A 72,089-nucleotide genomic window follows, 5' to 3' on the forward strand; every position below is an offset into this window, starting at 1 on the left:
GCTTCACTCCATGCCAAGTTTATTTTCCATTGTGTGGCTGTGAAATTACCAGTGCTTTGTGATCTGATTTCTATGTTTGATTTTTTAGAGCTAGTTGTGTAACATTATATTTTTATATTCTAATCAAAGTAATGCTTTTGATTTTCATTTGTCTTACTTTTCCTGATAATGTTTTTAAATGCATTTCTCCAGTTTAAAATAATCTGTCTTGATTTCCACAGTACAAGCTTCAAATGCTGGCAAATAGATGGTGGGACTGGGTCAGAGCCAGAAAACCCTTCATTTCTGGCCCATCACATCTCCCCCTACTTATTGTTATGAGGTTAGTAACCAACGCTTGGCTTCTGAAGTCACTATACTGACTACTCTGGCGTAGAGAGCTAACGCACCACAGAAGTGGAAGATTCAGAAGGATGGTATTTAAGTAAGGGCAGTATGCCTCTTGGCAGGGGAAAAATGTTCCTCTTGACATGATAAACAATACCATCTGATGATCTTGCCATGGAGTTAATGCCATGGAGTTAATGTTGGACTAATTGCAGAGGAGCTAAGTTGGTCTCAGCTACTTCAGGGGGTTCTGATGTCTGTGTAGTTATGTACAATGGGAGGAGTTGGCCAAAAGAATGAAAATTGTCATTTATGTCCTGAAATGGTTATGGCTAGAAATGTATAACTGTTTCAAAAACATTGTCAATGCAAGAAAGTTTTTCTGGCTGCAGAAAGATTTGCACATAATTTAAGTGTTACATCAAGGTGAACTCTATCCTGACACAACTTCACTGGTGCAGCATACAGCACACTCAACCTAATTTTAAGTCATGCCCTTTTGCCACTTCCATAATTACATGGGACTAACTTGGCAACTGACACATCAATATGCATTGATTATGCTCCAAAATCATAATATTTATTACTGCAAAGCAAGATACAAAGAAGGAAAAAAAAGTTCAGATCTAAGCAGCACTTTTCAATGGACTTTTCAAGAGGTTCACTCATGAAATATCATTTTTGCAGTATAATCGCTGTTGTCATGTAGGGTATATAGTCGCAGTCAATGTGTGTGCAGCAAGATCTCATAGATGGCATTGAGATAATTAATCAAGTAACTTATTTTTGGTGGTGTTCAGGTTTATAGAGACAGTGTGAAAATTCATTTTAGCTCGAGTCTGAAATAGGCACGTAATTTTCCAGTGGGCAGTGATGAACGAGTGAGCTCTGGATGCCTGCAGCGTTGTAGGTGCACTGTTGATTGATTTATCTGTTATACGTCTCATGAAGTCTCTTGAATGATTAAGTTCCACAAATTTCAAGTTATTATCACTGATGTACTTTATATATACTGCCTCATTGAAATGAATAGGAATGAAAAATGGAGAGAAGTGTGTTCTTGTGTACGGAGACTGAATATTGATATGCTCGATTTCATAAAGTCAGATCACCCAGACAGGCCGAATTGCCTTGAAGTCTCTTGGGACTGCAGATCTTGGAGTCTGGAGCAACAATGTACTGGAGGAAGTCAATGGGTCAAGCAGGATCTGTGGGTGGAAAAGAATGACTGACATTTCAGGTTGAAAGCCTGCATTAAAACATAATAAAGACACAAAAACAGCTTTTTTCCATGAGTAGTAGCTCTACTCAATAACCAAAAGTCTGTAGCGGAGTACCCAGGTAAGGAGGGTAAAAATGAGAACGCAAAATGCTGGCATAACTCAGCGAGTCAGGCAGCATCTCTGGAAAAAAGGAATAGGTGATGTTTTGGGTCAGAACCCTTCTTTAGACTCCAGGCTGGGCTCACCTATTTATTTTCTCCAGAGATGGTGCCTGACCCGTTGAGTTACTCCAGCACTTTGTGTCTATCTTCGGTATAAACCAGCATTTGCAGCTCTATTCCACAATAGTGTGAGCAATTGGAAGATAGGTTGATGGTGGATGGGATTTCACCTGGCTCCTTTTGTCCAATATCTGCTTGTTGGGCTTCGAACCCAACTTCCCAGCATTTAAAACATTAATATTTCTCTTTCCGGAAAGTCTGTCTGTCTGTGAGAGTCTTGATTAGAACAGGTGTCAAGGGTTATGGGGAGAAAGCACTGCAGTACATGTGGAGAGGTTATGCTGACAGATCTGGTAGATAAATAAAAGGTGTACATTTACAAATCATTGATGTCTGAAGAATCTGTCCAATGTGCCTGCTCCTTTTATATTTCTGGGTGTTAGAGATTCCATCAAAGAAGGCCTGATGAGTTGCTGAAGTCCACCTAGTGCTCACTGGTGCCATTGTATGGCAGTGCTGGTGGAACAAGCAGCTTCTTCCAGGGTGGTGTTACAATTTTTACATGTTACCCAAGTTGCACACATTCAAACATGAAGAAAAGAGCCTCATGTTCCTGGTATGTTCTCTGTACATGATGGACGTGCTTTGACGAGTCATGAAATAGTCAACCTCACAATATTTGTAGGGTCTGTTTTTTTTTCAGTTTTATCCTAATATACACAAAAAGACAACAACCTCGTAGACAGCCTTAAAACATTACTTCTTATTTTTTTTTACATTAATACATCTCTGTTTGGAAATAAATTTCTAAGCATAGATAGACACAAAACGCCAGAGTAATTCAGTGGGTCAGGCAGAATCTCTGGAGAAAAGGGACAGGTATTGTTTCAGGTCGAGACCCTTATTCAGACTGAGTGTCAGGGGAGCGGGAAACTAGAGGCATGAAAAGATTCAAAACAAATCAGAGCGGGCAACGATGGTGGAGCCCACAATGGTTCATTGATGGCTGTGGAAGAGGTGATAACGAAGGGATACGAACAGTGAAACTAGCAAAACAATCAGGGTTGGGGAAAGACGGAGAGATAGGGAATGCAATGGTTCCTTGAAATTGGAGAATTCAATATTCATATCACTGGGTTGTAAGCTGCCCAAGCGAAATATAAGGTGCTGTTCCTCCTAAGCGTAGATATTATGAATAAATTATTAACCAATTGCGTCAGTTTGTGATTACAAATTAGAATATGCAGGTTAGGAGCACAATTAGGTAACTTTGGTTACCACAAAAGTGAACACATTGGATGACTACAGATGTGTAGGTATTATAATCAGGATTCTAATTTTAGTTGCACATTGGTAAAGAAAATTAAAGATGATATTTAAAAAAATCCAAAGATATCTGATTTTGTCAAACAATAACAAAAAAATTACTTCTGAACTGAGCCAAAAATAGGAGCCAAGATATTTCTAAATATTTGCACACCTGGTTATTAGCCACCAATCACCATTCTTGGGTTTCAGGAGAAGTTTTCAGCTCCAAAATACCAGACATTGATCCAATTTCAAAGGTGAGTGACATGTGGTCGTTTTGAGTCTCTGGCTGGTGATGAACCCAACTGATTAGGCTGTTGAACATCAAGGGAACACAATATGTTGCTGAAAATGAGCATGGCTTGGCACACATGTCATTTGAATATTACTTATCCCTTCCTGTTGGAAGATTGAATGTGGTTGATATCTTGCCGCTTAAAGGCACAGATTGCCTTATTGCCTGAGGAATCGTGAATGAATTGAACACCATGCAATCAATGGTGTTGCAACCATTGATTGCAGTGGTGTTCATCAGTAAACATTGCAACCTCCTATCTAGGCATGAAGCATTCAGTCAAATATGATCTTAGTATTAGGGAGAGTCACTCCCCTTTGAAACAGGTCTTTGGATCAGGAGCTGAATGGTTTGGCAAGAACTTAAAAAAGGTTCTTGGTGACTAATTGTGAATGCAGTAGCAGTATCACCTAACAATATCCCAGGCAGTTACATCTGTGACAGGTAGATTGATGGAGTTTCTCTTGTGTTTATGTGTTCACTCACCACCCACTGACACAATATGGCAGCTATTTCCTCAGATATTTGTCATTTCAGTCAATATGGCAGTATCCTAAGACAAGAAATAGGCCCTTCAGTACAATAGGCTCCACTAGAAGGAGCACATGATGCTTTAAGCCAGCTCCATCATGATAAATCACATGGTTCATATTGTGGCCATGTATCCCTGTATTCCCCGTTTCTGACATACAGGGAAATACTGTAGGTGGGCATTAACAATAACTTGTTTTTGCTCATGTTTGACTTATTGCCGTGAGATATTTTAGGGTCTTGAATCAAAGTTGAGCACATGTGGGCAACATAGTTTGTAGGGTCATGCAGTCACAGCTCCAGTGACTGAGTTCAATCCTGGCCTTTGACGCTATCTGCGCAACTTTTACACATTCGCCTTGTTCTCATTCACATAGGTTTCCACCAGAAATTCTGGTGTCCTCCTAAATCCTAAAGGTGTGTTGGTTGGTGGATTAATTTTCAAGCGTAAATTGGCACAGGTATTTTGGGGGAGTTAATGGGAATCTGGGAAGATTAAAAAGGGTTTATTGTAAAATTAGGTAAATCGAGTATTTGAATGTCTGAGACACTCAGTGGGCTGAGGAGCCTGTTTCTATGCTGTGTGATACAATTGCACGGCCATTCCTTTAAAATTGTAAATCACAATGCTGGCACATCTGGTGACTCTATCATTGTAGGCAAATGTCACCAGATGTTAAATGAGAAGGATTGTGCTAAGTGGATTTTTATCTTTGTTAAATTTGCTGTCTAGATCAATGCCATGTACTCTGTTCTTCTTTTTTCCCCTCCAGTGCTTTCTCAAAGAGGTTTATTACAAATCAATGACTTTCTGAGATTTTTGAACCAGATATGTTTTGAACCAGATATGATTTTCTGCGATTATTGAACCAGATATGTTTTTATGACAAATCTAATAGTTACATGGTCACATTCTTGCTTGTAATTCAAAATAATTGCAATAACTGGATTTAAATTCCCTAGGATGTCTGAAATCTGAACACGTATCTTCAGATCATTGTTTAAGCTGTCAATTGCTGGTTCCATAACAGAATTCCAATAATTTCATAGTCCATCGTTGCATTAACCGAACCCATTAAATGCTAGCAGCTCTTTTCGTTCTTCTGGGGTGTTTGGTGAAGGAACAGTGATACATTATCTTTTGATCTTTTATGCTGATTGTCTGGATCATGTTGAAGAATTTTGGAAGAGCATGCATAAATATAAATAAAATCCAAATCAATATCCCTAAGGTCACGTTCTCACAAAATTGGCACATTAATCCACAGTGGCTATTTTTTAATTATATATTTTCTGCATCACAACATTTTGTTCCAACATAATCTCTATGGTTTTCTATTGAAATGTGAGCAAATAAAGACTTGCCTCCCCATTTCAAAAATGGGCAGCTTCTTGGTAACTCTATTTTCAATTAATGTTTCTGCTCTTTTCACGTGAATGACCTTTGTACAAATATTAATTATGGACTTTTGGACCCAAACTCTTGTACTGAAATTAGGCCGTAAAATTTGTGGAAAAGAAACCTTGAAAGAAAATGAACTCGTCAGGGCCTTTAACTACCATTATTTTGGAAAGCTACCAAAACCTCACAATGTTCCAAGGATATACTATTAACAATGTCAGTCACCTTTAGACTTATAAAACTCTGATCTTGGATGTGTATTTATGTGTGTATTTGTGTGATGTTTGTGTGTGATTCACATCTCCTTGGCTCCTTTTACCCCATCCCCGCCCTATCAACTGACGCATAGCCCCACCTCGCAGGTGGATCTAGAGAGGGAGGGGGGTAGAGAGAGAGGGCAGAGAGAGGAGGCTCCTCACAAGCGCTAACGCTAACCCCCGTGGTCCCGAGCACTCCCATGGCCCACTCGCGGTTGGCCCTGCCCGCTCAGTGCCCACTCGCCGAGTTCAAGTCCGCCCTGTCACTCACTCTCCCCCCTCCCCCCTCCTCTCCCCACTCCTCCCCTCTCTGCCCCCCCCCCCTCCCCTCCCCCCCCCCTCCTCCCCCTCTCTGCCCCCTCCCCCCCCCTCTTCTAGTGTGTGTGTGTGGGGGGGATGGTTAGTGAGTGTGGGTGTGGGGGGTTGGATAGTGTGTGTGTGACGCCACAGCCCCCCCACCCCGCCACAACGGGACCCAATTAGATATCCCGACTCTCTCCCAAATCTAGAACAGATAAGAACAGATTATTCTGTCCTCTGCTTATTGTATTTGGATTTCTAGAAGGCATTTGATAAGGTGCCACATAAAAATTTATTGTACTAGGTAAAAGATCATGATGTTTTGGACAAATACAATACCAATACCATTTGAGCCCCAGTGAGACTCAAACCCCCACAGCCATACAAACAAAGACCCTCTCTTACCCATACACATAATTAAATTCACACAAACATCCTCACAGTCCCCCCCCTCTCCCCTGTTCTCCCCCTCTCCCGATGTCCCCCCGGGCGATGATGAGTCCCACGGCCATTTTAGGCCGCGCGGGGCGATTTACGGCCCCGCTCCCGGTCTGAAAGTCCAAGGTTGGAACCCCCACGGGCGATGGTGAGTCCCACGGCCATGAAGCCGCGCCGGGCGATGTTCTATCCCGGTCGTGGTTGTTCCAACCCCGCGGGGCTGGAGAAGTCGCGTTGGGAGCTCCGGGAAGCGGTCTCTCTCTCTCTCTCTCCCCCAGACCCGCGAGCCCCCGATGTCCCAGTCCACCCGACCTGCAACGTTGCTGGAGCCTCCGAGCCCCAAGTCGCAGCATATCCCCCGCCGCTCTCTCCCCACGCCAAATCCAGCCCCACGAGTCCGCAGATCCGCAGCTCCGCAGCTCCGCAATCTCCCGAGCCCCCGGGTCGTTCAGGCTTAGGCCGCTCCACGGTGCTATTTGGAAAAAGTCGGGTTCCCGGACAGGGAAGAGATTTGAACAGGTGCCCCCCACATTTACACAAAAATTTAAAAAAACACCAAAACTACATTTAACTAGACAAAAAATAAAAAAAAGACAGACAGGCTGTAGGGGCCGCTGCAACGGGTGAGTCGCGCCGCCAACTAATAATATATGGATAAGGGGACTATTAACTAATGTAAAACAGACTTTAGAGAAATGGATCATTTTCAGATTGGCAAGCTGTAACTAATGGGTTCCCACAGGGATGAGCGCTGGGGCCTCAACTATTTGTAATCTGTCTCAATGATTTGGGTGAAGGGACAGAGTGATGTCATGCCAAATGTTCATGTTTCCAAAGTTTGCAAGAGTAGTTGTGAAACAAGATGTGAAATGGATGCTAAGATTTTGCAAATTGTCATAGATAGATTAAGCAAGGTCTGCAAATGTTTAGTAGACTATGCACAAAGGGAGAAAACATGGGTTTATCCAAATTGCATGTCCAAAATAGTAAAAGCAGAACAATGGGGACAGACTGCAGAAGAGGGAGTTTGTTGTCCAAATACAAGATATACAGAAAATTATGTATGGCAACTGGGAAAAGGGATGGACTATAATAAAAGTCCTTTTTACTTGAGTTGAGCAGGGTGAGGTCACATCTGAGCATTCTGTACGGTTTGGTCTCCTTATTGAAGGGAGATATAATTCCTTTGGAAACATTTTAAAGTTTATTAGATTGATTGTCTCATGAGAAGAAGTTAAGTAGGTTGGGCATATACTCAATGGAGTTTGGACCAAATAGAGATAATCTTATTAAAACATATTGGATTCAGGTGCTTGACATGATTGATGCCAAGAGAATATTTCTGCTTGTGGGTAATGTAGAACTATGCAGCATAGGTTCAGAACAAGGGGTCACTCATTTAAGATAAAGATGAGGGGGATTTTATTTTCCCATTTCTCATAGATAGGACAGGTTTGGAGGGATATGGGCCAAATGCAGGCAGATATTAACTGCCTTCTTGAGGCAGTGGTTCCTGTAGATCCCTTCAATGGGGAGAAGGTCAAAACAAATAATCGACTAGACAATGTCCACCATGTACTGCAGCCTCTGGGCATTTCAATTTTCAAACTAACCAATGATGCAATCAATCAGTATACTTCCCACCATAAACCTGTAGATGTTCGACATGCCGAATCTCATATTTCTGAGGAAGTAGAGGCATTTGTGAGATTCTTTGCAATTGCTTCAATGTTTTGGTCCCAGGATACCTAGGGATGTGAATTTGTTGACTCTCCCCACCACCTTGTTGCCTATGAAGACAGGTGCATGGTCCCTCGTCTTTCCCTCCCTGAAGTCTAAAATCACTGTCTTAGTCTTGCTCATGCTGAGAGTAAGATTGTTATTCTAGCATCTCTCAGCCGCAATATTAATCTCCCCTCTATTATGAACCCATTTTTCATCCAGCAATGGTGGTTTTGTCAGCAAATGGAATGATGGAAAGATGGATAGATGGAGTGTGCCGATTTCCAGCTACTCCAGCTTTAACCAGGAGTGTGTGAAAGGCAGATTTGCTGTCCAACACACTCATTAAAAGCAATGAATGCCAATGAGTCATCCATTAACCCTCTTACAAAATTTGGCCTCAAAGTGTCCAAACTGAGATTAGGTATTAATTTAGAATCCAATAATGCCCATTATACACACTCCTAATTATATTAAACACCCAACTGTCTCAACACTTTTTCCTGTGATATCTCAGGACTCTGGAAGAAGAAACACAAGTAATTTGATCCCAATTAATTTGTATAATGGGTACTGTTCATTAATGTACCCACATTCATTGCTGGAGCAGGGTATAATCAAGTTCACTCCCAATACCATTTTTGTTTTAATCTTGATCCACCTGGAGAGTGAAATTGTTTTACTGTATTGAAGAGGAATGGGTGACGTTTCGGATCGAGACCCTCCTTCTTCTCCTTCAGAAGGGTCTTCTCCGTCTGAAGAAGGGTCTCCACCTGAAAAACCACCCATTCCTTCTCTACAGAGATGCTGCACGTCCCGCTGAGTTACTCCAGCTTTTTATGTCTATCTTTGATTTGGACATCTGCAGTTTCTTCCTACACCTTAAAATAGGGACAAGCATCCAGATGAATTGCATTGACTGCAGAGGTTGTAGGATGTGAACCCATAGCATAGAGCTAAACCACGTACCCCTCTCCCTTTAACTAGAATCAAATTGCAAATTAAAAGCATATAAAATTATGCAATTATATCGACTAGACATTTTCTATAATTAACCAAAACTACAGTGACATATTCATTTTTATCAGAATTTTATTGAAAGACATTATTATTGGTAGTTGGTAATGTTAAAGATTAGATCTGACTGTGATGTGATGTAATAACTCATTACATGCAATAACTCAATCAGATGACATTTCTTTTGAGATCCATGTAATTGAAATGTAACAGTCACAGAGTCACAGAGTTATAAAGGTATACAGAAACAGGATCTTTGGCCCAACATGTCAATGCCAACCATGTTTCCTAACCAAAATAGTTCCAGTCAGCCTGGCCCATATTTCTCTAATTCTTCCCTATCCATGTACCTGCCCAAGATAGCAAGTCTAAACAGGTCATGGCTCACATTAACTCCAGCTTCCCACACAGCCTTGATCCTCTGCAGGTCACCTAATGCTGCAACAGGTCTATGACAGACACCATCTCACTGGCCCTACATCGCTTAAACATCTGGATAAAAAGGCTACTTATTTCAAACTCCTATTTATTGGTTGCACTCCATCTTCAACACCATAATCCCAATCATTCTCATCACAACAAGGAATCAGCACCCCCTCCGCAAAAGGGTCCTTGACTTCCTGACACATAGATCACAATTAATGAGAATAGGTGACAAAATATCCTCCATGATATTTCTCAACAGTGCCCTGCAAGGATGTATTATCATCCCCTTACTATACTCCCTATACACTTATAACTGTGTGGCTAAATTCTGCCCCAACTCTATTTACAGGTTTGCAGATGGCAGTACCGTAATTGGGTGGATCTCGAACATGACAGGATAGAATGCAGGAAGGAGACAGACTTAGTAACATGGTGTCAAAGCAACAATCTCTTTCTCAATATCAATAAGACAAAGAAACTAGTCATTGACTTCAAGAAAGAGGTTGGTGTACACACCTCAGTGTGCATCAATGCTGCTGAAGTGGAGATGGCTGAAAGCTTCAGGTTTCTCGGCATGAATATCACCAACAATCTGTCTGGAACAACCAATGAAGCTATGGCCAAGGAAGCCCACTAATGGCTTCCAGAAGATCAAAGGAGTTTGGCATGTCTCCAATAATTTCTGCAGATGCACCTTAGGAAGTATCCTGACGGGATGCATCACTGTTTAGTTGTGCAACTGCTTTACTCAAGATTGTGGATGCTCAGCCATGATCACATTGAATGGCGGTGCTGGCTCAAAGGGCCGAATGGCTTACTCCTGCACCTATTGTCTATTGCATGACATCACAGTGTTGCTTAAAAGCCTTTATAAAATCTATCTGGCCAATGTCTACCATACTATCCTCATCAATATTCTTGATCATCTCTTCAGGAAACACAATCAACTTGGTGAGACACAATTTCCCATGCATAACACCTTGCTGAATATCCTTAATCAGTCCTTGCCTCTTTAAGTGCATCCTATCTCAAAATGCCCTTCAATAACTAATCCTGCTCAACACTGTAATTCTCAGGGATTTCCTTGCAGCCTTTGTTAAATAGAGATACATTGTTAGCCATCCTCCAGTCTTCCGGCACCACACCCATGACTATCGATAACACAAATATCTCAGGCAGAGGTATTTTCTTCCTTAGCTTCCCACAATGTCTTAGGCCTGATCACAATTTGATCAGGCCTTGGGGATTTATCTACCTTTATGTGTTTTATGATCTCTAGCACCTCCAATTCTGTGATGTGGCTTTTTCTTCACAATGTCACTATTATCTTCCCTGAGTTCCCCAGCATTCATGTCTTTCCCCATGGTAAATACAAATGTGAAATATACATTTAATACATCACCCATCTCCTTTGGCTCTGCACATGGATGGCAATGTTGGCCTTTACGCTCGCCGGGGAGATGGCAGACTTCCGGCAATGTGGGAGGGGCGGCGCCTAACGGCAGCGGCTCGACTACAGTCGTCTGTCTTTTTTTATTTTTGTCTTGTTAAATGTATGTCTTGAGTTAGTTTTTATTTTTTTTTTTAGCTGTGTATATGTGGGGGGTGGTGGGGGGGCTGTGGGGGAAACCGTTTAAATCTCTTCCCTGTGCGGGGACCCGACTATTCCCTGTTAAGTCTCGGATGTCGTTGGGCCTAACATCGTGGAGCCGGCGGTGACCTCCGGCCGGGACTAACCTGAGGGCTCCAGTTGCAGAGCCTGCGGAACTGACATCGCGGAGCTGGCCAACTTCGGAGCGGGAAGAGCTGTGGTGGCGTGCGGCTGCAATCCGACTTTGGAGTTCGGAGGCACCGACCGCAGACCCAGCGGACGGGAACATCGGGAGCTCGCTGGTCCCTGGTGGGAGACCGCTTTTCCGAGCTCCGCAACGGCGACTTCTCCCGCTGGAATCGCGGGTTTAAAGGACATGGAGCCGGGGCCTAACATCGCCCGGCGTGGCTTAAACGGCCTCAGGACTTACCATCGCCCGCCGGGGGCTTTAACATCGGAGCCCCAGTTCGCCTCGGCACTGCAGTTGGACTGCTGGACCACGGGAGAAGGAACAAAGGGAAGAGATAAAGACTTTGCCTTCCATCACAGTGAGGAGGTGTTGGAGACTCACTGTGATGGATGTTTATGTAAACTGTGTTAAGTGTGGGTCTTGGATTGTTTTGTAATGTAAAAAACTGTAGAAATGATATTTTGTTCAAACCTAGGTCTGAATGACAATAAATAGCATTCTATTCTAATCTGTTCATTTTTTCTTTCTTTTTGTTATTTTTTAGTTTGTTAAAAGTTGGTTTTAGTGTTCTTCGGTTTGTTTTATGTGGGGGAAGGAGGGAGGGGATCGGGGGAAATTTTTTTCAAGTTCCTACTTTCCCGGAGATGTGATCAATTTTTGGATCACATTCTCCGGGTTCGGCGGCCTACCACCGCTGGAGCTGGAAGACACCTCGGACTGTTGTGAGCCCAACCGCAGGGTGCGGACTTAACATCGGAGCGGATCCATTGCCTGGGATCGCTCCCAATGCGACCACTGTGGACTTACCATCAAGGGCTCGCAGTCTCGTGAGTGGCAAGTCGGGATCTCCAACGCCGTAGAAGGTTCGACCAGCCCCGACGCGAGGTTCAATCGCCCGGCGCGGGGGAGCTGACAACTCACCCCTGATGCGGAAGCTGATCGCCTCGATGCGGAGGGCTCGAACGCCGCCGGCTATGGGAGATAAGACTGTCCCATCAACGGAGGGCTCGAGGCACACGACCGAGGAAGAACTAGGGGAAGAACTTTATTTCGCCTTCCATCACAGTGAGGAATGTGCAGGAGTCATTGCGGTGGATGTTCATGTTGAAAATGTGTTTTTGAGTGATCTGTTACTTTTAATTGTATGACCTGGCCAATAAAATTCCTCGTATGTTGCAAAACATACTTGGCGAATAAAGTGTGATTCTGATTCTGATTCTGGTTCTGATTAAGGGGCCCTATTCTCTCCAATTTACCCAGACTACACTTGTAAAATCTTCTTGAAATCTATTTTCTTTTAACTGGCAAAGCTATCTCATGACCTCGTTTTGCTTTCCGGAGTTCCCCCTCGAGTGTATGCCTGTGTCTAAACTCCTCAGGCCATTCTTTTGATTCCATCTGCCGCAGGGGTCTGACTCCTGCTGACTGTTGGAGAGCCTATAGTACAATCCTATCAAAGTGATCAGAACTTGAGGGCCTGAGCTATAGGGTGAGATTTAGCAGGCTAGGACTCTATTCCTTGAAGAACAGGAGGATGAGGGGGTCTTCTGATAGAGGTGTATAAGATCATGAGAGGAATATATAGGGTAAATGCACAGAATCTTTTACCCAGAGTAGGGGAATTGAGAACTGGAGCACCCGAAGAAAACCAATGCGGTCACAGAGAAAACGTGTCAACTCCATTCAGGTAGCATCCATTGTGAGGATTGAACCCGGATCTCTGGCATTGTAAGGCAGCATCTCTCCGCTGCATCACTGTGCTTCCCATGTGAGACTCCTGAAAAACTGTGCCATGCAAATGTCCATGACCAAATTGCCTACATGCAGGATGTGTTCAAGCCTGTAAACCGTGACCACCGAATTCAAGAACAGGTTCTTCCCAATAACTATCAGGCTCTTGAACACTACACAACACTAACCTCAACTATGATTTCCATGGACTGTCTTGAGTTGCACTAAGCACTTGTTTTTCTTTACACTAATATTACGGCTATTAATTTATTGATTTAAAAAAATATTATAAATGTGTGTGTTTTTTAAGGTTTAGAGAATGTGTGGCAAATGTGGGCTGATTTAGTTTAGTTCAGAGATACAGCATGGAAACAGGCTTTTCGGCCCACCGAGTCCGTGTCGACCAGCGATCCCTGTATGCTAGCACATTCCGACATACTAGTGACAACTTGCAATTTTACCAAAGCCAATTATCCTGTAAACCTGTGCGGCTTTGGAATGTGGAATGAAACCAGAGCCCTCGAAGAAAACCTACCCGGTTACAGAGAGAATGTACAAACTCTGTACAGACAACACCCTTAGTCAGGATCCAACACGAGTCTCTGCCACTGTAAGGCAGCAACTCTGTTGCCACCATGCCGCCCATGGTGGGACTAGCGTAGATGGGGCATCTTGTCCAGCATGGGCAAGTTGGACCGAAGGGCCCGTTTCCATGCTGTATGACTCTAATGATCTATTTTCTGTGCATATTGTGTTTTCAAGCCTGTTAAGTTGCTGCGATTAAGAAAATCATTATTCTGTGATTGATTCATATGACAATTAAAAGCTCTTGACTGCTGACGACTCTTGAAAGGGCACAAAGGTTTACAGTTATTGATCTCACAATTGTGACGCTGAACTCATTTTATAGATGCCTAGCAGAGGTAGAGTAAAGCTAGGGGAATGTTAGTGAATTGCCTCTGAGCATCCAAGAACAAGGAATTAGAGAATTCCCATTAACAGTATTCACATTTAGAGAGAATTTTAGAGGTAACATTGTATCAAGATTTTCTTTACACAATGTCTGAGATGCTTTATAGTGGGATTGCAAGAGCGTCTTCGTGACTGGGCAAAATATTCGTGCAACATGGTAGTGCAACAGAAAATAATTTAATGAAACCGAGAACACTTTGGGAGAATTACAATTTATTCAGAAGATGTATCAATACAGATAAATTATTTCACAGAGGTAGAGCATTCTAGGTGGAAAAGCATCATACATTTATAATCTAGAACTAGACAAATATAAAATGAGAAATCAGTGCTTTGAGAGGCTTGTTATGGAATACATCAAATCCAGCCTACCAAGCAAGCTTGATCCGCTGCAGGCCGCCTACTGCATCAACAGGTCCACAGCTTTTAAGGTGGAAAGGGAACAGAGAAGATTTACAAGGATGTTGCTAGGACTTGAGGGCCCGAACTATAGGGGGAGGTTGAGCAGGGTAGCCCTTTACATCTTTGAGTGCAGCTGGATGAGGGGTGATCTTATAGAGGTGTATAAGATCATGAGAGGAATAGATAGTCTTCATTGGTATCATTTAAAAATAAATTGGATAGGCATATGGATGAGAAGGGAATGAAGGGTTATGGTACGAGTGCAGGCAGGTGGGACTAAGGGGAAAAACATTTGTTCGGCATGGACTTGTAGGGCCGAGATGGCCTGTTTCCGTGCTGTAATTGTTATACGGTTATATGGTTATAGTATAAATGCACAGTCTTTTACACATAGTAGAGGAATGAAGAACCAGAGGAGGGGTGAAAGATTTAATAGGAAACCGAGGGGCAATGTTTTTACACAAAGGGTGGTAGATATAGGGAACGAGCTACCGGACGATGTAGTTGAGGCAGATAGTTAGCAACGTTTAGGAAATATTTAGATATGAAATATGCACATCGACAGGATAGGTTTAGAGGGATGTGGGCCAAATGCAGGCAGGTGGGACTAGTGTAGATGGGGCATGTTGTCAGCATGGGCAAGTTGGGCCAAAGGTCCTGTTTCCATGCTGTATGTCTCTATAAGTCTCTATGGCCATCTCCCTGTTCCCACACATCCCTGGAACACCCGGACAAGAAAAACACCTACATCAGGCTACTATTCATAGATTACAGCTCTGCTTTCAATACCATTATCCCTTCCAAGCTCATCTCTACACACATGGAACTTGGAGTTAGAACTCACCTCTGCAACTGGATCCTCCACTTCATGATCAACAGACCACAATCAGTCAGTGTAGGTGACAAATAATCCTCTACGATAACCCTCAACACTGGAGACCCACATGGATACATCCTCAGCCCCCTTTAAATACGCCTTACACACTCGTGACTGTGTAGTCAAATACCAATCCAACTCAATTTACAAATTCACAGATGACAGCACAGTACTGGGCCGGATATAAAATAATGATGAGACGGAGTACAGGAAGGAGATTGAAAACCTCGTAATCCAGCGTCAATTCTGCTGACCAGAAGGCCCTACAGAGAGTGGTGAGGACAGCGGAGAAGATCACCAGATCACCCCAACCAGCAATCCAGGATCTATACCCATCTCGCTGTCGCAAGAGAGCAAGCAATATCATCAAAGACACCCCCCACCCAGTACACAAACTGTTCACCCTCCTACCTTCCGGTAAGCGCTACCGCAACATGTGGAGCAAAACCACCAGATTCAAAAACAGCGTTTTCCCTCAGGCCATCAGACTACTCAACACACTTAAGAAAATTCCATGAACAGTACCCAAACAAAGACAACAAACTGTGAAAATAACTTTGGCTCAATGTCTCCAGTACGGAATTTGCACTTTTCTATATTGCACCTTTCATTGTTGCACCCTGTTTAAAATACCTCAAAGGATTTGCTACATTTTGGCATACTGTGAATATTTTAATATTTTAAATAATGTATGTCTATTGTCTATTTTTATTGATATGTTGCCTGTCTGTGTTTTTAATATTACTTGCACATTTGGAGTATGGGGAAACGTAATTTCGATCCTATGTGTGACTACTGTTGCTTAATTGAATTGACAATAAAGTTACTTTGACTTGACTTGACTTTGACTTTGGCTACAACAACCACTCCCTCAATGTTAGCAAGTGAAATGTAATTGCGATCGACTTCAGGAGGCAAAGCGGTACACACACACACCCCGGTATACATTAGATTGACATAAATTATTGGAGTAAATTCAGTGGGTTAGGCAGCATTTCTGGAGATAAAGGGTGGGTGCCATTTTGGATCGGGATCCTTCTTCTGACTGAACTGCAGAAGGGTCCCATCTGAAATGTCACCCATCCTTTCACTCTATTGATTCTGCCTGACCTGCTGAGTTACTCCAGTACTTTGTGTCTATCTTTGATATAAACCAACATCTGTGGTTCATTGCTTCTACCCCAGATGGCGCTGAAGTATCGATGGAATGAATATCACTAGCACTTTGTCCTGAACTGGCCACATCAAGGTAATAGCCAAGTAAGCACACAAATGCCTCTACTTCCTTAGAAGGCTTAAAAAGGTTGGTGAGGGTTATCCCCAACAACCCTCACCAACTTCTACAGATGTGCCACAGAAAGCATTCTAACAGGATGCATCACAGCATGGTTTGGGAACAGCTCCATCCAAGGCCGAAAACAATTGCAGAGAGTTGTGAATGCAGCAAAGACCATCACGTAAACCAACCTCCCTCCCTTGACTCCATCTAAACTACACTGCCTAAGCCACCAGCATAATCAAGGACTAGTCTCCCTCATCTCCATTCTCCTGTCAGGCAAGAGGTGCAGAAGTTTGAAAACACAAATGCAGGAACAGTTTCTTCCCAGCTGTTATCAGACTACCGAACCGTCCTTTCACCAACCAGAGAGCAGTCCTGACCTCCCATTGGAGACGTTCAAACTATCTTTAATCGGACTTTACTGGGTCTTGCACTAAACATTGTACTCTTTATCCTGTATATGTACACTGTGGATGGCTTGATTGTAATCATGTATATTATTTTCACTAATTGGATAGAATGCAACAAAAAGCTTTTCACTGTACCTCGGTATACGTGACAAAAATAAACCAACTAAAGTAAACTAAACATCTCTTACCTCAAAGGTAGGAGTTTCTCGACTAACATAGGCAACTCATTCTCCTCCCCAGCTAGCCTCTGCTGTGGGGTTCCACAAGGTTCCATCCTTGGCCCCATTCTCTTCTCCCTGTATATGCTCCCCTTAGGCCAAGTCATTGAAAGGCACGGCATTTCCTTCCATTGCTACGCAGACGATACACAACTCTATCTCCCCCTGAAGCCCAAAAAACAATCAAATCTACTTAACCTTACCCGCTGCCTCGAGGATATAAAGTGCTGGATGGCCCAGAACTTCCTCCAACTAAATGAGAGTAAGTCTGAGGTCATCCTTCTCGGCCCCTCGGACTCAATCAAAATGATAGCAGGCAGCCTTGGAAGCCTTACCCCACTACTCAAACCTCACGTCAAAAACCTTAGCGTGATATTTGACTCAGCACTGAAATTTGACAAACAAGTCAATGCCGTGGTAAAAGCTAGCTTCTTTCAGCTTCGGACGATAGCTAAAATAAAACAATTCCTCCACTTTGATGACCTCGAAAAGATCATCCACACATTTATCTCCTCCCGCCTAGATTACTGCAACTCTCTTTACACTGGCATCAGCCAATCTTCCCTGTCCTGCCTGCAACTGGTCCAAAATGCCGCAGCGAGACTCCTGACGGGCACCCGCAAAAGGGACCGCATCACCCCGATCCTGGCCTCTCTCCACTGGCTCCCTGTGCGGTTCCATATACATTTCAAGACCCTCCTCTATGTCTACAAAGCCCTCAATGGGTTTGCCCCCTCCTACATTAAAAGTCTTCTCACCCACCACGCCACCTCCAGGTCCCTCAGATCGTCCGACTTGGGGCTGCTGAATATCCCGCGGTCTAGGCATAAGCTTAGGGGCGACCGCGAACAGTATCCCCCTTCCTATCAGAACTGCCCCCTCCATCGACTCCTTTAAGTCAAGACTAAAATCTTATCTATACTCCCAAGCCTTTCCTGCCGTCCACTGAGCGAGGCTTATATGTATATATGTATGTAGTTTGTTTGTTTATACTATTCTTATAACAAATGTAAAGCACTTTGGCCAACGAGAGTTGTTTTTTAAATGTGCTATATAAATAAATGTGACTTGACTTGTGACTAAATATACAGCATACAGTATATTTAAGAATAATTGCATTTTTGGCTACTGGAAGATAAATACTAATTCAGTAATATTGCTGGAACTATTTATGATGGATAGAAATATAGTACACTACTTTAGACTTTCAATGTTTTTAAAGACATTAGGGAATATAAAAACTAATATCCTAGTAAAATCAATTATGACCTCCATTTATTACAACTGCTGTTGTAATAAATGAGGTAGACCATATGTACAATAAAGGGTCCAAGAAATGGAATGTCTTATGGCTGAAGAAACATTTACTTATAACGTGTACATTATGAACATCTATATTTATGATTCATACCTAGGGGATAGTGCAGTGAGACACAATTTGCTTAATATTCTAGCTTTCGGAGCAGATGGGGAAAGCAGAATTAATTAACTTGCACTTGGAGAATGATACTGTAGTTTTGTAGCAATTTTTCAGCTCTTGCAACTCACAGAAGTAGATTTGTGAAATTAGACATAGAGTAAGATCCTCTTTGGGATATATGTAAAGTTAAGCTAGAATGTGACCTTTATGTTTATTGAAGAATCACAGCAGTCTAAACACACACAAAAAACAAGGAATGCACATTGAATTCTATTGGCAATTTCATCACATATTGCATTTTAAATTGTTTTTCTGGAGGGGCTTTTGTGATGTAAACTGTGTTGCTGTATTCTTACTTGTCTTGAAATACTTGCTTACCCAATAATGGAACAGAAAAATAACCCTTTATTGTAAGCTAATTAAGGGCCTGTCCCACGGCGATTTTTTCAGCAACTGTCGGCATCATTGACTGATGTATCAGGTCACCAAAAAAAGTCGTGCCGCAGTGTGATGACGTATTGGCGCGCGGTGTTTCCTCAAATGTCGCAATTTTTTTTTGTCTCGCTGGATTTTGAAATGTTCAAAATCTTTTGGCGACCCTGATACGTCAGTCAATGACACCGGCAGTCGCCGAAAAAATCGTCGAGTGGGACTGGCCCTTAAGTCAGGCAAGTATTCACCATGGCATCTAGTCGTGAAGCACCGATAATTCATGTGGTGAACACAATATATACTGTTAGTAACCGCATCACATTACATCATGAATTTCCGCAAAGCTAGAAGTTCATACATACAAAAGTTCTTCCATAATGTGGTTAAACATTGTTGACCCTTCTACATCCCCACCTAAATTTTGCACAATCGTAAACCTGTTCCTGTACACATGGCAGGCACAGTTCTTTTGCTCTTGTAGAGGTACAGGGGTGACATGGCTTCTTGATAGTTGATCTCTGTGGTTTGACTGTGAGGATTTGCTCTTTAGACCATTTGGCTGGCTCATCACTGTCTAATATGAAAAACATTCTCTGCATGAAAATCATTCTTAATCTCAGATTTATCAGAGGTCACTATTATATGATTCACATGCACTCCATTCACTCTCAAAATTGGACTTTGTAGTTCTTTGGACCACATCATTTTTACCATGCTCCATAGCCGTACCTTGGGTTATGCGGCTGACCATCAAAACATGCACACAAAATCATTGACATCAGATGCTTTGCCCTTACCACATGAGCTTGTTGGAGAACATGTAGGGGAGTGAATAACGTTCCACTTTGTGTTCCCTTATATTCAGCTCTTATTGTAGCCTGGAGAAATATGTCCTCATTCCTTGTAAAACTAATTGTGTATATCTTCAGTCTTCTCCTCCCCAAAATGATTACTATCATGAAGCCTGAAAGGAACATATAACAATATGTCCACTTCCACCACTGTTCCCTTCTTGTTCCTGTCTATCAGGCCTCCACAAAGAATCCATCCTTTCTTGCACTTGGTTCAAAAGTTATCAAATGTAGTTTTGTTGCAGAGTTCAGTACCCTCAGGAGACATAAAGGACTTCAGGTGCTGGGATCCAGAACAAAAAATAAATTACTGGAAGAATCCAGCAATCCACGATCTCAAAAGATCAACAGTCATTTTAACATCCATTGATGCTGCCTGACCTGCTAAGTTCTTCCAGCAATCTGAATAAGGACCCTCAACATAAAATGTTTACTCTGTTTTGCCTATTCAGTACTCACACTCTGGAGGCTATACATTTGATCTCCATTGTAAATCTGTTTAGATATATGACCTCACTCCTTTTATACTAAGGGATCAGCTTATTAAATTTAAATTTATTTTCTACTCACAATCACTTCAGCCTTACCCCAACCACTCCAGACTCCAGATGATTATTCTGAAAGATTAGCTTCAGATAACATAGGAGCCCCAAATGCTCTGAAGGGCTCAGTCAATAAAAGCCTTGCCAAAGAGAAATGGGCAACATCTGTTGAATTTATGAGCCAAGGAGTGTTTAAGTATTTGATGCTCAGAAGTCTGATAATCCAACATTCGATTATTTGGAAATCTTGATTGCTCAGTATCTGGTTCAGTCTTTAGTGCAAGATCCAAGCCAGGGTTCCAAAGTGCATTCAGAGCCAAGGGTGTAGAGTGAGGCTGGGACAAGAGATTGAACTGGTGTCCAGCTATATAGCTGGAGCACGTTGGAGTCAGGAACACCAGTGGGTAGGTAGGTGTATGGCCCAAACCTGGGCCTGAAGTGCTTGCATATTTCATAGTCATAGATTCTTACAGTGCATAAACAGGCTCCTCAGCCTAACTTGCCCACATGGCTAACATATCCCATCTACACTAATCTCACCTGCCTGCATATGGCCCATATTCTTCAACCTATCCTATCTATGTACCTGTCTAAATGTTTCTTAAACAATGTGATAGTACCTGCCTCAACTACCTCCTCCGGCAACTTGTTCCATACACCCATCATCCTTTGTGTGAGAAAGTGACCCTTCAGGCTCCTATTAAATCATTCCCTTAAACCTATGTCCTCTGGTTCTTGATTGCCCTACTCTGGACAAGAGACTGGGTGTCTACCCAACCCTCTCATGATTGTCTACACTTTTATAAGATCCCTCATTCTTCTTTCCCACAACCGTTAACCTCACCAGATTCACGGGAACTTGTATATTATTGCTGAAACATGTAACATGTTAAAAAAATGAAACCAAATTGTGTTTGGGCATTATTAGTACAAACATCCAAAGATCTGGAAAATCTACTGATTCAGCACAAACATGAGTGCCAAAGGTGCTGGCTTATTGTTTTACTGCATTGTGACAATAAGATGCCAGTTCAATTATTTTTGATTTACATGTTAAGGGCACTTAGAATAAAAGGACAGGTATTGCATTTCAGATCTTGCATTCAGAGGGTGGCACGGTGGCACAGTAGTGGATTTGTTGCATTACAGCACTAGAGACCCAGGTTCAATCTTGACTGAGGGTGCTGTCTGTACGGAGTTTGTACATTATAGATACATAGATACATAGACAATAGGTGCAGGAGTAGGTCATACGGCCCTTCCATCCAGCACCACCATTCAATGTGATCATGGCTGATCATCCACAATCAGTATCCCGTTCCTGTCTTCTCCCCATACCCCTTGATTTTGCTAGCGCTAAGAGCTCTATCTAACTCTCTTTTGAATGCATCCAGTGAATTGGCCTCCACTGCCTTCTGAGGCAGAGAATTCCACAAATTCACAACTATGTGAACAATTTCTCAGTTCTAAATGGTCTCCCCTTATTCTTAATCAGTGGCCCCTGGTTCTGGATTCCTCCAACATCGGGAACATGTTTCCTGCAACTAGCGTATACAATTAATAATTTTATGTTTCGATTAGATCACCTCTCATCCTTCTAAATGCCATTGAATACAAACCCAGCCGTTCCATTCTTTCATCACACTGTATGACAGTCCCGCCATCCTGGGAATTATCCTCGTGAACCTACGCTGCACGTTCTCCCTATGACCGTGTGGGTTTTCTCCGGTTTTGTCCCAAGACATACAGGTATGTAGGTTAAATGCCTTCTGCAAATTCTCCCCGGTGTGTAGGATAGTGCTGGTGTATGGGGATCGATGGTCGGTGTGCTCTGTGGAACGAAGGGCCTGTTTCTGCACTGTATGTCCAAACTAAACTAAATATTCTCCCTTCTCAGATGGAGCCTTGCTGTGTTGCTACATGTACTTTGTGGATAGTTGAAGAGGCATAGTTGATTTATGATATTCAGTTATCCAAACAAATATCAAAGAAATGACTGATTCTTTTGTATTTGTGCATTTACAGGACAAAAGAACCTTGTTTGAAACTATTTATCTTGAGAGCGCCAGCCAAAGAAATTCCTCTGAAACCTATTAGCAATATTTATTTATTTCAACCTGCAATTCTGTCTATATAGTTAGCAATAAGTATAGTGAACAATTTGTTACATTGTGTGGGCTTGAAATTGGAGTCCTTTGGATAGTTTGCACAGACCCATGCCGAAACGAACCACTGATTGAACCATCGAAAATATGTTCATTGATAGTTTGCTACCAATATTGTCCTATGGTCACTATTCTAAGAGACTTCCATTTCACAAGGAGACTCCAGAAACAATGAGCAGGTTGGTGGAAGTGGCTGGCAGGGGTTTGGAAATTCATCTTGAACTTGGGACATCACTCTTGCTATCAATTAAAAATGAAAGCAACAAAAACAAATTTTCCATCGCTACTTTAAAGTGCACTCGTTTGCTTGCAAATTGCCAGATAACACCAACTCCAGCAAGCGTAGCATGTTGTGGTCATGTACAATTTAACAAAACGGTTATCATATAAACATCAGATCTTTCTTAGAACACAATAGAGTTCCACACACCTACAACCTCCTGAGAAGTTGCTTATAGAATAACATTGGCAGAAGGTGAAGCACAGCTCAAAACCTTGTAGACATGTAAGATTTGACAGATAAAAATTCTAATAGCATCCTTCTTCATAATATGTTATCTACCTTGGATGGAAGGCTGTTTAAATGTGAAGAGCATGGCCCAGCATTATTTTGTCCCCAGCTTTGCAGAATGTGAGTGACAAGTACATTGGCACTGAGCTGCTCATCGGTAATCTGCAAAAGGTTCAGATGGCTGAGCAATTACAGATTTCCCCCCCCCCCCCCCCCCCCCCCCCCCCCCCCCCCCCCCCCCCCCCCCCCCCCCCACCCCTGTTCTGAACAACTTCCCCTCCCAGCTTTGTCTCTTGCTTTCTTGATTAAACCCATGAAATCTCTATCATTTACCCAACTGACATGGAATGCCTGGTCTGCTCCCTCTGGCAGCACTGCTCTCGGATTAAATTTGTGTATGTGGGAAAGGTGGAAAGGGAATGTGGAATGTGTGGAATGTAGCTTACATTTTGAAGCTATGATCAGTGTCTAAGAGAGAGAGGGTCGAGAGGGATATAGCAATGACTAAATGTGTGTTTTGGATAGCGACTGTTCTTCAGTATGTGTTGAATTTATGAATAATGTCTGAACGTATTAGGGTGCATCAAAGTATTAAGAGTTGCAGGATTTATTTGAAGTGAGAATGAGAAGACTATTACTTGTTTGTGGAACAGGTTTTGGATGAATGCTAATTTAATCCTACACCAGATGAAATAGGATATCATTGAATGAGCTTGCTCTTTTATGTGATAAATCATTGTAGAGCCTCATGTGTTTTAAGAGTTAGTGTGTGTCTCTTTAAGAAACTGCAATTGTATGGGGGCGGAGCCACACATAGCCATTTTATTTTCCTTTGTTCTTTGCAGATGTGTTAGCAATCTGTGAAAATTAACTGTTCATTCTTTATTTTCTCTTAACTTTCAACAGGAGAGATGGAAAAGAAAAAAAATGTAGGTTGCTTTGTCTTATTGATATTTTAAGTTTGTTTTCATCCTTTTTCTTATCTTTTGAATTGAGTTCAAATGGAGATTTGGATGCCACACTGGCCATGGGTTAGATAAGATTGGATAAGCTAATATATATTTTTAAAAGTGTTAATTTGGGAAATTGTTATTAGTATATATTTATACTAGGAATTTGAAATTGTGAATATTGGGGAGATGAATTGGAACAATTGAAATTAATTTAATTGCTATTGCATTGCTAGCTGGAACTTGACCAGATGTTACGGCTTTTTCAGACAAGCTTTCTGATTGAAAAAGGTCAATCAGATAAGAGAGGCCCGAAAGGGGAACTAACTGACAACGTGATAGCCGTAAGTTGGCGTAGAAAAACAACATGGGACATCACCTAATGCCCCATGATATTCTGCATTTGTGACTTTTTTTTATAAAAGACCCCAGGATTTTTAATAATTAAAGTGGTATTTTGGGGTACCAGAAGTAGCATTGGATTCTTCTGGACTGTAACATCTCCAGCCACACCCGTTTGATGTAAAAAGTAAAAGCTTCTATGGTTTACTTTAATTTGTTGTATTTGTCTGTTTTTTAAGATGCAAACATCATCATTTGGCAAGCCAGATGGGATTTCACTGGGACTATCAACCAATGACTGAGTAAGTGGGGAGAGAAAAGTGCACTAGTCAGACCCTTTGAGTCTGACCCCCTGAAGAAGCTCCTAGGAACATTGAAGTCCTTCGTAGTAGGTTGATCTGGGATCTGGTTCCCTGCTGAAATTCTTAGAAGCAGATTGTGTATAGGATAGTATAGAAACTACAGGAATGGGACGGAATAAGAATAAGAACTACGACTGGACTGATTGATAAAGTGCACTGAACAAGATAATACAATGAATAAGGTAACTGCAGTTGAACTACTAAGTAAAAAGTTCCCTGTATCTAAAGAGGACATTATAAAACACTCTGAGAAATGGGATAAAAGAACGGAAACATTGCTGACAGTGGCCCAAGGAAGGCACTTTTGATATAAATATGTGTGACAAGATGGAAGTGGTAATTAAGAATTATGTCCAAAGATAAGTTGGAATTGTGAAAAAGAAGAGAGAAAATGAGATAGACGTACTTAAGCTGTTTAGAGCGGAAGGAGAGAAGTTGAGGAAAGTATACCAGGTGGCGAATATGACAAAGGATGAGGGTGAGAGAACCGAAATGCAGCATGAAAGCCTGAAACTCCAAGGGAAAAAGTCAACCTTATATCCAAGCTCGTGAGACCCTGGACATCCCCCTCTCTATTCAGGCCCAGACGGTGCAAAGCAGTGTCCCTTGGTAAAGAGAATAGTGGCGATAGAAGGAGAGGTTGAAATTTGGGACGATGAGAAGGAAATAAGGGAATATAAACAGAGAAGGGGACAAAGGGAAAGGATGAAGCAAGAAATAAGGGAATTAGAAGTGGATATCAGGAGGCTGCAGCACCTGAGGAACCAGAGGGATTTTCAGGTATCCTATTCAGGAGAAGGGAGGAGTGTGAAAAGCAGTAGACAGACAGGAGAGCGATTGATGAGTGGTCACTGAAAGGAGGGCAAGGCACTGAGGAGGAAAGTGGGAAGTGATAGGGGAGATGCAAGGGAAATAAGGAATGAGGATTTAGTGGAAGATTTTAAAAGAAAGGTGAAGGAATCTCAAAGAAAGGCTAGAATATCTGAGAAGCAAGAAATAGAGTTTAGAATGAGAAAGAAGGCTGTCCAAGAAGAATTGGAATGGGAAGACATGCAAGTGGAAGAAGAGAAACAGGAACAGAGGGATAAAATGATGCCGTTGCTTTTAAAAAGAATTGGACAGACATAGTATATTCCTTGGGGGATGCAGGACCTGGAAGGGCTAAAAAAAGACCTTGCCGAATATTCATGATGGGGCAGGAAAATAGATCAGGGCCTTTGAGGATGGTTGTTGGCTATGGGAGATTTGAAGGCACTGTTGTTTAAAGTGAGGGGAACCACTAAACTGACAGAACTCCTGAAGATGACTGGTATAAAAATGTGATGAATAATGCAATGGTCAATGGCGCTCCATTTGACCCTGTCACAGTCTGCCCTCTCCTCATTCTCATCCACTTCACCTCCCAGTACTTTTCCACCGGACCCTCCTTCTCCTCGCCTGCCACTCCCCTCTCATCAGCCCAACTCTCCTCACCTGTTGCACTCAGTTGCCTCTGATCACCAATTAACACGGTATATAGACTCTCCTCACCGTTCACACAGTGCCAGATTGTTCTCAGCATTCATGCAAGACTCTCCAGCGATTTCCGGACTGACTACACGGATTCGAACCTGCCTGCTCCTGACCATTCCGTCCTGTCGTCTTCCCGGATATCACCTCAGCCTTCTGTCACCGACCACGGCCTTCGTCCCGTACCTCCTGGTTTCTGTCTGCCTCTCTCCTGGGCTGTTTGGTGTATCCCTGCAACGGCTCCTTGACTTCATGCCTGGCTTCGACTCTCCCTTCGTCTGTCCCTTGCTGGTTTGTTTACATCGTGTGTTGGATCTCCTGGTTACTGGACCTTCCGCTACCCCGACTACGTCTCCTGCCTGCCCTTCTTTGGAACCCCTGCTCAATCCTGAGCCTCTGCGTGAGTACGGTGTACCCATTCCTGTGTTACTACTCTATGTTACAGTATCGTAATAAAGTTCATGACCAATTATACCTGCCTAATTCTGTGCTGCTATTGGGTCCAAGCTATACCCGTTACAGACCCAGTCAGGCAGAGGGTATGGAAGGCCCTCAGACACTGTTACCCACTCGAATGCATTAAAGGAGGAGGGTGGCAGAGAATTCAGCAGCCTATCTGGAGAACCAGCTGAAAAAGTGGAGACTAGTATATGATCTGCGAGCGGTAAACAAGGTGGTGAGAGATTGGCCAGCGGTAGTCCCAAATCCACATACACTACTGACTAATGTTCCAATAGAGACAGCTTACTTTTCAGTAGTAGATCTTTGTTTTGTGTTTTTTAGTGTGCCCCTAGCAGAGCAATGTCAGTATTTGTTTCCTTTTAGCTATAAGGGTACTCAATATACCTATACTAGGATGCCGCAGGGATTTCAACACTCGCCCCATATTTTCAATAAGATATTAAAGGCAGATTTGGAAGGCATACGCTTCGAAAGTACATTAATAAAATATGTGGATGATTTGTTGGTTTGCTCCGCAAGTGAGGAGTAATGTGAGCGAGACACCCTCACTCTCTTGGAAAGGCTGGCGTGCGGAGGTCATAAAGCATCCAGGAAGAAGCTGCAGTTTTGTAAGCAGTAGGTAGAATATTTAGGACCAGTAATATCCAAAGGAGTAAAGGCTATAGCACCGGATCAAATTGAGGCAATAATTAAAGCTCCCAAACCTCAGATAGTAGGACAGATGATGATGTTCTTGGGAATGGCAGGATACAGTTCAGACTGGATTGGAGAGTATGCTGAAATTATGATGCTGTTAAGGAAAATAATGAAGGAAGCAGATACACAAGCCTGAGAAATGTTTTGCAATGGAATGATGAAGCGGAAACAGCTTTTAACACTATTATGAAGCAGCCAGAACAGCGTTTGGTTTTCGATCGGCTGTTATTGCACCTCGGGTAAGCTTGGATCTGGAACCCACAGAGGAGGACATAATTGAAATGCAAGGTAAGGCAACCTTAGCAGAGCAAACAATGTGGAGATAAAGGGGAGCTAAGCAGAACTTGGAGGGCATGTGGACTACTGAAGAAGGATTGTTGGAAGCACCCACACCATTGCTGACCATTCTTATTTCAGAAGCGCATGGGTTAGACCATTGCGCAAGGGGGGAAGTAATAAGAAAGGTAAAAAAGGATGGGTTTTGGCCACCCTATTTACGGGCTTCGGTAGACCACATTTTGTCACAGTATTCAAAACAATGTTAGAAAGGGAATAACGCCTATAGGTTACATACCTGTGCCCGAAAGGCCATTTGGGCACCTGGTGATCAACTATGTGGATATGATCAAGACGGTAAGAGGGAAAAAGTACATGCTAGCAGGTGGGTGGAGGCAGTACCTTCCAAAGATTTAAGGCCTGTAGTAAAGTTTCTGATGAATGAAGTAATACCAAGGTTTGCTATACCTACAGAAATATGCTCTGACAACGGATCGGCAATTATCCAGAATGTAGTCAAGCTGGTGCTGCAGGTCCGAAGAGTAAAACAAAGGTTTGGGTGTGTGTACCACCCTCAGTCACAGAGCATGGTGGAAAGAATTAATGCGACATTGAAGGCTAAGTTAAATAAGATGCTCACTGGCAGACCCATGCTGGCGCCCAAATGGTGAGGTTCCTACAAGGGACCAAGTTTGGAGCAGTTAGATGGAGAACGTAAGCAGTATATGCAACAGTTAACTATGATACACAAGTCTATTTATGCACAGGAAAAGCAACAGAACCAGGAGGAAGGACCCATTAAACCCGGAGACAAGATTTGTGTATGAACCTTCCGAAGGAAGTGGAATGAGCAAAGAAGGGAAGGACCGTTCATGATGGCTAGGGCCTAGTCCACCGCTGTTCAGGTAGAAGGCTGATCCATATGGTACCATCTCAATTATTGCACAAGGGCTGAGGTAAGTGAACAGGAGGACAACCCTGAGGTAAGTGAACAGGAGGACAAAGACGTAAGGAGAGAGCAGATCGTTAGCCAGATAGTAAGTGAGGTTTTTGGAGACATTAGCAACTCTGAGGCTGTAGTAAATGAGGTCAGAAATAAGGGGGGGGGGGGTCCTTTTTGGGGTACACTGCTGCACCTTCATACCTAACACCACCAGCCCAGAGGGGTCCTTCACTAAAGCAATGAATAAGTTGAAGAATCTGAGAAAAGAGCTTAAGCAGAATGCAGGTTTTGAACATAAATTCTTTGATTGGCTAGAAAATATGTCAGGAGGTTGGGGAGCATGGTTGGCTAAGTTGGGTGTAAGTATTGGAGCTGCACTGCACATGGTCCTAGAAGGTCTATGTAACTCTCCTTCATGCTCAAGAGTAGTCCCCGCATACTTGAGGTCTCAGTTTGTTCGAGGCGTTTTTTTTTAGCATGCTGAAAATTGTCCGCGAGTAAAAAAAGGTCGGCATTGGGAAAATTTTATATTTTTTTTACTCGTAGCAACTCAGTACCTACGACATAGGTAAAAAAAGAGAAGAGGTCCTGAAAGAAGAATTTAGGGAGTTAGGTAGAGAGTTAAGGAGAAGGACTGCAATGGTAACAATCTCAGGATTACTGCCTGTGCCACGCGACAGTGAGACTAGGAATGGAGCGAGGTGGAGGATAAATGAGTGGATGAGGGACTGGTGCAGTGGGTATGGATTCAAGTTTCTGGATCATTGGGACCTCTTTTGGGGAAGGTGCGACCTGTACAGAAAGGATGGGTTGCACTTGAACTCGAGGGGGACCAATATCCTGGCGGATAGAAGTACCTACTAGAGAAGGGGCAGTGCTGGACCTCCTGTTAGGAAATGAGACGGGTCAGGTGGCAGAGGTATGCGTTGGGGAACAGTTCGGGACCAGTGATCACAATACCATTAGTTTCAATATAATTATGGAGAGGGTCAGAACTGGACCTAGGGTTGGGATTTTTGATTGGAGAAAGGCTAACTTTGAGGAGATGCGAAAGGTTTTAAAATAAGTAAATTGGGGCAGTTTGTTTTATGGGAAAGATGTGGAAGAGAAATGGAAGACATTTAAAGGTGAAATTTAAAGTACAGAATCTTTATGGTCCCTGTTCGGTTGAAAGGAAATAGTAAAAATTGGAAAGAGCCATGGTTTTCAAGGGAAATTGGACACTTGGTTCAGAAAAAGAGAGAATTGGTTTGCCTGGGCATTTCTGAGGAACGTTAAAAAGTAACCACGTTGCAGTGGATCTGAAGACACACATAGTGAAGGATGGCAACCTTTCAAAGTTACCCAAATGTTATTGCCAGATCATCAGCATGATATTCTGCATTGTTTGGCCATCTAACATTGCCTTCAGTGAGTTACAATATGACAAAGTACCTAATATTGGGGAATTATGTTTTAAAATGCATCAGTGCAACTTGCTGAGATTCCCTCCACAGCTTTTCCCACGCCTGTAATCCCTAGCTAGACACAAAATGATGAAGGAACTCAGCGGGACAGGCAGCAACTCTGGAGAGAAGGAATGGGTGACGTTTTGGGTCGAGACCCTTCTTCTGATGTCAGGGGAGAGGGAGATACATAAGTAAGGAAGTGTAAGATGTGAAAACGGGACAAAGGAAGTGGAGATCAAGGAAAATGTAGAATAGATCAATGTTAGCTGCGAGAAGTTCACAACAAAGCAAACAGAGATAAAATGTAGTTGGTGACAGTAAGACTGGTTGGGAAACTGGGAAGAGGTGGGATGGAGAGAGAGCGAAAGCAATGGTTACTTGGTTAGAGAAGGCAATGTTCATACCGCTGGGTGTGAGCACCATGAAAGGTGAGTGGGGAGGGAGTGGCAGCAGTCAAGGCAAGGTGCACAGGAAAACCACTGCCATCAATTACTGTTCCAACCCATATTACCCTGACTAGGAAAGGTACTGCAGCACCCTAATCATTTCTGGGTCAAGACCCTGAAAATCCTTACTTAACAGCACATGGGCTCCTTTAGTTCAGGACCACAAGTTGCCATTACATCTGATGCTGGTCTTGTCATTGGCACGCACAAATGGCAAAATAAAAACATTTAAAAAGTGCACACTGTAACGTACAATTCAGTATCAGCTTCATTGTTCTATCTAATAAGGGAGGTTAAGGAATTATCAATCATATTTTTTCTTCTTAGGCCTCCTTCGGTCATGGCTGACCATGGGTATCTCCAGGGTTGGAGGACGCCAGTGCATGACTTTGTTTAACTTGGGGAGACCAGTGCACAGACAGCCACCACACGGTCCTCGACAGATCTGGGTCAGGATCCAATGGCATGGAGTCCAAGACGACCAGAGACCCGAGGGGGGAAGAACCAAAAGGGGAACTGGCAAGTTCGAATCAATTCAATTCAATTCAATTCTGAGCACAAGCAGGAAGTGAACTTAGGTTAAGTTAAGATAGATTTATTTTTGTTAAGTTCACCAAGGTTTGAGTATAAGAGCAGGGAGGTTCTACTGCAGTTGTACAGGGTCTTGGTGAGACCACACCTGAAGTATTGCGTACAGTTTTGGTCTCCTAATCTGAGGAAAGACATTCTTGCCATAGCGGGAGTACAGAGAAGGTTCACCAGACTGATTCCTGGGATGTCAGGACTTTCATATGAAGAAAGACTGGATAGACTCGGCTTGTACACGCTAGAATTCAGAAGATTGAGGGGGGATCTTATAGGAACTTACAAAATTCTTAAGGGGTTGGACAGGCTAGATGCAGGAAGATTGTTCCCGATGTTGGAGAAGTCCAGAACTAGGGGTCACAGTTTAAGGATAAGAGGGAAGTATTTTAGGACCGAGATGAGAAAATCATTTTTTACACAGAGAGTGGTGAATCTGTGGAATTCTCTGCCACAGAAGGTAGTTGAGGACAGTTCATTGGCTATATTTAAGAGGGAGTTAGATGTGGCCCTTGTGGCTAAAGGGATCAGGGGGTATGGAGAGAAGGCAGGGATGGGATACTGAGTTGGATGATCAGCCATGATCATATTGAATGGCGGTGCAGGCTCAAAGGGCCGAATGGCCTACTCCTGCACCTATTTTCTATGTTTCTATGTACAGTGAAAAGCTTGGTTTTGCATCTGATACTATAATATAAACATAATACTATACATAAATACAAGCAGGCCGATCATGGTGGCACAGCGGTAGAGTTGTTGCCTTACAGCGAATGCAGCACCAGAGACCCAGGTTTGATACCGACTACGGGTGCTGTCTATACGGAGTTTGTATGTTCTCCCCATGATCTGCGTGGGTTTTCTCTGAGATCTTCGGTTTCCTCCCACACTCCAAAGAAATACAAGTTTGCAGGTTAATTGGTTAGGTAAAAACTGTCCCTAGTGGGTGGAGGATAGTGTTAATGTGCGGGGATCGCTGATCGGCATGGACCCGGTTGGCCGAAGGGCCTGTTTCTGCACTGTATCTCTAAAATAAATGTCTAAACTCAAACTACAACCAAGAATTTAGTTTACCAATGTTTCTTAAATTCTACTTGGGTCACGATCCAAAATAACACATTAATTTGTTTCGGCCCGAAACATTGCCTATCTCCTTCACTCTATAGATGCTGCTGCACCCGCTGAGTTTCTCCAGCATTTTTGTGTACATTCATTTGTTATACTGGCATCAGTGAATTAATATTGATCTTTTTCGGTATTAGGTTACGACAAATGTGCTATTTATTTCCCAGTCCACTTAAGATTAAGTGACCCTTATAAAGATATATTAAGCTGGTGGACAGCCACCATCTATGATTATCATCAAAAGATGCTTAACTGTTGTAATCCAGCAGCAATGTTACACCAGCAACATTTATTAGGAGTAGATCATAAACAAATCGGACAATAAAGTCACGAGGATTTGACTGGATCACACACAAACAAAGATTTTCAGTGTATCTTGGTACACATAACAAAAATAAACCAACACCAATACTGAAGAATATCAAACGTAGAGGCAAAAGAGGAGATTTTCATGACTCTAATTCCTATGAGGGGGCTGATAACCTTACAAGCAGTGTTAGAGTAGCAGCACACGGAGAAAATAATAAGCAAGGTTTCCAAGTGTTATTTTTATTTTCAGTTTCATTCTTTAAACAAAAATCGAACCAGAGAAAATGTCGTAATGATGTAATCAGGTCAGGTGGAAGGTACTCGTAAGGAATGACAAATATTCAGTTTGTTTTGGAAATGTGAACATTTGATGTATATCGTTCTTAATAATAAATTCAGCTCCAATTGGCATCACAATTGGTGTCACGCTGGATGATTGCAAATGTCACTCCTCATGTTTTTCTAATGTCGACAGGACTGACAATGATAATTACAGTAAAAGCAAAATGGCTTAGGCCTTTCAGCTGAAGCACATTTTAATTTATTTTTCATAATTACACATGGAAGGCGCTTTGTTGATGATTTTACATATTATCACAGCTAAATGATGCAGAACTGGAAAATGAATGCCGAAATTGTGATTTATCTGATCAGGTACAAAATTTGGACAAACTGTATACTACAACCTGGAGCACCAGAGGTCAGTCAGTATTGATATCCATAGTCTATACCTCAAGGCTCAGTTGTATCATCTGTTAAATTTAGACGGTGGTGATTAAAGATAATGCCTAACTCTTAAAGTGTGGGGTGTGAAGTTTGATTAGGCATTCTTATTTTTTTGCAGCACTTCACAATTAAAGAAAAAGCTTTTCCTGAATTGCAATAACTACAATTTCTGCATTGGTTCGTACCAGCCCAGTTTGACATGCAATTTCTGCTTCAGATGCACATCAAATGATGTCATTGGCCTGTAATAAAGTTATTTTGGAGCATTGCTGTGGAACATTGTTCATGTTACTCATGGAGTGCTTTTAGCCGGGCACTTAGAAGGCAAGCAGATTTGGAAAATTGGCAACAACTAAACATTTCTTTCAACACCTTCAGATCCAAGCCATTGAACCATGAGGATTTATTGGCTTTCAGTGAGTGCCATTAATGTCTACTTTTTTATTTATCTTGGTAGGTCCCTCAATCAGCATTTGTTTTCTCTAATGTTACATAGAAACATAGAACCATAGAAAATAGATGCAGGAGGAGGCCATTTGGCCCTTCGAGCCAGCACCACCATTCATTGTGATCATGGCTGCTCGTCCCCAATCAATAACCCGTGCCTGCCCTCTCCCCATATCCCTTGATTCCACTAGCCCTTAGAGCTCTATCTAACTCTCTCTTAAATCCATCCAGTGATTTGGCCTCCACTGCCCCCTGTGGCAGGGAATTCCACAAATTCACAAGTTTTTTTCTCACCTCAGTCTTAAATGGCCTCCCCTTTATTCTAAGACTGTGGCCCCTGGTTCTAGACTCGCCCAACATTGGGAACATTTTTCCTGCATCTATCTTGTCCAGTCCTTTTATAATTTTATATGTTTCTGTAAGATCCCCCCTCATCTTTCTATACTCCAGTGAATACAAGCCTAGTCTTTTCGATCTTTCCTCATATGACAGACCCACCATCCCAGAGATCAATCTCGTGAACCTACGCAGCACTGCCTCAATCACAAGGATGTCCTTCCTCAAATTAGGAGACCAAAACTGTAGACAATACTCCAGATGTGGTCTTACCAGAGCCCTATACAACTGCAGAAGAACCTCTCTACTCCTATACTGAAATCCTCTTGTTATGAAGGCCAACATTCCATTAGCTTTCTTCACTGCCTGCTGTACCTGCACCCCAACTTTCAGTGACCGGTGTACAAGGACACCCAGGTCTCACTGTACCTCCCTCTTACCTAACCTAACCCCATTGAGATAATAATCTGCCCCCTTGTTTTTTCCACAAAGTGGATAACCTTACATTTATCTATATTATACTGCATCTGACACGCATCTGCCCACTCACTCAACCTGTCCAGGTCACCCTGCAACCTCCTAACATCTTCTTCACAGTTCACACTGCCACCCAACTTTATGTCATCTGCAAACTTGCTAGTGTTGTTCCTAATTCCCCTCTTCCAAATCATTAATATATATGGTAAACCGTTGCGGCCCCAACACTGAGCCTTGCGGCACTCCACTCGCCACTGCCTGCCATTCTGAAAAGGACCCGTTCACTCCTACTCTTTGCTTCCTGTCTGCCAACCAATTTTCCATCCACGTCAACACCCTACCCCCAATACCATGTGCTCTAATTTTAGTAACCAGTCTCCCGTGTGGGATCTTATCTAAGGCTTTCTGAAAGTCTAGATACACTATATCCACTGGCACCCCTTCATCCATTTTACTTGTCACATCCTCAAAAAATTCCAGAAGATTAGTCAAGCATGATTTTCCTTTCATAAATCCATGTTGACTTTGACTAATCCTTTTACTGCTATCCAAGTGCCCCATTATTACCTCTTTAATAATTGACTCCAGCATCTTTCCCACCACCGAAGTCAGGCTAACTGGTCTGTAATTCCCCGTTTTCTCTCTCGCTCCTTTCTTGAAAAGTGGGATAACATTAGCTATCCTCCAATCCACAGGAACAGATCCTGAATCTATTGAACATTGGAAATTGATCACCAATGCATCCACTATTTCGAGAGCCACCTCCCTGAGGACCCTGGGATGCAGACCATCAGGCCCAGGGGATTTATCATCCTTCAGTCCCATTAGCCTACCCAGTACTATTTATCACCTAATGAAAATGTATTTCAGTTTCTCTACCCCCTTAGATCCTCTGTCCTCCAGTACATCTGGGAGATTGTTTGTGCCTTCCTTAGTGAAAACAGATCCGAAGTACCTGTTCAACTCTTCTGCCATTTCCTTGTTCCCCATAATAATTTCACCCGTGTCTGCCTGCAAGGTACCCACATTTGACTTTGCTACTCTTTTTCCCTTAACATATTATAAAGAAGCTTTTACATTCTTTATATTCCTGGCCAGCTTCCCCTCGTACTTCATCTTTTCAGCCCGTATTGCCTGTTTTGTTTCCTTCTGTTGTCCTATGAAAGTTTCCCAATCCTTTGGCTACTCTTTTCTATGTTATGCATCTTTTCTTTTAGTTTTATTCTATCCCTAACTTCTCTTGTCAGCCACGGTTGCCTCCTACTCCCCTTAGAATCTTTCTTCCTTTTTGGAATGAAATTATCTTAACGTTAGAGAGAATCCATTGTGAGCACTGAATGCAATACACTAAAATGCAATTTGCAGAATTGGTGGCTGTTATGGGAGACATGCCACATCAATGTGCGGTCCCACGATATCAGGATAGCATGTTGGAGATTGCGAGGTCCTCTACTGGATTGCGGATATGAAGTTTATCAGCCGGAAAGGAGTGTAAAAATACCAAAGTATAAGGTTGGTTTAGCAAAGAGGCTACATCTCCAGCCCAAAGTTTGGGTTAACACCAACTTCAGGCTGAGATGTAATATGGCAAGGAGCAGTTTATTTTAATTCAGAGATGCGTCATGAAAACAGGTTGGTTGGCCCATTGAGTCCACACTAACCATCAATCACCATTCACTCTCGTTCTATGTCATCCCACTTTCACACCTTTCCCTACATACCAGGGACAATTTTACTGAGGCCACTTAACCTACAAACTGGGTTTTGGAACGTGGTAGGAAATCGGTGCACCGGGAAAACATGCACACTCCCCATGGACAACACACAAAGTCAGGATCAAATCCAGATCTGAGGTGCTGTGAGGCAGCAGCCCTCCAGCTGCACCACCTTGCAGCCCAAGGTACACAAGTTAGATGTGCTACTGGTCAAAGCAACTGTTGGGGATAGAATAAAACTAAAAGAAAAGATGCATAACATAGAAAAGAGTAGCCAAAGGATTGGGAAACTTTCATAGGACAACAGAAGGAAACAAAACAGTTGGGGTGATGAAGTTAATGTGGTGTCAGAAATCTGACATTTTGCCATAATTCTGCAGGTATCTGGGACTAAATAACAACATGAACAAACTCTGCAAGGATCTACTGACATGTATAAGGGGAACGGACAGACAGAGAGACACAGGCATAAGTGAGCTGAGTTGGAATGATCCAAAGCATGATTTTCCAAAATAATAAAAACATATGCAGTTATTGGAAATTACAAATACTTTCAAAGTTGTATTCTATCAATTATACATATTTTGAATAAAGCATTGTCAAGGGTATTTGCCTAAGGAATGGTGTTATCAAAGCCATTCTCTTTTCCTTGTCTTGAACCAAATTTCAGCAACACTTGTTTCTTCATCCAGATGACATTTCATCTTGATTTAAGTACTATATTGAACGGTCACAGCAAGGACACTCTCTGAGGGAATATATTTTATTTCATGCCCTTAGAGAGTCAGAAATCCTTGTACAAGCACAACAGTCAGCAGAAACTCAAGTGCCTTCAGTCACTGAAAGTGGCAGGAAACAGCAAACATGACCTTTTGCTTGAGATTTCAGTACCACACTGTCATCCTCTCAAAGTTCCCTAGACAATGTAAATCAGAAGAAAAGACTGATAAATGTAAAACGATTACAAATTGCAAATCTTAAATAGCTGGTAACATTTAGAATAATGGTAAATGACATTTCAGCACATTGATGAATTGTAACATTAAAATTTCCTTTGGAAAATACGGTCCCAAAAAATTAGTATGTAAAACAACACCTGCATTGTGACAGGTCAATGCTGATGCTTTGTGCCAGGGAGAAATGTTCTAGTTTTTTCTACTGTAGTGGGGGAGGTGTGCATACAAGTTTAGCATTTTCAATGTTTAATATAGATTTGATCCTGGCTTAATAACCTGCAATGCAAAACTTGAGCAAAAGAAAGCGTAAAGCACGGAATATTCATTTATTGAGCATTACCATGCTAAGAGACTAAATTAATGGTATGGAACCAGTTTCTGAAGTAACATATGAGGCCTGGGAAAAAATAGATTACAACTATCTGGCCCAATTCCATCCTTCTCAACCCAAAGGAAGGGACCTGCTGATTTTACCATGATATATTGGATCTGAACAATGTTTAAAAATGTTTTTCTTGGAATTAACAACATACTTTACCAATAGGAGGTGGATCACATGGTGGGGTCAATTGTTGAATCATGGAAGTTGAATTTGAGCTGTAAATGAGGCAGGAGGGGGAGGGGAGGTGATAAGAAGAGTTTTGCTCCATGCCCTTCACAACTTCACATGCATGGAGACCTGCTGCTGGAGCTCACCTTGGCTGGACATCAATCCCATCAAAGCAGATGTGAGATGGAATTGCTTATTCATTCTGACTGATTGGGATAAAGGCACCATTAAGACTCCGCTCAACAATGCTACTGCTACCACCTCAACATACCAACACTCACAGGCAATATAGGCCAGTTACAATGCTGTTTAAGCGAATCAGTGGTAATAAGATGTAAAAGCAGAAATATAAACAAAACATATTCAGTAGGTTGCCCAGAATGTGCTGAGGGAGAGAGAGAATCAATATTTCAGGTTGATGACATTTCATTTGAACCGAGAAATCAGTTAAAAATTGGAGAGATGCAGAAAACAGAGAATATCTGCAAAAAGGTGGAGACCAAATGAATGCAAAAAGCTGGAAGTGAAAATTCTCGAAGATGCAATCTAATCTATTTCCAGCACTTCTTGGTTCTGTTTGAAAAGCTGGATGCTGGCTACCACTTGAATTTCTCAAAGTTTAGGGAGTTTTGAATCTTAGCCTGACTCCATTGTTTGGTGAACTACTTAAATTTCTACAATGCTAAAATAAGTGGTTTCATAATCCTTATGTATCCTGTGGAGCTTTCAACAATGCCATGTTGCAGAGAGATCATCTAGTCAAAATCAACCACTCCATTTGAATTTGAGAGATAATCATGGGAATTAGTGGATGTAAGAGTTATTGCTTCTGAGAGTTCACATTGAAGTCCAGTACTTCCAGCTTCAACGGAAGTTAGGAATTGTTTCTTTACCTAAGGGACAACACACTTTATTTTGAATTATTTTGCAAGCTGGATACCAATCTTTGAATTATTCATTGTACCGTGGAGAGTAAAATGTAGCAAATTACTTCTTGGTTAAGTCCACTGTGATGTCAGCATGCAACAACATTAGAGACATATATTAACAATTAAGGCATTCAGCATAACCCCTAACTTGAAGCGAATGTGAAATTTAAATTCCCTTAGAAATATCTGGCCCCTTAAACCTAGGATTTGATAATACTCTGAGATTAAGAGCAGAACATTCTTCTTCTTGTGTATGGCGTGCACAGCCTAAAGTTGTAGGACAACGTTCTATTTAATCTTATTTGATTGTGCACGCCGTTGATTGGCGCTACAGGTTTCTCCGTTGCCGAACCAGCAGGTCGAGGAACAGCTTCTTTCCGGCGGCTGTCACTCTACTCAACAACGTACCTCGGTGACTGCCAATCACCACCCCTCCCCCCCCCGGACACTTATTATTATTATTATTTATTCAAATCATTTGCTATGTCGCTCTTCCAGGGAGATGCTAAATGCATTTCGTTGTCTCTGTACTGTACAATGACAATTAAAATTGAATCTGAATCTGAATCTGAATCTGATTGCATTCGTCGAAACAGGGCGGACCACGTGAAGGTTGCAATCTCCCAGCCCAAGAGCAGAACATGAAAGGCTTGGATAGAGTGGAGGTGGAGAGGATGTTTCCACTAGTGGGAAAGTCTATGACTAAAGGTCAGCCTCAGAATTAAAGGACGTTCTTTTAGGAAAAAGATGAGGAGAAATTTATTTAGTCAGAGGGTGGTGAATCTGTGGAATTATTTGCCACAGATGGCTGTGGAGGCCGTCAGTGGATATTTTTCAGGCAGATATACATATATTCTTGATTAGTACAGGCATCAGAGGTTATGAGGAGAAGGCAGGAGAATGGGGTTAGGAGGGAGAGATAGATCAGCCATGATTGAATCGCAGAGTAGACTTGATGGGCCGAATGACCTAATTCTACTCGTATTCCCTATGACCTTATGACATGAACAGGGGGAACGAAAGTTCAGAGTCACAGAGTCATACAGCACAGAAACAGGCCTTTGGCCTAACTCGCCCATGCCAACCATAGTGCCCCATCAAAGCTGGTCCAATTTGCCCACATTCAGCCAGAATCCTTCTAAACCTTCCTATCCAAATGTCTTTGAAGTGGTGATATTGTAACTAGCTCAACTACTTCATCTGACAGGTCATTGTCCACCACCCTCTCCCCCTCAAGTGCCTATTAAAAATATCTCCCTTCTCACCTTAAATCTATGCCCTCTAGTTCCTGAATCCCATATTCTAGGAAAAAGGGTCTGTGCATTGACCCTATTTATTCCCCTCATGATTGTATACACTTTTAATAAATCATCCCTCAGCCTCCTGCATGAATGAAATCCTAGCTTGCCTAACCTCTCCCTGTAGCTCAAACCTGCAACTGGGTGAGGGCTGGGTAAAGATACTAAGTAGGTATATCCCTTTCAATTTCTCTTCTTTTTTCTCTTTTTTCTTCTCTATTCTCTTTTTTTTTTTATCTCACAACTTCTTTGTTGTCTCCTTCGGGCTATACAGCCCCATGGGCTCTTTATTTTCTATTTCTTCTCGAACTAATAATATCACTACTTTAGATAACATTCTCTTTCTTTCTATTTCATGCTTTCCTTACTTTATTTTTTACTATTAAATTTAAAATAAGAAGTTGGACACAAAAAATATGTTATTCATGTCTTATATTATTGTACACTACTAATAAAAATATTTAAAAATATATATATATAAAATATAAAAAATATATAATATATATATATATATATATATATATATATATATATATATATATAAATAATAATATATATATATATATATAAAAAAAAAAAAAAAAAAAAAAAAAAAAAAAAAAAAAAACCTTGCAAATCCCAGCAACACTTTCATAAATCTTCTCCACACTCTTTCCAGCTTAATGGCATCCTTCCTACAGCAAAATGATCAAAACTGAACGCAATACTCCAAATGCGGCTTAATGAAGGCCGATGTGACAAAAGCCTTCTTCACCAGCCTATCACGATGCGCTGTAATTCTTGATAAATCACATTCACTCTCTACAATGCCACCTATTTTAGTGTCAACTGCAAACTCACTAATCATGCTTTGTACATTCTGAACCAAATCATTGAGATAGATGACAAGCTGTAATGGGCCGAGTACTGATCCTTGAGGTGCTAGTCATAGGCATCCAGTCTGAATTTTACAATAATATAAGACATGAATAACATATTACATTTTGTGTACTTCTTATTTTAAATTTAATAGTAAAAAATAAAGTAAGAAAGCAAGAAATAGAAAGAAAGAGAATGTTATATATTAGCTATAAGCTTAGAAAGAGAATGTTATATATTAGCTATAAGCAGAGATTGGATAAATTTGGCTTTTTTTCTTTGGAACATTGGAAGCTGAGGGGAGACCTGATAAAAGTATAGACACATTCTGGGAGTCATGGTGGACAGTCAGAAGCTATTTCCCAGGGTGGAAATATCAAAGACTAGAGGGCATTACTAATGTAAGAAGGGCAAAGTTTAAAGAAGATATGAGAGGTAAGTTTTTTTACATAGAGGGTGATGGGTGACTGGAACACACTGCCAGGAGTGGTGGTGGAGCCAGATATAACAGTGGGATTTAAAAGGCTTTTAGACAGGCACATGGATATTCTGGGAATGAATTGATATGGATCATGTGGCAGGCAGATGAGTCTTGTTCATCTTGGCAACATGTTCATTTTGGACCGAAGGGTCTGTTCCTGTGCTGTACTATGATGCTGCATATTTCCTGCAACTCTGCACAAATATGACCTCTTTAGTTTCTGAGGGACCCTGTTCTCTTTCTCGTTACTCTTTCCCCCTTAATATACCAATAAAATCTAATTGGATGTTTCTTAATCTTACCTCCCAGAGCTAGGTCAGGTCTCCTTTTTGCCCTCCTGATCTGCTTCTTCAGTATGTTCCTCAATCCACTTTTACTCCTCCAGGGATTCACTTGATCCTAGTTGTCCATGCCTGGCTCATGTCTCCTTATTTTTCCTGACCAGAGCCTCAATTTCTCACACCTTCCAGGAATCCGTTCTCCCACCCACCTTGGCCTTCACTCTAACAGAACATGTATGCCATGAATTCAGTGATAATTCTTTTAAAAGCTTCCCACTTTCTCTGCTTTTCCTCAGTTTTGAACTAAATTGTGGACCAGCTGTATCCTTATCCATTACTATTTTATTGCTAATAAAATTGTGGTCACTAGTCCCAAAAGTCTCTGTGGCACAGTGGCCAATGGTAGATTTGCTGCCTTATAGTGCCAAAGATCTGGGATCGATCCTGACTACGGGTGCTGCCTGTATGGAGTTGTACATTCTCCCTGTGACAACATAGGTTTTCGCCAGCGCTCCAGTTTCCTAGCACAATCCAAAGATGTACAGGGTTGTAGGTTAATTGGCTTTGTAAATTGTAAGTTGTCCCCAGTGTGTGTAGGATAGTACTGGTGTACAGAGTGATTGCTGGGCAGTGCAGACTCAGAGGGCCAAAGACTAAAGTCTGAAGGCTCACCCACTGACACTTCAGTCACTAGCCCCACTAAGAGTAGGTCAAATCACTCCCTTGGTGAGCCCTCTAAATATTGGCAGAGGAAACTTTCCTGAATACATTTGACAAATTCCACTCCATCCAAGTACTTGGCACTATGACAGTCCCAGTCTATATTGGGAAACTTAAAATCCCCTGCTATGACAACCCTATTAATCTTGCATATTTGATCTTCTAGCATATTTGATCTAATTCCCATTGACTATTTGAGGGCCTGCACGACAATCCCAATAAAGTGATCTTCCACTTTTTAGTTTAATTTAGTTTAGAGATACAGCGCGGAACCAGGCCCTTCGGCCCACCGTGTCCTCACCAACCAGCAATCCTCACACATTAACACTATCCTACACACACTAGGGACAATTTACATTTATACCACGTCAATTAACCTACAAACCTGTACGTCTTTGGGGTATGGGAGAAAACCAAAGATCTCTAGTTAGAGTGAGTTAGATAGAGCTCTAGGGGGCTAGTGGAGTCAAGGGATACGGGGAGAAGGCAGGCATGGGTTATTGATAGCACCTATTTTCTATGTTTCTCTGTCTCTATGTTTCTATCTCGAAGAAAATCCATGCGGTCACGGGGAGAACGTACAAACTCCGTACCAACAGCACCCTTAGTCGGGATCGAACATGGGTCTCCGGCACTCCAAGCGCTGTAAGGCAGCAACTCTAACGCTGCGCCACTGCCCTTTTTAATTTCTCAGCTCCAACCAGACAGCCTCATTGGATGATCCTTCAGTGATGTAATCTCAAACTATTACTATGATGTTCTCCTTATTCAATAAAGCAACTCCTCCATCTATTTTACCATCCCTATCTCACCTGTAGCACCTTTACCCTGGAACCTTAAGCTGCCATCTTGCCCATCCCATAGCCTGGCATCTGTAATGTCTATAACATCCTAGTTATTCTTACTTATGCATGCCCTGAGTTTATCCACCTTATCATTTAGCCTTCCAACATTGAAGTGAATGCAATTTAATCCAACTATTTGTTGGATCACTACCTGCTGCCCATCCTGTCTACTGATGTTGTTTTCGTCATCTTCTGTGCTGATTTCCAGCCTTCCACCTGCTTCACTCCTGCATTGGAATGTATGCCCCCTGCTAATCTAGTTTAACTCCTCTCAAATAGCCTTACCAAACATTCCTGCAATAATATTAATCCTGCTCCAGTTGAGGTGCAGCTCCCCCCACTTGTACAGGTCACCTCTGCCTTAGAAGTTATCTCAAAAGTCTAAGAATCTGAACCCCTTGCCCCAGCAGTAATTCCTCAGCTATGCTTGGGTTGTTAGAATTGTCAATTGTCAGGGTTGACAGTTTTGTTGGTAGAGACAGCGCATATTTTTCAAATGTATATCTTTCACTTTTGTTATATCTCCAAAGATCCTGATGTAAATGTCTGCCTGTGGAAATCTTTCAATAAGATGCTACTTGCTTTTGACTTTCAATGATTTTGCAAGGGCTATGCTTTAGTTCAAATGGGTTTGCTGCAGGTCGAACTGGCTTTTTCTCCATTTTCTTGTCAGCACTTTCCTGTCGGAGTCTCATATCAGATTATAGTTAGAAGGTCAGGACAATATTACAATATTATGATCACAATCACTATGTTGGTGTCTGGCTAGGCAAATCATTTCGCACAAGAAGACGCCTCTCATCACAGATGGTGAAATGCTGGCATCTAGTGGCAGAGTTGCAATTTTAAACAGGGCAGGCAAGTGTAAACCATCAAGCTTATTTCAAGTGTAAAATCAGGAGTCATAGCTGGCAGGCAGATGTTTAATCAGTGGCATGAAATGACTTTGGTTTTAACTTTATCATCAACATTACATTGACTAGTTACAAATATATATAGTAACTGCAATTCTGACCTACATGTTGATAAGTGCCTCTGCAACATTTCACTTTCAGTCTCTTTAAAATAACAGAACCCTGGAAGAACAGTGAGTCAAGCAGCAACTGTAGAATCCGATTCAGATTCAGATTAGATTATTGTCATATACACCAGAGTGTAACAAAATTTCTTGTTCACATGGTTCATAGAGTAAACAGTGTATATGATAATTATTGATACAACAATAAATACAAAGACAAATGCAAAACACCAGAATAGTGCAAAGTTTGTCGTGTAATCTGAAGTAGTTCAAAAATATACCTCAAAAGTGCAATAAGGGATTAACCGAATGAGGTAGAGTTAAGAATAAGGGTACTTGACAACACCTCTGGGCAGACGGCATGAAAGAGGTGATTGATTCAGGAGTCTGATAGCAGTGAGAAAGAAGCTGTTCTTAAGTATGAACATCTAGGCTTTAAACTTCCTCTATCTTCTCCCAGAAGGTAAGGGGGAAAAGGAAATGGGCAGGATTGCAGGTATCCTCGACATTGCTTCCAGACTTCCTGATGCAACACACTGAAGATGCACTGGATGGAAGGATGTGACATGTCTGTGATGGATTGGGCTATGTTCACCAGTCTGTAAGTTCAACAGCGCAATCATTTTCCAGGCTGAGATCCATCCATTCTGAATACTTTCTATTGTATATCTTAAGAGCTCTTAAAAATAGCAGAGTCAGGATATATGGGGAGAAGGCAGGAACAGGGTACTGTTTGGGGATGATCAGCCATGATCACATTGAATGGCGGTGCTGGCCCGAAGGGCCGAATGGCCTACTCCTGCACCTATTGTCTGTTGTCTATTGTATCTGTAGAGGTTTGAGAGAATACGTGAACAAACCAAAAATTCTCAGATGCCTAAGAAAATAAATATGTTTATGCACCTTCTTGATCACCGCTTCAGTTTGAAGGGACCAGGTTAGGTTGCTGATGATGAAATGGTTGCCAAGGAACTCAAAGCTGTCGACCATCTCTACAGCAGCACCATTGATGAGAACACACCACTGTGTTCAAACACCCACCTCACTTTCTTAGGTCAACAACCAAGTCTTTCATTTTGCTTACTTTAAAGGCTAGGCTGTTGTTCTGATACGATGACACAAGGTCCCTGATCTCTTTCCTGTATTCCTTTTCATCATCATTGGTGATCCGGCTGACAACAGTGTTATTATCGGCAAACTTAAAGATCGAATTGGTACTATACTTAGCCACACCATGATGGGTGTGCAGAGAGATCAGGGAACTGAGCACACAACCCTGAGGTGGACAAGTATTGCGGGTTTGGATGATGGAAATGTTATGACCAATTCTAACCAACTGAGGTCTGCTGGTTGTGAAATCCAGAAGCCAGTTCTAGATGGAGGCCACAAGCCCAAGATCCAGGAATTCAAAGTTTAACTGAGTAAATATTATGGCAGGCAAGATGAATAGCATCCTGACATCGATAAAGGGTCTCGACCCGAAACGTTATCCATCGCTTCTCTCCAGAGATGCTGCCTGTCCTGTTGATTTACTCCCGTTTTTTGTGTCTATCCTCTGACATAGATGTTGTTATTGTCCAGGTGATTCACAGCTAAATGTACAGCAAGGGATTCTTCTGTAGACCTATTTTTCCGGTATGCAAGTTATCCAGATATCCTAGATATCCAGAAGGTTGGTGCAGACGTGGACCATTACCAATCTTTCAAAGCACTTCATCATGGTTGATGTTAGAGCTATGGGGCAGTCATCATTGAGAAAGGTCACTCTAATTTTCTTGGGGGACGGGAATGATGGAGATTCTTGTGTTGTACAGTTCTATGTTCCATGAATCTTCAGAACCCTGCACTTTGTTTTCAGGTACTAGAGATGGGCTCAAAATTTCTACTAAGCGATGGGGATAATCAAGGCTGAAAAACTATAAACAGCAGTTCATTTGTTTAAAATATCATCAAAAATCTAGAACTTTCAGTTTGACGTTCTTACTTCTTTTGTATCAATAAATAATGTTTGTTGTTTGTTTTTAAAATTGAAAGCAAAGCAAGCTGTGAATTCTCATCTCCCATCAATAAGTCAAAGTGACAGAGTGACTATGGAAACATGGCAAGTAGCTCCATAGTTGGCTGCTGATGCTGCTGTGATAAACTGAGATAATTAGCAGATAATTAAGCAAATCCTTATTCATTATGGTGCTAATATGGAAGTCCTTGGTTGTCTACTTAATAACAAAGAGTTAGGTGCTGCATTGAAAACTTATCTTGATGGCTTGAACATGGTCTTTGGAATATATTCAAACCAGCTCATTTTCAGAATTGGTTTAAAACATTAATGTGACAACTGGTGTGACATCACTATTTGTTAATAATAATGTTTGTATAATAATAATAATAATAATAATAATAATAATCAATAATAATAATAATATTAATATATTTTATTGTCATTGCACATCAGTGCAACGAGATTTAGTATGCAGCTTCCAACCGATGTAAAAGAAAAGTAAAATAAATAAATAAGCTGTGTGACGTGACCATCTGAGGGAGACAGACCAGGGGGGATGGGGGGCACTCAGCAGGGCCGGTTCAGGGCCGCTATAGCTCTGGGAATAAAGCTGTTTCTGAGTCTGGAGGTTCGGGCGTAGAAGGCCTTGTAACGTCTGCCGGAGGTGCACGTCTGCACTAAAGATGCCATTAGCACACTTAGTGGCACTAAAGTTCCTATACTCAACTCGACTCCTCTTGTGATGAAGGCCAACATGTCATTAGCTTTCTTCACTGCTTGCTGTACCTAGATCTCTTTATAAGGGATTTTGGATAAGCTGACGGACCTACCAATGCCATCCCTGTTCGCACCGCTTCTCTGGCCTTGGCTTCCAAAGCCAACCCAATTTACAAGGTGGACCAGCAAGCATTTCTTCACCCACCGCACGGTTGCTGTTGGGGTTCACATTGTAGCACATGGGGTCAGTGCTTTCTTCAGGCCACCCCCGTCGACAAGATGCGCTTGATCAGCGTGGTGCTCCCTACCCTCTCACCTGCTGCTTCTTTCTGTTGGCGGCACTTTGTCTGCTCCCCACTCCTCATCACCTCCTGCTTCTCCTATGCTCTGTCCAGTCGACCTCATCCCCCCACTTCTCCCCCTTCCCACCATCATTTCTCCCCCGCCCCGCACTTCCCCCTCCACCTCCATCTCTTCCTTCTTCTTCTGCTACACCTTTGGTGTGGCAGCAGGTGAGAGGGTGGGAGCCTGATCTAATTGAGCCCCAGGCTGCTGCAAGGCCTTCAGCAGCCCATTCCAACCACTCCTCGATCTTGACCCATTGACCTGCGAACGGGGCGTACCTCACCTCATATGACTAGCGCTCTGACTCCATTCCCCAGTGCGCCTCCCACAGCCAATCCTGGGTTGGAATTAATTATTCCCACACCCAATCTCTGAGCATCCAGATGCCATTGATGGAGCAGGAGGCAATGCACCAGCCTGCTCACTTGCCCCATTGTTTCACTGATGCAGTTTTCTGATGCAACTTTGTTTAAATACAACTGCGAGCAACAGTGTATTAGGAGACTTCAAAATGTTCATCGAGATTAAGTCTTAATTGCTCCAAGGAATTGCTTTTGGATAATATTGACAAATGCTATGACAGCATATTCAGCAACTATTCTGGTCCAGTAACATCAAAAAATAGCAATGAAATGAATGAGCCGATAATCAGCAATTGATTCAATGAGGAATGTAGGCCAGAACATCAGCAGCTCCCTCATTTTCCTTTGATTCATGGAAGCTTTAAGACGCACTTAATTATCTCCATTTGAACATTTCATCTGAAATCCAGAATATCTGAGTAAAAAAATGAATGAATTCAACTGATTCAGGCAAACCTAAAATTAAACATTGCATTGGGTGTTGTATTGGTGTAACAGGTACATGGGAAGGCAAATTGTATGTTATACTAGACCGAGTGCAGACCCGTTGGGTCTGTTCCCCCAACGGGCGGTTGTGTGGGGGGGGGGGGAGGCGGCACGCAGCGTCACACACGCTAACTATCCCCCTCCCCGCACTCACGCTAATTACCCCCTTGATATTATATTAATATTATTAATTTGCTCCTTTCACCCCATAACCACCCTATCCACTGACGCATAGCCCCCAACTTGCAGTCACATCTAGAGAGGGGGGGGGGGTAGAGAATGAGGGCAAAGAGAGAAGGGGCAGAGGCAGAGCGAGAGACAGAGACACAGAGAGAGGGGCAAGAGGGATAGGGGGGTGGAGAGGAGGAGAAGAGGGAGGGTGGGTGAAGGGGGAAAGGTGAGGGAGGAGGGGAGGAGAGAGAGAGGGTGAGAGTGAGGGGGAGAGAGAGGGGCTGCTGAGAGGGGGGTGAGGTGGGGAGCAGGGGGGGGGGTGGAGGGTGGAGGGGAGGGGGGTTTAGGGGAGGGAGGGAGGGGAAGGGAGGAGGGGAGAGGGGGGAGGGCGGGGGGGGGGGGGAGAGGGGGGGAGGGAGAGAGAGGAGGGAGAGGGAGAGAGAGGGGAAAGAGGGGAGAGGGGGAGAGAGAGGGGGTGTGCTGAGAGAGGGGGAGAGGTGGGGAGCAGGGAGGAAGAGGGTGGAGGGAAGGGGGGTTTAGGGAAGGTATGAGGGGTTTAGGGGGATGGAGGGGGGAGGGGAGGAGGAAAGAGGGGAGAGAGAGAGGGAGAGAGAGGGAGGGGGAGAGAGAGAGAGGGAGAGAGGGAGAGAGGGAGGGAGGGAGAGGGGGGAGGGGGGGGGGGGGGGGAGGGGGAGGGGGGGAGAGGGAGGAGAGGGGGAGAGGAGAGAGAGGGGGGGAGAGGGGGGGGGGGGGGGAGAGGAAAGGGGGGGGGGGAGAGAACCTAAAAAACATTTTAGAACCAAAAAAGACACATTCTGCAAACATTGTAGAACCAAAAGAGACACTTTTTGCAAACATTTTAGAACCAATAAACACATTCTGCAAGCGTTTTAGAACCACTAAGGACACTTACATTTGAGTAGTCATGTGTTCAGTGTTATTCACAGCTCAGAGAAACGTGACCCTCTGCCTTCCTCCAGCTTGCACTGACTGAGGCACACCACTTCCTGGTTTTATAGTCCCTCCCCCCTGCCGCCAGCAGGGGCAGCAGAGAGAATGGGGAATTTTGTAAGATCATTAATATCTCTGTCAATTTTCATCGACGGGGAAAATCCTCGGCACACATACGGCGGAGGGAATCTCTGAGCAAGGTGGCAAAAAATGACGGCCTTAGGTGGCGGCGTTCTCTCGGAAATCGCAGCACAGATGACCAAAACCGGTCAAGAACAGACTTTTAGTAATATAGATAGTCATAGAACCATAGAGATATACAGCACAAAAGCAGGCCCTTCAGCCCAACTTTTCCATGCCTATTAAGTTGCTTAACCAAGCAGGTCCCACTTGCTTGTACATGGTCCATACCCTTCCAAATCTTTCATACAGTATATCTGTCTGTGTCTTTTTTATGGTGTAATTATACCCACCTCCACCTTTTCCTCTGTAACTTATCTTACATTAAACCTAAACCAACCCAGACCAAGATGAACCCAGCCCAACCTGTAGCACTTCATGTCTTCAGCTAATCCAACAAGAAATTGGTGCTGGTTCAGTGCATGCAGCTACCCCTGCATACATGTCAATAGATTATTGAATATAACGAAAAAGAAGCCATTCAGCCTATCTAGTCCATGACGTTTTCCAGGAGGAAATTATTTCAGTCCCATTCCATTTAGCTTTTATTAGGGTTGGATTGCATAGATAATGGTGTGTTACTACAATTCTTTAGGGCCTTGTTGAGACTACAACTCTCCTTGCCTTAAATAATGTGGTCCCTGCTGAATAGGACAGTGAACTCAAAAGGCAAATTGCTGGCATATCTTCCTTGAAGTTTAAACCAGCAGTGTGCTGTTTGTCATCTACAATTTGGATGAGAATGCACAAGGCATGATTAGTAAGTTTGCAAACTATCCTAAAATAGGTGATATCGTAAACAGTGAAAATATATTCTAATTACAAAAGCGTGATTATGTAGAAGGAGTATTGCATGATATTATTGTATTTTATTTGATAAGGATTTGGAGGACCATCCACTCCATCATTCTCCTGCAAATTAAGGAAATGCATGTTAGAACTCCACAGCAAATTTATTGGTGTCATGTTTCAAGTCGGACCTTCCATCAGATCTCAACGTTTCAGCTCTGCTGACAGTAAATTATCTTGTGCATTAAATATGGATCTTCGAATGCCGAGTATAAAGCCTTTTTGGAGGTTCAATGCACACATATTAAATAACCCGCAGGGTTATGAGTATATAAAAGAACAAACAAAACTTTTTTTCGAAATAAATGACACACCGGGTATTTCTGCACCGCTATTATGGGAAACCTTCAAGGCATATATTCGCGGTGTCATAATCTCTTACCAAAGTTTTCAAAATAAGGAAAATAAAAGAGAACTTCAGCGGATAGAACAGAAAATAAAATTACTAGAACTGGACAATGCAACTGACCCAACCATACCCAACCATAAATAAACATAATAAGATAACTTTATTGAAATATAAAGTCAATAGAATACTATCGGCTAGAGTAATAAGATTATTCCAAATTACAAAACAAGCACACTTCGAATTTGGGGATAAGCCACATAAACTGCTTGCGAGGCAACTGAAGCAACGAGAAAAGGAAAAAACTATTACAAAAATTAAATCGGACAATGGTGAGTTTCTAACATTGCCTAAGGATATTAATAAGAGGTTTGCCCAATTTTATCATAATTTATACACATCCAAAATAAAGACAGATGTAAGTAAAATTACAAATTTTTTAGATAATTGCAAGCTCCCAAAATTGGATAGTTTAGAACAAGAGCAATTAGGAGCACGGATTACTAGTGAAGAAATAAAACAAATAATAAACTCATTGAAAAATGGGAAGACCCCAGGACCAGATGGCTTTAGTAATGAATTTTATAAAAGATTTCAGGAGTCAATTGTACCAAGATTATTTAATTTATACACGCAGGCTTATACTGAAAATAAACTACCAGAAACCCTAGCAGAAGCAACAATAACGCTTATACCAAAAAAAGATAAAGATTTAGATGAACCTGGTTCTTATAGAGCTATATCACTTCTAAATACGGATCAGAAAATTTTAGCAAAGATTCTAGCTAGAAGGCTAAATAATTATATTAACAATTTAATAAATACGGATCAAACGGGATTTATACTCAAAAGACAATAATTTAATAATTTGAGAAGGCTTTTTAATATAATGTACTCTCATAAGGAGGACAATGAAGATATCTCAGTGGTCACGTTGGATGCAGAGAAGGCATTTGATCAAGTAGAATGGCAGTATTTATACAAGGTACTCCAAAAATTCAATATGGGAGAGAATTTTATTAGATGGATTAAACTACTTTATGATAGACCTACGGCAAGAATATTAACTAACAATACGCTATCTCCAAAATTTTACTTATCAAGGGGTAATAGGCAAGGGTGTGCCTTATCACCATTGCTATTTGCCCTTATGATAGAACCGCTGGCCGAAAAGATTAGAAATCACCCGAATATTCACGGATATAACAGCAAGGACTCAAAGAATAAAATTTCATTATACGCTGATGATATCCTTTTATATATTACTAATACACAAACGAGTATACCCACCTTATTAACACTAATTGAGGAATTCGGCTCTTTTTCAGGATATAGAATAAATTGGAATAAAAGCAAAATTATGTCTTTAAAACCACAAGATTCGAGACACTTACTAAAATTCCCCTTCAAAATTGCAACAGAAAAATTCAAGTACCTGGGTATTCAAATTACGAGAAGACACAAATCATTATTTAGTGCCAATTTTATACCACTATTAAATAAACTGAATGATACGATTAAATTTTGGAAAACGCTTCCGCTCTCATTGATAGGTAGAATTAACGCTATAAAAATGACTTTCTTACCACAATTAATATATTTGTTTCAAGCGATCCCAATATATATTCCAAAATATTTTTTCAAAAAATTAGATTCCACTATCACTAATTTTATATGGGACTACAGAACACATAGAATTCAACGAAAGCATTTGTGCAAATCTAAAGAAGTTGGGGGTTTATCATTACCTAACTTTATATATTACTACTGGGCTGTGCATATTAAGAACATAATATACTGGCTGGATAGTTCCACTCAGCAGTTGGAGTGGATAAGAATGGAGAAAGAGGAGTGCTATCCGCACGATATAGGAACGATCCTGCTATCACCGATAAAATTGAATAGTATAATATATAAGAAGAACCCAATTATTCACAATATAATAAGAATTTGGAAACAAATAAAAATATCCTTGAAATTAAATAATTTATCAGTACTAACCCCACTATTGAACAACCCCGCATTCAAACCTTCTCTCATCGACAACACATATCAACAATGGGATAGACTGGGGATTAGGAAAGTAGGGGATATGTATGAAGTGGGCAAACTGTTATCATTTCAACAATTAAAATTAAAATTTAAATTGAAGGATAATCAATATTTTAAATATATACAGGTATGTGACTTTATGAAGAAATATACACATAGATTTCAAACTATATTTTTAGATCCTTTAGAAGAAGCAATGAATATTAAGGCTGATTCACAAAAATTAATATCATACTTTTATAATAATATATTAAATAGAGAATCACCCTCAACAGAAGCATTAAGGGAAGATTGGGAACAAGAGCTAATGATAAAGATCTCGAAGGATAGATGGGAAAAGTATTTGATGAATACACATAACTGTTCTATTAATGCAAGACATAATTTAATTCAATTCAAATTATTACATAGACTATATTATTCAAAAACGAGGTTGAATAAATTTTATCCAAACGTCTCTCCCAGATGCGATAAATGTTTGTTTCAAAACGATAATATTAAACACTCATTCGTAGGATGTACAAAGTTGAATAAATTTTGGAGTGATATATTTGATATATTTACAAAGATTTTCAAGTCAAGAATAGAACCCAAAACGGAATGGATTATATTTGGAATAATAGGAGAAGATACCAATTTAAATAAAGATCAAAATGTTTTTTTTAATTATGGGTTAATAATTGGAAAGAAATTGATACTTAAATTTTGGAAAAATACAACCACACCAACTGTTAAAATGTGGATTAGGAATATGATGGACATAGCACGCCTTGAAGAAATGAGACTCCGACTAATAGATAAATATGACTAATTCTTAAGGAGTTGGTCTCCTTTCATCGACTTTTTGGAATCATGTGATGCAGCGGTACCGTAAGGATTGCTGATTTCAGTTCATGACGCGGATAGATCTACATCTCCGAATACAGATTTGAAAAATTCTCTTTTAAGGGGCCTTCTCTTCTATTTCTACTTTCCACTTTCTCTCTTCCTTTTTTTTATTTTTTATATACACACTTCACGTTTTTCTACTCTCTACCATCTATTTTTCCACTTTTTCCCCTTTCTATTGTTTTCTTTTTCTTGTCCTGCTTACTTCCTTCTTAAAACATAAAACTAGAGGTTGTACATAGAATGGATTACGGTATTACATAGTTGGCACCTAAAATTAGGTGCCACTGTACTGTTTTGTGCTGTATTAACTTCTAATAAAATAAACAAAAAAAAACAAAAAAAAAACAAAAAAAAAAAAAATATATGGATCTTCATAAAATGGCCCTTAGTGAGTAGAAATCCACAGAAGAAAAACTGTAACAGCTGGCACCATATTGACAATCTCATTCAGACAGAGCACAACGATGTGGGGGATGAAATGTTTTCCTTGGTACAAAAAACTTAGATTGTTGGAGAAGAATGAGGGAGCAAACCATAAGATGTCTGACCAAGCCTGATGCTGATAATGGGAATGAATGTTCCTCCTACATAATTTCACTGCTGAAAATGGTTTGGAATGGAATATCGATCTAGTACCCAAACTCGGTCACAGCTCAAAATTATTTTCCTGGGTTGGAATTAATTATTCTTAACTGGAAGTCGGAGTTCTCCACCTTTCAGTGTGTTAAACATCACAGTGTAGAATGTTATTGCCATTCAGATTACAAAATATTCCCCAAAATTGTTGAAAAATCATATTGAAGTAGTGCTCAGGAGCTTTGCATACAGATTCATAGATAACATAGAACTACTGTGGATGGGTGATTGATGTTCAGCCAATTGGCCTCTTTTCATGATGTATCTTTCAGTCAATGAAAGTTCAGTAGTAAATTAGAACCTATGCCACAATCTCTGGCATGTGGGGTAGATCTTCAGAGGAAATTCCACGGGAAGTGAAAATCATTCCTTCTTAAGAACAAACATTCCTCATCATGACAGGAACAAAAGTCAAGCAACGTGAAAAGAATCTCAGAAAGAAATCCGTCTGAAGAAAGGTCTCGATCCGAAACATCACCCATTCCTTCTCTCCAGAGATGCTGCCTGTCCCACTGAGTTTCTCCAGCATTTTGTGTCTATCTCCTGCTGATTGATCCTATCCCATCTGCAATCCATATTTGCTCATTTAAGCATTCTCTGCTTTTATTTAAATCGAAACAATGCAACAGAAATCTAACAAGGATGTTCAATATTCAGACGGATTACTTACAATAAAAATAACTGTGCAGCTTAGTAACAACATGAACACAAATTAAGAAGTACTCCAAATGCCTCGACTTTTGAGAAATAAACTTGGTCAAATTGATTTTGATTGGACAAGTCCTTCTGCACGACCCTGAAGGCTGCAGCAAAGAAGTACGTCCTTAGAGGCTTCTGCAAAAACTTCACTCCTTGTTGGCTCCCTGAATCAGAAGACCTCTTGAAGCAGTATGACACAGGTGACCCAGATACTGCCACAGAACTGTTAGATTCCCTGGATGCAACAAGATGTCAGCGCTGGCAAGAGACTGTAGATGACTTGAACTTTACGCACTGCAGCAGGAAGGCTTGGACTCTCCTTCATCACCTTGGTTCAGCTGCTCCTGCCTGGTACAACCCCCCAAAGGTGTCAGCAAATGCTGTTGCATCTCGCTTGCTGGCAAACTCGAAGGTCGCCACTTCCAAAGAAGCCCGACAAGAAGTGAGACGGAACCTGACAAAGTCCATCTCTTCTTCACCATCCTCAAGCCCCCTTTCTAATCCATACACCCCAGTTGATGTAGACAAAGTCCTGTCCTCTACTAAAGCTGGGAAGGCAGCAAGGGTTGGTGGGATCTACCAGGAATTTCTGAAGAACCTTGTCCCCATGGACACAACTGGCTGGCTACTTTTTCCACCCATGCCCATTGTAGTGGAATTATCCCTAAAGCCTGGAGAGAGACTAAAGTTATGGCCATCCTCAAGCCTGGGAAATCTGATGATGATCAAACTAGTTACCGACCCATCTCCCTCTTGTGCACATCCTACAAGCTGTTTGAGTGCCTCCTGCTTGCTAGAATTTCTTCATTGGTAGAACCTGTTCTGCCCAGAGAGCAAGCTAGATTTAGACCTGGTAACTGTGCAGATCAAGTGCTTGCCCTCAATACCAATATAGAGGCTGGCTTTCCAACATGCCCTGAAAACTGGTGTTGCTCTCATCGATCTGTCATCAGCTTATGACTGTGTGGAGACATGGTCTGTTGCTGAAAGCTTCCAGAATCTTGAAGTTTCAAACCACCATGCGTGCCCTCTCATCCATCCTCAGCAACCATAGATTTAGGGCCTTGTTAGGGAACCAGACCCGCTCTGTCAGGACCCTGAATGATGGTCTCCCCCAGGGCTCTGTCCTAGCTCCCCTACTTTTCAACATTTATGTGAATGACATGCCAACTACCTTGTCTAGGAAGTTTGCATATGCAGATGACCTTGCCCTTGCCTACCAAGGAGCTGCCCTTGAGGATTGCAGCAGAGTGCTAACCCAAAACATGAAGGGGGTGGGGGAGTACTTCACCTTCTGGCGACTTCGCCCTAACCCAACTAAGACAACTGTCACTGCCTTTCACCTCAGCAATCAGCTCGCCAATGCACAGCACCGAATGTCCTTTTATGTAAGCCGGTGAAGAATGAAGAATTCACCAAGTTCCTCGGAGTCACCCTGGATCACACACTCACCTATCGTGAACACCTGAAGAGGGCGGCTGATAAACTGAAAGCAAGGGTCCACATCATCAGGAACCTTGCAGGCAACAGCTGGGGATCCAATGCACACACCCACTGTTCCGCAAGCTTAGCCTGGTCTACTCAACAGCCGTTTTGCTCAACAGCTTGGGCTAATAGCTGTCACACCAAATGAGTTGACACTGTCCTTAACTCTGCAATGTGGGTTAGCACAGGGACCCTTAAGTCAACACCTTTGCAGTGGCTTCCTGTCCTCTCTCATATCGCCCCTAACAGCATATGCAGAAGGGAGAGGAAGTTGAAAGATTGGTGCACCATCGAGGCTAACCCTGACCTTCCCATCCATGCTGACCTGAACAACCTGCCCAACATGTGTCTGGTCCCGCTAATCCTTCTGGTCTTCAGCCAAATCCTGGAAGACTTTGACTCCAAGACTGAGTGGTGCAGAGCCTGGAAAGATGCCAACACCAACAACGGAGAGGTCATCACAGACCCTACAGTGAAACCATCGGGATTTGACCTCCATCGCAAGCAATGTCTAATCCTGAACTGAATCCGCACCCTCCATGCAAGAACAGCCCATCACCTGCATAAGTGGGGGATGACAGAGCCCTGCTTGCGACTGCGGACATCCAGACCAGGCCATCCCACACATCGTGAATGACTGCTCACTTAGGCTTTTCCCTGGTGGCATCAAAGCCATCCACCCAGTAACATGCTGCTCAGGCCTGGATGTCTATCCTTGATCTACAACTTTAGGCTGTGCACGCCATACAGAGGAAGAGGAAGAGGAAGAGGAAGAGGAAGAGGAAGAGGAAGAGGAAGAGGAAGAGAGGAAGAGGAAGAAGAAGAAGAAGAAGAGAAGAAGAAGAAGAAGAAGAAGAAGAAGAAGAAGAAGAAGAAGAAGAAGAAGAAGAAGAAGAAGAAGAAGAAGAAGAAGAAGAAGAAGAAGAAGAAGAAGAAGAAGAAGAAGAAGAAGAAGAAGAAGAAGAGGAAGAAGAAGAAGAAGAGGAAGAAGAAGAGGAAGAAGAAGAAGAAGAAGATTTTGATTGTTCAGCATTGTTTTCTGATGGAACTAAAATATTCCATAAGGCATGTCGTGGATTTTTATTTACAAATGTCATATTTCATCTACAGAAGGGTTAGTAGGAATTTCAATTTAATGTGGCACATCAGATCAACTCTTTTAATTATCGTTTCTCCTCTTCCCCCAGAAATTGCCAATAACATGCTCTCAAAGTGCCATTTCTCATTGTCACTTTCACTCTTATAAATGTGCAGAATATCTATCAGTGTTGACAGCTGCTGCAAATCAACCTAAATCACATAGACAGCAGAACATCCAGGAACATACTTCAAAAGGCAAAGCAAACACCTGTTAGAAATTTCCAGAATCATTTACAGGCAATCAATCCATCAATTTAAGGTCAGCTTCATAAATTCACATCTATTTGGAATCCCTTTCAAGCGTGATTTTGGATGAAGTTCTTTCATTTACTTTCAGGAGTCCTTCATTTTACTGATTATTGGACAAGTCACAAGGAGAAAATGCGGAGGAGCTATTATTTTAACTGCAATCCTCGGTTGGCCAAGGTACTAACATTCACCACAGTAGTTTGCTCTGATGATGCTACCAGCATTCGCTGCTGAAATACTCAAGGCATATCCATGGGCAGCACAGTGGCGCAGTGGTAGGATTGCTGCAATACAGCACCAGGGTTGCTGCCTTACAGCGCCAGAGACCCGGGTTCAATCCTGACTACGGGTGCTGTCTGCATGGAGTTTGTACGTTCTCCCATGACCTGTGTGGGTTTTCTCTGAGATCTTCGGTTTCCTCCCACACTTCTAAGACGCACAGGTTTGTAGGTTAATTGGCTTGGTATGAAAGGTAAAATTGTCCCTTTGTAACAGGATAATGTTAATGTGTGGGGATCGGTGCGGACTCAGTGGGCCGAAGGGCATGTTTCCACGCTGCATCTCTAAACTAAACTTAACCAAACATAGCATTCGCCAGGAATTTACTATTACCATAAGGTAGGGCAGCAGGGTTGTAGGAAAGGTGAGGGTGATATTGCCTTGCTGTAACCAGATCCACTCTACATGAATACGATCTACTGCCTAAAATTATAAAACTTTTATTTCCTTTCCTTCTAGTTGAAATTTCATTTAGAAATAATTTAACAATTTGCTGATCGTCTTTTAATTCAGTAACCAATGAAGATTGGGTTTAGTTATAGTGGCCGCTGTGAACCAAAGGCTCATTTCCCACTGGTGCATTTATTTCCAATCAAGAAGTGTTTTGCAATTAAATTTAACTTAAAAGAATGGATCATCAAACATTGAATATTAATGTGATATTGTGGCCCTGGGCACCTAGCTCAGTGGTAACTTAAAAAATGAGACGGCTATTAGAAAAGTCTTGGAGAAGGAATTTGTTGATGGCTGCTATTGTTAAACGAATATTACAGGGGAACAGAATTCATTGCCATTTCTGTTGGCTGAGAGCTGAAAACAAAAGCCTTGCAGAATCCCAAGGATTCACAAGGATTGATGATGTAGAGTGCCATAGCATGAATGGATGGTTTGTAGCCCTGTGCAAAGACCTGTAAAAGGTTGTAACAGCTGGACTCCCCATTGCATCTTACACCTTGCCATTGCTTTATAGCTGGCCTGCCATTGCACCAAGCACAATACATTTTGCTGGGCATATCCACCCCATCTTAAACCTTAGTCATGTCTTCATGAACAGAACCTGCGTATGAGTTCATTGACCATAGATCTGATACAAAGGTTGCAGGTTGCTCATGCCAGGGACTCACTACTTACACATCCTACCTCTGAACTGACCACCATAGTACATGAATGGAAGTCACCAGCAAAAAGGATCATTGCCTCTTTGCATCTTTCAAGTAATTCTCAGCCCATTCTGCCAAGCTAATTGGGACATCCAGGCTGCAGTACATGAAGGGAGAATTGTGCAACTGTAGGGGACAGGGCTTAATGCTTGCACTAAGACTCTTATGGAACTTACAAAAGTAAGGTAAATGTTCTGGTCATCGGAGATTCTTGGAAATGTGTGATGGGATAAACTTGATACTGGTATTATTTTCACATGTACTGAGATATAGTGAAAAACCTACTTTCTATTCAAAATGAGCATAGAATGCATTGAGCTCACTGGGGAGGGATGTGTTGTTGCAATTATTATTGTGTTGTGATGAAGGAAGTACATTGGATTTCTTGTACATTTGTTTATCCGAGACAGCTTTTCACACTGGCTCTTAAATAACAGAACAGGCAAGCAGAGGGGCCTAATGTGAAGATCATTTGGGAACGTAAAGAAGTCGAGGAATCAACTTTGCCTAATTGTGCAAAGAGTTTATAAGTTCTAGGAGCAGACCTATTCATTGACAACAGGTCCGCCTTTAACACGATTCTACCATCCAAGCTCATCACCAAACTCACGGGACTTGGAGTCAGTACTCATCTCTGCAACTGGACCCTCAAAGTCCTGACCAACAGACCCCAATCAGTGAGAATAGGGAACAAATCATTCTCTATTATAATCCTCAACACTGATGCTCCACAAGGATGTGTTTTCAGTCCCCTTCTTTACTCCTTGTACACCAATGACTGTGCAACCATGTACAAATGTAATTCAATTTACAAATTCGCAGATGACACCACCATTGTGGGCTGGATATCAAATAATGATAAGTGGAGTACAAGAAGAAGATTAAGAACCTTGTGTCCTGGTGTTGAGGCAACAACATTTCATTCAAAGTCAGCAAGACAAAGGATATAGTGATCGACTTCAGGAAGCGAAGCGATACACGTACCGCAGTTTGCATTGACCGTGCTGAAGTAAAGATGGGTGAAATCATAAATTTTCTAGGAGTAAATGTTACCATCGACTCCTTCATCAACAACCACCCATATTGAAGCAACGACCAATACACTCATTTTTTGTTTTCTGCATTTATTTTGTGAATCACAGCACTAGAGACTTTGGTTCGATCCTGACCTCATATGCTGTTTGTGTGGAGTTGTGTGGAGTGCCCATTCTTCAGGAGACCAGGTGGGATTCCTCCAGGCGCTCTGGTTTCCTCCCACATCCCAAAGGTATGTGTATGTGTCGATTAATTGGCCTCTATAAAATTGTCTTTGAATGTGCAGGGAGTGATTTGAAAGTGGGATAAGATAGAATTAGTGTGAACAGATGATTGATGGTCAACGTGGATTCGTGGGCCATAGGGACTGTTTCCATTCCAGATCTCTAAAATTAAAACTCTATTTATAGACATCGAACCAATCTGTCATGCACGTCAACAATAAAAAAAAGTGGAATATGTGTAGAAATGCAAAGGGGAACTCAGAATGATCTTATTATCACTTAATTTTGTACAGATGTTAATGACAAGAAATATATATACACCAAGCATTGTGAATAAAATCCAGAAAGGTTGTGTAAAGTCAATATCCTCATAGTTCTTTGTTTGATATGTTTCTGGAAAAGATTTTTAATTGCATTTAAAAGTTAAAAAAAGACGTGAAAGGAAAATTGCCCAACGCATCACCGGTTCCACGCTCCCCTCCATTGAGTCTGTCCAAAGCAAGCGCTGTCTGCGGAGGGCGCTCAGCATCGCCAAGGGACTGCTCTCACCCCAACCATGGACTGTTTACCCTCCTACCATCCGAGAGGCGCTACAGGTCTCTCCGTTGCCGAACCAGCAGGTCGAGGAACAGCTTCTTTCCGGCGGCTGTCACTCTACTCAACAATGTACCTCGGTGACTGCCAATCACCCCCCCCCCCCCCCCCCCCCCCCCCCCCCCCCGGACAGTTATTATTTATTTTTTATTCAAATCGTTTGCTATGTCGCTCTTCAAGGGAGATGCTAAATGCATTTCGTTGTCTCTGTACTGTACACTGACAATGACAATTAAAATTGAATCTGAATCTGAATCTGAATAAATGGACTTTTAATGACACATTCTTCCTTAATATACTGAATGGACGATGTAGCATTGGTCACAGTGATGTCATGACTTAGAAACACCCAAATATTAACTAATGTTTCATCAGAACTGACAAAATATTTTCTCAACCATATAAAGTATAATTGAGTCTCTCCCTACATGTGCTGCCTGACCTGTTGAATATTTGCAGCATTTTCGCATTGTATGGCCACCTACTTGTCATTGGGAGACATTCTGTACAAACAGTGTAATCAAAAATACTTATTGCAGATTATGTCTATTTTACGTACATGAATTTGCTTTTGAATTCTTCAATAAAAATCCATATTTTTATTTTTCGGGAAAGCATTTACATTATTAACATACAAATAGAATTCAGAGCAATACTACAACAGTCTAGGATTTAGTTCAATACCATTTACAATTTACAATGTGTGATGCACACAGAAAAGTCGTGAAATATATGGAAATTTTGGACAGGACATCGAGATGGCAGGTTCTCTTTAGTGCTTTATTTTGTATCTGGTATTTTTGCTGAAAAGCTGGGAGAAGGCTATATCTTCAATCATCCCAATGAATCCCCAGGGACTCAATTATATATTTCAAAATAAAACAAAGAGGCCTGAATGCGATAACACTTAAATTCACAATGACATGGTATAAATCAAGACAATGATGATGCCCTATACACACTGATTAAAAACATTGCAATTGTCCTTCATCTCCAATGCCTTCCAGCTTTCCTAGCCATTTATAATTTATGCATCCTTTTTATTTATTTAATAGACTTTGAAACTGTTGTTGGAAGTCACAAGGTATTTTATGCTTAATTCCAATACACAGGTGATTACTCATCCAACCTCCGTGATACACCTGGCATTAAGAGCAAGTGTCTATTAAATAAGTAATAGCTCTGAGGGAGATAAGGGATTCCAAGATTGTAAGTTAAAGGTAAAGGAAGGGTTAAAGAACGTGCCTCCCTTTCAACACAGTGAGGATGGGGAAGGAAGGGATAATTCTGTAGGGCAACCGATATTGAATTTAGAAAGAATGAACAGAAAGTTCATAGAGGTCATTATTTCCCAGACAGCTTTGTCTATTTATCTCAGGCCAATCTGCTTTCTAAAGCTGAACTAATTTTCAGACCAGCAAACTAATTAGCTTCTTCTTTGAGTCTTGATTCATTTCAAAGTGTCATGTGAAACACTATTGAATGATTTCTCAAAGTCCACTGATAAGGAAATATAACAAATTGGAAGTTCTCCTTTCAACCTTAAATTGCCGATCAATGAAGCAAAGTCCCTACAGTCAGTTGCTTTCAAAGAAGAAAACCCAGAGATGCCGGGATTTGTAAAGCTGGTTTCTCCTACCAGCAGCAATAATGTGAAACCTTACACCATTTCTGTGTGGGGTGGTGTACCTGCACCATCGCAGATTAATTTTCACCAATACGAGAAGCAACACTTTGTTGCATCATGTGTAGGAAAGAACTGCAAATGCTGGTTTAAACCGAAAATAAACACAAAAAGCTGGAGTAACTCAGCAGGTCAGTTAGCATTTCTGAAGAAAAGTAATAGATGAAATTTTGGGTCCCGAAACGTCACCTTTTCTCCAGGCATGCTGTCTGACCCGCTGAGTTACTCCAGCTTTTTGTTTCTATCTTTGGTGCTATATCTCGGTTGTGCATTTGCAGTATCAGAACAGGTATTTGTGCACATAGAGAGAAAGAAAAGGTCTTCCTCAGAACACTAAGGAAGTTCAGCACGTCTCCAATGACTCGTACCTGTTTCTGTTGATGCACCATAGAGAGCATCCTATTGGGATGATTCACATCTTGGTCTAGCAACTGCTCTGCCCAAGACCACAAGACATTGCAGAGTTGTGGATGTAGGCAGGTCCCTCACACAATCAGCTTTCTGAGCATCTTCATCCCTCCACTTCCCCTCACCCCTCCCCCACCCCCCCCCCCCCCCCCCCCCCCCCCCCCGAAGGAAATAGATGTTTACCAAAAAAAAGTGGGGCTGGCGATCGCTCCGTGTCCGTGCCAATGTATATGATTGAACTCGCGTATGGTATGGTGATGGACTGGATAAAACAGTGTTTTATGGTATCTCGGTACACCTGACAATAATAAACCAATACTAACACCAATGTCCTAAAGCTAATGCATCAAGGTAGGAGAAACACAATTAATGGCAAGGCTCTAGGAAGCATTAAAAACTGTGGCAACTTGCTGTACAAGACCAAGGATCCTTGAAGATGGTAGCACAGGTAAAAAAAAAGGTGGTGGAAGGCACATGGGATAATTACCTTCATTAGCTGGGGTATACAATATCAGAACAGGAATATTACATTACGATTAAATGAAACATTGATTCAGCCACAGCTGAACTACTGTGTTCAGTTCTGATTGACACACGAAAGAAAGGTCTGGAAAGAAAGCAGAGGAGAGAAACCAGGATGTTGCCTGAGAAATAGTGTTTTAGTTACCAGGAGAGAATGGATAGTCCAGGTTTGTTTTCCTTGGAATGGAGGATACTGAGGGGGAACCTGAAATATATAATTATGAATAGGCTAGATAGGGTAGACAGTAGGAAACCTTTCCCCATAGAAGACATGTCTAAAATCAAAAGAGGTAATAATAATAATAATAATAATAATAACTTTATTTGTTAAGCACCTTAAAAACAACCAAAGCTGACCAAAGTGCTGTACAGAAAAAAAGAAAACAAGCAAGACATCATAAAACAGGCAGAACAACAGAACATACAACTAACACGAGGCGCATAAATTACATACAAAAATCCAAACAATAAATTTAAAAAAAAAACATAAAACACAAGTACGAACAACGCAGCAAAACCAAGCAAATAAAGTTAATAAACAATTCAACACCTCACTGGTCTACAAAGGCCATGGAGAATAGATATGTCTTCAGGAGTGATTTAAAAACAGCTAGAGAAGGGGCCTGTTTAACGTGCAGAGGCAATTCATTCCACAATCTCGGAGCCGACACAGCAAAGGCACGGTCCCCTCTGAGCTTCCGCTTAGTCTTTGGCTCAATCAGGAGCAGCTGATCATCTGACCTGAGAGAGCGGGAGGGCGAATAAGGGTGAAGAAGCTCAGATAGGTAGGACGGGGCAAGACCACTTAGGGATTTAAAAGTAAATAAAAGAATTTTAAAACGAATCCTATACTGAATAGGCAGCCAGTGGAGAGAGGCCAAAAGGTGAGAAACATGATCATGCTTTCGTGTGCCAGTCAAGAGACGAACAGCTGCATTCTGTACCATCTGGAGACGGGCGATGGAGGACCGACTAACCCCCAGATACAGTGCATTGCAGTAATCCAGCCGGGTGGTAACAAAGGCATGGATTACCGTCTCAAAGTGCTGCCTTGACAAAATCGGCTTTATTTTTGCCAGCTGCCTCAGATGGAAAAAAACAGATTTAACAACAGCCCTTACCTGACAGTCAAATCTAAGGTCAGGGTCCACTTTAATCCCCAGGTTTGTGATGTTAGGTTTGAGATATGCAGACAAAGAGCCTAGATCAACAGGGGGGGGGGGGCCAGAGGTAGCTTAGGATAAAGGATAAGCGATTTGGTGGTTGGAACTTGGAACACGTTACTTGAGGGAATGGTGACCAATACAGGAAATATCTGGATGGGCACTTGTGCCCCCAGGTATAGAAGGTTATGGACTAAATGGGATTAGTTTTGATGTTTGGCATGAGCCAAAGGGCTAATTGCAGTAATAGTTCCCCCATCCCCTAAACTCACCCTCACTCCATCAATCCTCAGACCACCCTTCACCAACTGGCTTAGAATTAGCCTCTTCCATTCAGGATATGCTCGCTGCCTGCTTAACCCAAACAAGGAATGACATTGATTAATACAAACATTGCTCAATCAATAGTATTGCTGGAACCTTATACAACCAACCTTTCACTATTGTTAATGCATAAACCCACAGTAAGTTCAGGGAAGCTTAAAGGCTGAACAATTCTCATATTACATTGCTGAAAAATATTTTAGTTGAGATGATATTGACGCTGCGTTTACATTCACCACATTAACACCAGGGTTAATACAGTTTTTTTGCATTTTCTTTCACCCAGAGTTGCCAGCTGACTCCACGGAATATCATTGAGGCACATAGGAATAGCTGAGCAATTACACATCAAGGTCTGCCTAGTTCACCTTCCACAGTCCCATGATACAATAATAATGGAGTTGTATAATTGACTAATCATTGCAATCAATCTCCATCAATTGGTCTGCAACAGGGTCAAATATGAGGCGAGAAAAGTCTCAGCAGTAAAAATCCTTTGGAAACATATTTCCAAAAACACCTGTTCCTCCCGAGCAGACTGTATTTATCATATTCTATATACAATTACTTCTATGCTGCATCCTGAATATAGTTTTGGTTTCAAAATATTGCATTAGAATGGGAATCATCTCCCTAAAATTGTTGTAACTGAAGTAGAGGCCCCAGTGCTTAAAGGGAGGAATGGAAGATGTAGTGGTGCAAGTCTGTGCTGAGAAATGCAGTAGTAATGGACCACAGAAAACCTGCTGAATTTATCAAAAAATCATAAGAGATACGACAGACCGCAAATGCTGGAATCAGGAGCAAACCCCAATGCAGCGGAGGAACTGAACTGGACAGACCTTCAATGGAGGGGATGAACATACAACATTTCAGGTGAGAACCCTTCTTTAGACTGATCATAAGAACCTCATTAGACACAAAAGGCTGGAGTAACTCAGCAGGACAGGCAACATCTCTGGTGGGAAGATATGGTTGATGTTGCGACCCTTCTTCAGACTCAACCCAAAACGTCACCCATTCCTTCTCTCCAGAGATGCTGCCTATCCTGCTGAGTTACTCCAGCTATTCGACTGTAACACTGGCTATCTTTGATGCAAACCAGCATCTGCAGTTTCTTCCAACACATAAGAACCTTATTCCCAGGCTGTTGACAGGGAATAGAGAGGAGATAGTGGGGAAGCACTTTGATCCGGCTGATGGGAAGTATGGGTAGAGACTGGATCTTACTTCTGGATCTCTGGTTGTGATAGCAGAGTCTGCGGTTGGGGTTGATGTTTTGATGGGCGATCATGATGATCTGATCCTGGAGGAACACTACTGTTCAAATTGTATGGTCGAGGGAGTGGTATGAGAGAACCACTTTGGAGGTTAATTAGCTGGGATGAAGAAATGAAAAGCGACCTGCAGATTCCTGGGGTAAGGCAGATATTGCCAGTTTGCATGGAAGATGCTCTAGTTTAGTTTAGAGATATAGCGTGGAAACAGGCCCTTCGGCCCACCGAGTCCATGTCAACCACGATCATCCACCCAATAGTTCTATCCTACACACTAGGGACAATTTACAGGCCAATTAACCCACAAACCTGCACATCTTTGGAATGTGGGTGGGAACTAGAGCACCTGAAAGTAACCCACGCGGTCACAGGTCGAACGTGAAAACTCCGTGCAGACAGCATCAGTGATCAGGATTGAATCTGGGTCTCTGGCGCTGTAAGGCAGCAATTTTATCACTGTGCTACTGTGCCGCACCTGTTATAAGGTGGTATTAATCATTTTGGTAATGGATCTTCCATACTTGTCATTATTACCCTGCTCAAATGCATTGCAGTAAAAAGAAAATCAAGTAAAAATAACACTCACTTTTCAGATGTGTAACCTGGTGAGCTCTGTATAAGAAGTATTTTTATTTTGTGCACTTACCCCAGAGAGATTATTGCCCCTTTACCCACCACCCAATCTTAAAAATTACCCTGGTCATTTATTTCCACAATTTAGATATAACCACGCAAATAATATTACAGGTAAAAAAGTCCAATGTTATAATAAAAAGGTTTCCACTTTGTAACTTCAATCCATCTGGTGGTCTGCTCCCATTGTTAATTATGGATAATAGCTTGTGCTCCAACTAGCAGATAGGGGCAGTTTATTTTGAAGTGTGTCCTCCACTACATTGATTTTAGGAGTAAATGTGAGGAAATTTGTCCAGTGCCAAATACAGCTTGTATTGGAGCCTACCAGGGAGAAGGCAATTCTGGATTTGTGTTGTGTAATGAACCTCGAGGTTAATGAGCCATTAGGAGGCAGTGACCATAACATGGTCAGGTTTAATCTACAATTGGAGAGGGAGAAGGGTAGATCGGAGGTGTCAGCGTTACAGTCGAATAAAGGGGACCAAGGGGCCATGAGGGAGGAGCTGGCCAAAGTTGATTGGAAAGATACATTAGCAGGGATGACAGTGGAACAAAAATGTCAGGTGTTTCTAGGAATAATACAGAAGGTGCAGGATCAGTTCATTCCTAGGAGGAAGATTCCAAGTGGGGAAAGGGACGACTGTGGCTGACAAGGGATGTCAGGGACAGTATAAAAATTAAAGCGAAGAAGTACAACGTAGCAAAGATGAGCGGGAAGCAAGAGGATTGGGTAATGTTTAAAGAACAACATAAGATAACCAAAAAGACAACACGGGGAGAAAAGATGAGGTACGGAAGGTAAGCTAGCCAAGAATATGAAGCAGGACAGTAAAAGCTTCATTAGGTATGCGAAGAGGAAAAGATTAGTTAAGACCAAAGTTGGACCCTTGAAGACCAAAAAATGTGAATTTATTATGGGGAACAAGGAAATGGCAGATGAGTTGAACAGGTACTTTGAATCTGTCTTCACTAAGGAGGACACAAACAATCTTCCTGATATAGTAGTGGCCAGAGGATCTGGGGTGACAGAGGAACTGAAGGAAATCCACATTAGGCAGGAAATGGTGTTGGATAGACTGATGGGACTTGAAGGCTGATAAATTCCCAGGGCCTGATGGTCTGCATCCTAGGGTACTTAAGGAAGTGGCTCTAGAAATCATGGATGCATTGGTGATAATTTTCCAATGTTCTATATACTCAGGATCTGTTCCTGTGGATTGGAGGGTAGCTAATGTTATCCCACTTTTTAAGAAAGGCGGAAGAGAGAAAACGTGGAATTATAGACCAGTTAGACTGACATCGGTGGTGGGGAAGATGCTGGAGTCAATTATAAAAGATGATAGCCGCATATTTTGATAGTAGTAACAGGATCGGTCCGAGTCAGCATGGATTTATGAAGGGGAATAGAGAAGTGGTTGGCAGACAGGAAACAAAGAATAGGGATTAACGGGTCCCTTTCAGAATGGCACGCAGTGGCTAGTGGGGTACCACAAGGCTCGGTGCTGGGACTGCAGCTATTTACAATATACATCAATGATTTGGATGAAGGGATTCAAAGTAACATTAGCAAATTTGCAGATGACACAAAGCTGGGTGGCAGGGTGAACCGTGAAGAGGATGCTATGAGAATGCATTGGACAGGTTGGGTGAGTGGGCAGATGCATGGCAGATGAAGTTTAATGTGGATAAATGTGAGGTTATCCACATTGGTAGCAAAAACAGGAAGGCAGATTACTATCTAAATGGCGTCAATTTGGGAAAAGGGGAAGTACAACAGGATCTGGGAGTCCTTCTACATCAGTCTATGAAAGTAAGCATGCAGGTACAGCAGGCAGTGAAGAAAGTGAATGGCATGTTGGCCTTTATAACAAGAGGAATTGAATATATAGGAGCAAAGAGCATCTAATTTGAGGAAGGGCTATTCTTGCTATTGAGGGAGTGCAGTATGGGTTTACAAGGTTAATTCCCGGGATGGCAGGACTGTCATATGCAGAATGGAGCTGCTGGGATTGTACACTCTGGAGTTTAAAAGGATGAGAGGAAATCTCATTGAAACATATAAGATTGTTAAGGGCTTGGACACATTAGAGGCAGGAAACATGTTCCCGATGTTGGGGGAGTCCAGAACCAATTTAAGAATAAGGAGTAAGCCATTTAGAATGGAGACGAGGAAACACTTTTTCTCTTGCCAGACAGAACAATGAAAGTCTTACTTTCAGCAGCACAACAGAATAAATATATATATATAAACTTATATATCTATGTATATATTTATATATTTTTTAAATTATTTTTTTAAATATATAACTTTTTTCATTATGTTCATTCATACTGTTCATTATATTGTTAAACAAAAAGCAAACAACTTTTCAGTGTATACATATATATATGAACATTTTTGCTTGTTCGTTATATTGTTTACAGAGTACTATGTACACATATTCTGTTCGGCTGCTGTAAGAATTTCATTGTTCTGTTAATGCCCTGTGTCTATGTAGTTCAGAGGTTATATGGAAGTTATAGTGTTTAAAAGCTTGATGGCTGCAGGGAAGAAGCTGTTTCTGAACCTGGTTCCTTCCTAAGTTTCTTTACATTCACAGAACTTTGCTGCCTTCAAATATAACAATTACAACAAACAACGGCAGTCTTTAACCATGCCAAAGGCTGTTGAAAACTTAAGGGGGACAAGAAAGGACAAATCACATTCGCCACGATCACATTGGATGACATCAGTGACTTGGTTAAGAGCCACTTAATTACTTTGGCAGGAGCAGAGTCCTGATTAGAGGCACTCAAATGCAAAGTCTTGGGTAAGATAGCCATGAATAAATCATAACAAACTCAAGGGTCCTGATGAGTGAAGGGAGATAGTTCTAATTGTGAAAGTTGTCAAAGAGAGAGAGATAAAGGAATTATTTTTTTTAAAAAGGAGCAATGTGATGACAACAGCGGGAACAATATCTGAGGATGTTGAACTATTACCAATATTGGGGGACCAGGTAGGCATACAGGTGCACAGGTTGATGTCAGATTCACCCCCTTTCCGTGCACACTTCCACATTAGTCTTTGTATTGTTGGTTGTTCACTTATTCTTGCTGTTTAGTTAATGTGACATAAAGTTCTTTTCCCTTTTCACTTATTCCCAGGTGCCCAATTTCCCTCACAGGCATGTTATTACTTCAGCCTTTCAGCAATTTGAGATTATGGCTCATTCTAGACAATAGCAGACACTTGCTACTTTTTCTGTCTTGCAAAAGCCTCCTGATAAACTGACTGACTGAAGAAAGCTGTGGGATAATTGGCATATGTCTACTTGCAATTGTGATTTTCATTTTAAACGTTTCATTACATATAATTTTGAAAGTAATAAGGCTGTCCCAAAATAGACCAGTAATCCTTCCAGTAAGATCGTCACAAAGGCTTGATCCACCAGATTTTATCCCTTGGCAGTGTTTGAAGTACATCAGAGGATTTGCACTTTTGCAATAATAGGGCTGTTTATGGATGGAAGTGGATAACATGGGGATACTCATTTACAGAGATTGAATAAACAAAATCCCCATTTTACTTAATTATATACCAGAAGTTTTATTGCTGCCTTACAGGTTTAATTCTACAGAACTCCCCATTTATTCTATAAATTAAAGACTTTTATATATTAATGTATTAATTTAATTCATGGTCAACAGTCATAGGAGCAGAATTAGGCCATTCAGCCCATTGAGTATACTCTGCCATTCTATCATGGCTGATCTATCTTTCCCTCTCAACCCCGTTTTCCTGCCTTCTCCCCCTAACCCTTGACACCCTTCCTAATCAAAATTATGTCAATCTCCGCCTTAAAAATACACAATGACAGCCTCCAAAGCATTTTTGACAATAAATTCCACAAATTCATCACTCTATGACTGAAGAAATTCCTCCTCATCTCCTTTCCAAAGATATGTCCTTCTATTCTGAGGCTGCACCCTCTGGTCCTGGACTCTCCCACTAGTGGAAACATCCTCACCATATCTACTCTACTCAGGCCTTTCATTATTCAGTAAGTTTCAGTGAGGTCACCCTTCACCCTTCTAAACTCCAATGAGCACTTACAAAGTGCTATCAAATGCTCATCATACATTAACCCAATCATCCCTGTGATTATTCTTGTAAACCTCGTCTGGACACTCTCCAACACCAGCACGCCTTTAATAAGATATGGGGCCCAAAATTGCTCACAATACTCCAAATGCAGCCTGACCAGTGATTTACAAAGCCTCAGCATTAAATTCTTGTTTTTATATTCTAGTCCTTTCAAAATAAATGCTAACGTTGCTGGTTACACAAAAAAGCTGGAGAAACTCAGCGGGTGCAGCAGCATCTATGGAGCGAAGGAAATAGGCAACGTTTCGGGCCGAAACCCTTCTTCAGACTGATCGGGGGCGGGGGTGGGTGGGGACAAGAAAGGGAAAAGCTTTTTCTAACTTCCATCCGGCCTGACTTCATCCACTTCACCACTAACTTCCATCCGGCCTGACTTCATCCACTTCACCACTAACTTCCATCCGGCACTCAAATACACCTGGACCATTTCCGACACTTCCCTACCATTCCTTGACCTCACTATCTCCATTGCAGGTGATAGACTTCTGACCGACATACACTATAAACCCACTGACTCCCGTGGCTATCTGGACTACACTTCTTCCCACCCTGCTTCCTGTAAGGACTCCATCCCCTACTCCCAATTCCTCCGTCTACGCCGCATCTGCTCCACGGATGAGGCGTTCCACACCAGGACATCTGAAATGTCCTCACTATTCAGGGAACGGGGGTTCCCCTCCTCCACCATAAATGAGGCTCGCACCAGGGTCTCTTCCATACCCCGCAACACTGCTCTCTCTCCCCATCCCCGCACTCGCAACAAGGGCCGGGTCCCCCTAGTCCTCACCTTTCACCCCACCAGCCGTCACATACAAAAAGTAATCCTCCGTCAGTTTCGCCACCTCCAACGTGACCCCACCACTCGCCACATCTTCCCATCTCCCCCCATATCTGCCTTCCGCAAAGACCGCTCCCTCCATAACTCCCTTGTCAATT

The sequence above is a fragment of the Leucoraja erinacea genome, chromosome 2 (genome assembly GCF_028641065.1).
Source record: "Leucoraja erinacea ecotype New England chromosome 2, Leri_hhj_1, whole genome shotgun sequence".
NCBI lineage: Eukaryota > Metazoa > Chordata > Chondrichthyes > Rajiformes > Rajidae > Leucoraja > Leucoraja erinaceus.